This window comes from Serinus canaria, chromosome 2 (genome assembly GCF_022539315.1).
Source record: "Serinus canaria isolate serCan28SL12 chromosome 2, serCan2020, whole genome shotgun sequence".
Taxonomy (NCBI): domain Eukaryota; kingdom Metazoa; phylum Chordata; class Aves; order Passeriformes; family Fringillidae; genus Serinus; species Serinus canaria.
In genome coordinates this window covers 57,389,661-57,450,608 of record NC_066315.1, presented here as the reverse complement: position 1 = coordinate 57,450,608, position 60,948 = coordinate 57,389,661, and the positions used below count along the sequence as shown (strand labels likewise).

At 39.3% G+C, this 60,948-nt stretch overlaps 1 protein-coding gene across 1 annotated transcript; it reads left to right on the top strand.

Annotated features, from left to right (window-relative positions):
• Window positions 1-4,163: 4,163 nt before the first annotated feature.
• Window positions 4,164-45,072, top strand: RAMP3 (receptor activity modifying protein 3). Its single transcript, XM_050971115.1, has 5 exons — window positions 4,164-4,179; window positions 6,374-6,479; window positions 21,185-21,214; window positions 24,191-24,323; window positions 43,590-45,072. The coding sequence occupies exons 3-5, from the start codon at window positions 21,196-21,198 to the stop codon at window positions 43,843-43,845; spliced, it is 408 nt and encodes a 135-aa protein (XP_050827072.1). The 5' UTR covers window positions 4,164-4,179; window positions 6,374-6,479; window positions 21,185-21,195; the 3' UTR covers window positions 43,846-45,072.
• Window positions 45,073-60,948: the final 15,876 nt, after the last annotated feature.

Sequence of the window (60,948 nt, the reverse complement as noted above, 5' to 3'; positions counted from 1 at the left end):
AATTAGTTCTGGCTTTACTTAGTCTAGGAGGAATGGAGCATTGTGTGCCTTTTGCTTATGCTTACATTTACATTAAAATAAAGGCATGACTTATTTCTCATCCCTGAACCAAATTACAAAGATTTTCTGTTATAACAAAGCTTCTGGCTCATGTTGAAAAAGAATAGTTGTGTACAACAGGAAGAGACAATTATGATGTGCATGACATACAGTCACCAGTGGTCTTGGGATACTCTTTTTGGCAAAAGAACAACAGATAGGAATGAGCAAGACGTACCTACATATTTTCACTTGGGCCCTTTGATGGGAGTGTTTTGCACTGCTGGCTGTAAAACAAGGGGTGGGTGCCTCAGAGGAGGACCCTTGACTGTGGAGCTTCTCTTCAGAGGAGAGAGAAGAGGCATTTGCCATCATTCCATAAAACCTGTCTGCTTCCCCTTGACCTGCATCAGGACACTTGTGGAATTTTAAATTTTTATTTGGTAGATGTTGGTGTTGATGGTATAGGGTACAGAAGTACCTTGTTTTCTGATTTTTTTTTAATTTAATCAAGACAATTAACTCTACCAGAAACTAGTATGGAAACAAAGTAATTGCATATTCCACTTCCCTCAAATAAAGTCCACCTGCTGTGCCGTGGGAAGGCTGTCACGTCAGAGCTAGGTGTATAAAACAAGAGGTGCTTAGAGGTCTTAGAGGTGCTAAATACTCACAGCTCAGCACTTTTGAAGTAGAGTGCAGTCTGGAATATGTGAACACTCCCTAGATGCTTTGCTCTGAGCATAGAAACCCTGTTGAAATCACAGAGCACATCCATACATGGCTTAAAATTTAAGCTTTAGAAGGCTGGCAAAATATTTGTGGGCTTCTGTATTCCATGACTTCTCTTATGTAAAAAAGTCTCAGATCTTTACATTAAAAAGTTGTTCTTTTTTCTCCTCCTTCACTTCATGCAATATAGGCATAACGAGTTTCAGCTCAAATTTGGGTATTCTGTGCAGTCAACATACCACAGTGAGGCCTTTGAGTCACAGGAAGAAGTTGTTTTTTAACTGGGGATCATGTTTTATAATTTTTTACATTCCTATATTGATGGTAAAAAGAGATGAATTATTTTAATAACCTGCAGATCCTTTTTTTTTTTTTTTTTTTAATTTCTGGAGCAGGAATGGCATGCTTCTAGGAGCACTAAATAGGAAGGATGACCTACTTTAGTTTAAAACCACAGGCAAACTGAACCTACTTTTTCAAACCTCAGTCCAGCAAGCAATCCCATTAAAACGTGGTCTTGAAATCTTAATGTGTCTTTTATACAAGATTGCTGTGCTAGGAAGAGGTGAAGAAAGCTTTCATCTGACACTGGGCAAAGTCCCTCCATATGGGCAAGCAGCCTCTCTCTCTGGGCCAATTTGTGAGGTGACAGGGAAAGGCAATGTTGTTTTCCGTAGTGTAATGCCTTCAGCTTTTTCTTAATTGATTTTATTATTTTTTCAGTTTCTGTTGAATCAGTTAAACTCCGCAGCTAGAAAGTTTATTACCTTATCCTGCAGGATTCTGAACCCTGTAGTGCTGGCAATAATACCTGTTCTTGACAGGGCAGCTTGACTTCTTCCATTTCTTCTCACCACAGACTCCCCAGGAACTTGCTATACTGAAACAACTACCTGCATGTCTGTTGCTATATTTTCTTTTACCCAGTATTTTGTTAGCAGAATTAAGTGTTTTAGAAAATACCTGAAGTAATGGGATTGCAGCACTGTCTTCAGGGTAACTAGGAAGGTGTCAGTGTGATCTCTGGAGGCTGGAAATTAAAACAGGCTATGGTTCTGAGGTCACTGTTAGTGTGTGTGTTGGGGATGGGATTCAGAGCTCTGTACAGCAAAGGGCATTTATAGTATTTCTTATTTGAAGGTGAATTGGATTTCTGCTGCTGGTATAGGTACATGATGCTACCAAGGCAGATCTGCAGAACAGAAAAGATTGTTTGCAGTCATTCTGGGGTGAATCTGTTTGCATTACTGCATTATAATGGGGGTTGGGGGGAGTGGACAATCTTACTGAAAAACTGCACACTGCCAAAGTTTTTTGAATGATCTTGCTAACTGTTCTAACGTTGTCACTGTTTCGTTCAAGTGCGAATCAGACTTACTCATTTTAGACTGCATTGATGCAGATATCACCTAGCATAGCTGGCTTGTGATCCAATGCAACATGCTGCATTAGTGCATTTACCTATAAATTCTGTTCATTTGTTCTACCTCAGAGGTACTGTTTGCACCTTCAGACTATGTGCTGCAAGCACAAAATGGGAAGTGCTCGCTGAGTCTTGAGAGTTGGAAGAAGTAACACTCACTTTGCTAGTTTTTCATCTGAAACAGGCAAAGAAAACAAATGCAATTGATGTAAAAAGACCTGTCAGCATTATCTCCATGTGTTACAAAAAATATTGCCTTTATACTGTGTAATATACTGTACTTTTAAAACATATAATATTGCATATAAAGCATGATGCTTAACCTCCTGGAAATCAATCTAAATTATTGCAAATACTAACTGCATTTTCAGATTTGCAAGAAATGGAATTTGTGAAGGAACTCAAGACCTTACTGTTAGGAAGGATGCTCTAGATGGTATGACAAGTCTGTGGTGTATGTGCCTTCACGCTTGTCACTTCACTGCAGCTCCTTCTGGCAGGGGCAGCTTGCAAACACTCCTTACAAAGCAGAAATGGCAGCCCCTCTGCTGAAGGATGATCTCCCTGAGCTATGGTTTATTTATGGTTTATGGTATTTTACAAGATTTGCTTCTAGCCAAGTGGAAGAAGTGGCACACGAGTGATAGGATGTTCATTCTAAGTGACACACTTAAATGTCTGCAGAGTTGTTTCAACATTGGATTCCCAGCCTTCTCTGTGGTTTCCGAAGTTTTCCATTTCCTTCAGCATAAATCAGACAAAGGTTGTGTGCTGAAAACAGTGGCCACAAAGGCACATGTTGCATAATTCTGCTCCTGTATTGGGGTCCTACTCTCCAAAAGTGTTTGGAGCACTGTGCTAGGCAAGCACACAAAGTCAATGTTAACAACCTGACTGATACCTAAAAGTACCCTTCATGTGTGGCTTGACAATATTTTTGAAATTTGAAATTTTATGGTACATTTGACCTTTAATAATGGCAGTGATTTAATGTTCTACTAAAAGGCCATTATTGAGGTGGAGTGTCCATGTGCCCAGAGGAACAGTCTGGGTCTTTGTTACTGAGCAATACTGCTATTTTTAGGTAAGAAATGTTGCCTTTAGCAGCTTCCCAGTCTGGTGTTTCTTGATGCTGATGCTAATTTCCTAGAGAGAGAGCTCCAGGAACACAGCCTTTAAATATTGATGAAAATCAGGAGCTGTACCATCTTTGAAAAGAGACAGGCAAAGATGAAATTGCAACATAAAAACACACTTAGCATCATAGAACTCCAGGCTGCTCTGGGTCTGTGTGGGGTCAGGGCAGCTCGCTGCCCATGTTCAGCTGTAAATATTGAGCAGGCCAACACGTCGGTGCCATGCAAGGGCTGCAGGTGGACTAACACAGGCGGCCCTCCAGCTCCTCATGCCTTCACCCCCACCGCCAGGATGCAGTGCAGTGATAAGAGGAGAGCAGCTGCTCTGGCTCCCAGGGCAAGGGGTGAAGAGTCCCTGCATCCCTCGGACACTTACGGCCAGAGCCTTCCCCGTGCGGGGTAGGTGCCTTTCCGCTATGCAGCCACACAGACCGATGGGTTGGGAGCGGCACCGCTCTTGCCGTGGCTCTTGGAAGAGCGGGAGGCACGGCCGCGCTTCTGTGGCCGCGCACAGAGCACACTCACACGTCCCTGACCCTGTCTCTGCCTCCGCCCGGCCCGGCCCGGCCGCCGGGTCCGCCCCGCCGGCGCTGGGAGCACCCGGGGGCGGGGGAGCTGCTCCCCTGCGCTCCCGCCCCCGCTGCCGCCGCCGCCCGGGGCTGGACGCCGAGGCATGAAGAGGAGCCTCCCCGGCGGGCGGGCTGAGGCGGGCTCGGGCCCTCTGCGGCTGCGGACCGGCCGCCCCATGCGGGCTCCGTCCCCCGCGGCCGCTCGCCGCCGCTGCCGCCCGCGCCGGGATGGAGGCGCAGGGCAGCCGCCGGCGGCACCTCTCCGTCCTGCTGCTCTGGGGTAAGTGCCTGGCGGGGCTGGCCGGGGGCGTCCCGGCAGCGTGCGGTGGGGCTCGCCGCTACCGCCCCGGGACTGCTGCAGCGGGACCGGCTGAGCATCCTCCCGTGTGCGCGATCCCCGAGGGCAGTGCTTCAAGCCGGGGCGTGGGGCTGAAGTTCGGGGAAGGTGGGAGCGCCCCCGCTGTGGCTAGAGCATCGCTTTGGGAAGGGTTCTCCGGGCGTCCCTTGCCGGCGGATCGGGACGCAGCCGGGATCGCTTTCCCACCTGGGCTCTCATCCCGAGCATAGCGGCGGCTTCGCAGCGAGAGCGTTCCGGCCGCGCCGGGCGGGCAGCGGGGCCAGGCGCAGCGTCAGGGCCGCTGGTCCCCTTCAGCATCGCACCGACATCGGCGACCGGGGTCCTCGAACAGGGCGTCCAGGGAAAACGATCTCAAACTTCTCGCCTTAGTTAGGCTTTCCGTCTTGGATCCCACTTGGATTCTGGGGAGGTGTGTTTGGCTGTTGGGGAAGGTTTTTTTCCCGCTCGTTCTGTTAGAGTAGTTGACTTCCAAGCACGTAGTTATCAAGTGCAGGTATCCGTCAAATCTTTCACTTAGAGTGCCTCGGCTGCTAGAAAAACTATTTGATTGCTCCTTGTCAGGTAGATTGTTTTAGAGCTCTCAGATTTAATGTCTTGCAGTCATCTAAAGTTGCCAGAAGTCGGCTCTGATAATCTTCACTCAACACTAAACTAAGAGATACAGTCACACTTAAGGGACAAAAATTTCGGCCTGGTACCTTTAGAAGATGTATTTGAGGACTTCAGAACTTTGTTTGCTATTTTAGACCCCTTCCAAAGTACAAAACTGGTAAACATGGCACATATTTATATGAAAATACTCACAAAAAAATGGACAGTATTGACAATGTTCAGTAGCATCATCCTTAGCTGGTCTGTCAAAAGAATGACATGTCACATGCACAAGTTTCTGATTCTCTGTGGCTTGAGGACTTCTAAAATCTTACCTTAGTTACTCAGATTTCTGTTACTCCTCAGCTGAAAAGGAATAAAAAGATGGCCAACACTTGGCTTGACAAGTGAAAGATTTATGCAATCTTGAATTCAGGGAACTAGGCAATAATCTTTTTGTCTGGGGAGATTTCTTGATGTTACTGTGATTTTTGCAAAGCAGAATTACCCACTGGAGATATATTTTCGGAGATTTGCTAGAGCGAAGCACAGTGTCCCTGTGGCTCAGGAAGCTACAGAAGGACATTTTTCACCAGAGAGGCACAGATAAATCAATTGTGCTAGACATTTTAAACTGTGCTAGTTCCATTCCTAATAGAATAACACACACAAAAAAGATTTTAAGAATATCTCTTAACTGATAATACATTACTTTTGCTTGGAATTGGGAAGGGTAGATATAATCAAGGAGTAATGAAATGAGACTGATCCCCTAGTAGAAAAACCTTAAGAGTTCTCGGATTTGAAATCAAGGGGTTTTATTAAGAAAGGCCTAAAGAGGTAGAAAACTAAATTTCTTCTTTGGGAATACAAATACAGTTTTTAAACTAGTTATTTTTGAAGATTTTTTACTTTTATTGAATGATCACAATGGCTTCTTTTGATTAGGCAGAGAGCTGTGACCTCTGCCACTTAGGTGAAACCACCATTCCTCAGTGTTAGGTGCACTGAAGGCAGTGGGAAGCCCATCTGGGTGGGGTGTGGGACTGTACTTCTGTAACCTCAGGCGACTATTTTCTGTATCTTTCTGCCTAGACACGTTATCTCTATGCATAACCACTTGTTGTGTTGTCCATCCTTAGTGAGGATGGCAAAAAATGCAGTGTGTTCAGTGATTGTGGGAGAAGTTGGACTTCTGAGTGTGGAGGGGAAAGAATGCATCAGCTGAGGTCCTTGGTACACAGGCATGTCATCAGTTCTACGAAGCGCAATGGCATCCAGAATGGGGCAGAGCTGGAAACACCAGCTGTCAGGTGAAATCTCTGATTTGCTCAGCAGAGCTGTAGATACTTTGAAGACACCTACTAACTGTGAAATCTAAGCACCTAACAAATAATCTAAGAAATAGTGTTGTATTTACCATCATACCAAATTATCGTACTATACTTCTGTGCATGGAAACTGAGGGAAGAAGAAACGTAAGGGCTTGAGCAGGTCTTTTAACAAAGTTGTTTTTTTTACACAGGTCATTGTTTTGGAATTCCTGCCCAAATGTTTCTCCTTCATTCTCTATGTAACACCTGCATTTCAGTGGTACTATTTGTATTTTGTAGCTGGAGGCCCCCAGCCAGGTAATAATTAGCACTGACTCCATGATTCCAGAAGGCTGATCAGTCACTTTATTCTACAATCTCATACTATACTATACTTGTTAAGAAGCTTGTGACCCTTACAGACAGTCTGGTACAGCTTTGACCTAATTGGTCAATCCATCCAAACACCATCCACTGGCCAATTAAGAAATCACCTTTTGGTAAACAAATCTCCATAACACATTCCACCTATGCTCAACAACAGGTGCAGCAAGTGGAGATAAGAATTGTTTCTCATTATTTTCTCTGATCTTCTGACAGCCTTCCCCAGGAAAATGCCTGGGGAAGTTGTGCCTGCTGCTCTCTGTGGCTAGAGATTTGAGTTAAAAGATAACCAGAGTAAAGCTGGGTATTTTTTAAATTCTAGAGTAATCTTTCTCAATATATTTGTATAAACCCATATCAAGAGAGGTGGTGTGATCCTTATCTGGAGCAGTTCTTGTATGCAGATTTCAAAGACAGTCAGTAGGTTTTTGCGTTTCATAATTCTGTTTTCAAAGGGGTTAGTTAAGGTTATTGCTTTAGTCACAGGTGAGCAGCTGGACAGCTGGAAACAGCCTGGTCCCAGGGTGGTTACTTTCTGTTTTAAAGACTGTATCTCATCTGCAAACAATAATGAAAAAGCTGTGTATAAATGTCCAAATTCTGTAAGGTCCTCAGCTCCCCTTGTGTGAAGCATGGCATATGTAAGTCCTGAAGAGTTTGGATTCCAACAGGAAACAATTTAGCGGGTTAAAGTTTGAAAACCAAACAAGGGTTTTTTTTCCCATTATTTTTTTATAAATATCATGCTGTTCTGCAGCTGCAAAGGGCGGAACAAAGAAAGGGAATAACGTTGTAGGAGTTCTGAATTTAGTAGACCCAGGCGAGAGTGTGTGTGTGTAAAACAAATAAACCTTTGCAAAATGGAACATCTTATTCTGGGACTGACCACGGGGTTCTAAAAGCACTTCTCTACCAAAATGATGCTTCATATTCTAAAGATGTGATTTTACACACTAGGCAAGCAGGAAACCAGGCAACAGACCCCACCAACATCCATCCTGAAAGCAAAGCATCTGGTGTAAATGCAGTCTGTGTTCCAATTTGCTGTTGCATCCAGGCATTCTTCCCACCACCCTTCACCCTGTTTGTGTCTCCTAATTCTTTTATTTGGTAAGGTGTTGCTTCTTTCCCAAGATCTACATGTGCAACAGGGGATAGGTTCACAGCAGTTCCCTTGAGAGGGTGAATGGCAGCACTGTCCCTGTAGTGGCAGGTGGGCTGCACAGAGCATCGAATGGTATCTCCATCTGGCTTGGTCCCAGCCCTCAGGAGGAATGGCACTCCATTTTTGAAGGTAACTCCAGGCTTTTAAACCCTGATTTACAGCAGTGAGATCCAGTCCTGGAGACCATTTAGCTAATGCAAACTCTTGCTCCTAAATTAGTAAGATCTTGCTATCTACATTCTCGTTAAGGTTTTAAATACCTTTGGTGTCTCAGGGCTTTGCCTGTAGGTTTGTTTTGCCTCTGAGGCAAATCACAAGAGACTATGAAGTGGAGATTGACTTCTACACTGAGATAGACAGGTACTGCTCTAGGTGCAGATACACACAAACTGCATGATATGAAGAAAAGGGTCTTGAGCTGAGCTCAGGGGAACTAAGGGAGGTTTTGCCAGTTGGGTTGTGTTTAAGCATTGCACCACCAGTAGTTTTTTTGTACCGTTAGTGTTTCAGTTTCTCCCACCTATCTACTGGTAACTGAGATTCAAGGTTTGAGTTGCAGACAAATGAATCAATTTCCAGTTTACCTTACCAAGGAAAAAAATGCAATGAGTAGTCCCTTACAAAACACCATTTGCTACCATCTGTGTTTTGGCTATTGAAATTACTACTTGAGACACACATGAAAAAAGCAAACTGTGCTTTCATTTGGGGCTCAGAGTGATTAATTTTCACAAGTATAATGAAACCTGTTTTAATTCACACTCTTTTAGTTTAGTGAAAGCTGTTACATGAACCATTTTATTTCAGAACTGAAATTTAGAAGCGTATTATTTCGTGTTTTATGTAAACAGCCTGTCTTTTCTAAAATAAGAATCTCTTCATAGCCAGGCTTTCATCCAAATAAACTGGAAAATATAAATGGAAAAAAAATCACATTATTTTAATGTGAATATATATGTAGAGCAACCTGAAAGCTGCTTGAGGGACTCTTCTGTGAAAATGTGCAAGTATGAGGAAAGGAAGGAGTATCAAAGTGGAATAGGAAAAAGGAGCCCTTTCAGAAGTTTTTAGTCTTAATCTCCCGTCATATGTTGGCTTCCTTGAAACCAGCCTGAAAAGAGGAGACAGCTTTTTTACTTGCTAAAAACCTGAAAAGAAAATGCAGTGGAACTGTTAGAAATGGTCCAGAGGGTGGAGAGGAGTCCTTGTTCTCTTCAGAGCAGCTTAACATGATCTACCATATTGTCTTGGATGAGGGACATGCCTGCATAACAGCCCTTGGCCTCAGTTTGTCTCCAGGAATACAGGATTTGGCCTTTATGGAGACAGATTTATGGCCTTCTGCAAATGGGGTGTCACTTGCTCCCCTATGATCTGAGCCAGGGGCACTCTCACCTGAAGAGGAAGATGTGGTAGGTGCTGCTGAGACCCTAGCAGAGCACCACGCTGATGGAAGCACATCTTGTTTGCATCTAACCTGATTAAGCTGGGTGAGCAAAGGACTGTGCTGAAGCACTGGGCCCTACAATAAAGCATCTGTCTTATGATTTTTTCACTCCAATAAATGTGACTAATTTACCTTTATTTGGCAGAGCATTATCTGTGGTCAGTGTCAGAATAAGTAGTGTAATTAACATTGCCCTGGAATGACTGTCACTTACTGTGTGAAATCATTTTGTTTCCAAATGTCACAAGTGACAGATCACTTTTGCATCCTTTTGTGTCCAGAGACATTCATGCTAGAGACTCTAATATTTATAAAATATTATTGCATTGTTGTTGTTGTGTCAAAATACATAGTTTGAAGTTTGACAGGGTGTGCAGCCTTTTTTCTGGGCGGCCCTCCTGCCTTTAGCAGAAAGGGGAAGAAATGTCACAGCTGTAAAATGTTGTGAAGAGACAGGGAGATACTGGAAGGGGAAATGGAGCCTTAGAGAAGTCATTCAAGTGGTCATCAATAGGACACAAAGCTCAGGTTTCTTCTGAGACTTCAGCACTTGGACTTAAGCTTTGATTTGTAATCTTCTCTCTTGTTTGCAGTTGGTTCTGTCTGAGGAGCTGTGGCTGTCTCTGGGCTACCCAGACACGTGTTCTACAGCTTTGGTGTGGAGGTGGCCTTTGCTCGAGGGGGATCTCAGCCTTCACATCAGGGTTTTGCTGTCTGGTGGCCACATGGGGCTGTGGAACAGATTTTCTCTTCATGCTTGTTTTTGACAAGTGGCTGCAAGTGTAACGCTGTCTCTCCACATCTCTTGAGTTCATGAGCTGTTCCAGCTTTACTCCTCAAGGATCACCATGTACCAAGAACATAACTTGTCCAATTTAATATTAGAAGAGGCTTCTTTAAATGTATATAGCCACGTGTATTGTAGACTAACTGATAAAGCATTAAGCTTATGTTTTCAAGTGAAATAGGAAAAATAAATTTTTCTTCTCTGGTGAAGAGATGCTCAAAGCCTTTATTTCCATGGAGTTGTCAATTGTCATTCAGTATGTGTGAAATTGCCTCTATTCCTGTTTTATTTTTAGCTAGCAGATCAATATTTAGTTTTATTATAAGCTATGTCTGTATTTCATGCAAAGTCAGAACTTACTGTATCGTGTTAAAAAATAATGTAAATCTCTTACTTTTGACAGTGGACCTAGGTAAATTTGCATTCAGGAATGGTAACCTTTGCCACTAGTAAATGTGGCTGCTGAATATAATTGCAGGGCTATGCTTGGGATAGGAATTTTTTACCACGAAACACTTAGTGATGCACAATGAAGTAGAGATAATATTGCTGGAATAGCCATAGGTCCAGTTTCTATTTAACTGGCTCCAGTGTAAACCAGAAACAGCAAAATAGTCCAAGCATTGCGAAGTAAAAGACAAAAGAAAATTAAGCTCCTCAAAATACTTGTTTTCTTTCTGTACTTTAAGATTTTTTGGAAAGAAATGTTAGTGCTCTTTTCTTGGATTTAAATATTTTTAAAAATTGGGAGAGGAATCTCTCTCTGTGAAGTAATGTGACATTTTGGACTTCTTATTTTCAGCGTGTTTTAGGTAAGGTAGGTTCTAACTCCTCTTTGTCTTACCTTTCTGATGGAGCAGAACATGTGGAATGTGCACTACAAGACCATAAGTATGCTTGTTGCTATATGGCTCATGCAGTTCCATGCCAAATATGCCTGTGCAATATTTAGGTTTTATTTTCCTCCCAGCTACTTCATACTTTATCATGCAGTGATTTAGAAAACAAAAACTTGTCAAAGCAATAAAAAGTGCCGGTAGGAACAATGTGAAATAAACACTTCTTGTAGGAAATGGGGGATTCTTGCACTTTTGAAAGGTACACTGGAAATCTTTACGAAGAATATTTGCCTTGGAGTAGATGTTCTAGGCTTAGTCTATAAATTCTTGTAAGACCTTCTTCACCTTCTTCTACAAACGATCTGGAAGATGTGAGGGATTCCTTCTGTGTCAGACTGTACTACTTCAAGCTATAGAAATAAATTCAGGTCTTTGTAACTTCATGAGTAAAAGTATTGCTGACACATTTGCAAAACTAGAGGGAAGGGAGTACTCATTCTTATGTACTCTCCTTTCTAGTTATTTCTTGCATGACTTCAAAATCCTTAGGAGGATTCCCCTCAGGCTTTACGTAAAAAAGTTTGCCTGCCATATGGGAGCAAAGCCACAAAAATTATTAACCTTAGAACATCTCTAGGACTGTGAAAGGAAGCAGATTTAGGTCAACCGTTTTGCAGACCCACTGATAGTGTTGGGGCTAAACAAACCCTGATCTATAGGTGAATATAGAGAATAACCAATATTGTTTAGTTCAATCTGCTCTTTGCCAAGGCCGAGCCCATCAGTGGCAGTGGGAATACTTGTGGGATTACATAGTTGTGATGGGAAGAAAATTGCTGGAGAACAGCAGGTGAAAGTGTGGAGTGAGAACACGTGAGAGAAGCAACTCTGGTGAGTGCAAAAGGAGGGGGAGGAGGTATTGCAGGAGCCAGAGCTGGAATTCCCCTGCAGCCTGTGCTGAAGACCAGGGTGAGGCAGCTGTGCCCCTGCAGCCCATGGAGGACCATGCAGTAGCAGAGATCCACCTACAGCCCCTGGAGGGCCCCATTCCCAAACATGTGGATGCCCAAAGGAGGCTGTGACCTTCTGAGAAGTTTGCAGGCTCCTGGCAGGACCTGCAAAGTAGGAGGACCCACGCTGGAGCAGTTCATGGAGAACTGTGGCCTGTGGGGACGACTCATGTTGGAGAAATTTGTGGAGGGTTGTCTCCTGGGGAAGGGATACAGCCCTGGAGAAGGGGTAGAGTGTGAGGAGTCATCCTCCTGAGGAGGGAGGAGTGACAGAGACAATGCATGATGAACTGGCTGCTGTCCCCATTCCCCATCCCCCTGCACTGCTGCAGATCGTTTGTAGGAGAAGGTATAAAAATTAGAAGTGAAATTAAGCTTGGGAAAAAAGAGAAAGGTAGAGAGAAGGTATTTTAAGAATTTATTTTTATTTCTCATTAACTTACTCTGATTTTAATTGGCAGTAAATTAAATTTATTTTACGATGTTGAGTCTCTTGCCCATGATGGTAGCTGTTAAGTGAAGCATGTAAAGCTCTGAAATTTTGTTAGTGTTTCATTGTTCTTATGAGCTCTTCATGGCAGCATGTAATTTCAAAGATTCTGTGATCCTGTAGGTGAGTATCAAGGGCTCTGGAACCCTGGTAGGCAAGCTGGACTGCTGAAGAGAAATAGGAAGAGAAATATACATTATTTTATATATAATATTTCTCTGAAGAGAAATAGGCCCACATTTGGATGGTCAGGCCAACTTAATATTTCATAGTAGGCATAGAATTGAAAGAAAACATGACTTCTATGGAATCGTGTTGGCTGTAATGCCTCAACGTGGTAACATGTAACAGCATTAGGAATCTGTGAGAGGAGTACATGCAGCAAGAGAAGGGGGATGTGCAGGGAATTTTTGTCATCTGGTCAGAAAAGGAAAAAATAATTTTCCCAGGCCTTCTACTAATCATAGTATCTTGATTTAAATGTTCTGCCTGTCAAGGGAAGAAAGAACTTTAAATGTCTTCAAGTATTCCATGGTTTTAAACACTTCCTCAGGAGGGAGTGTACGGTGACCCTTGTCTGTGAAATCTTAATGGGTCATTTCCCTTTCCCAAAGTTATTAAAAAAAAAAAAAAAAAGATTACTTGACTTCTCTTTCAAGTCTACCTCACAGGAGCAAACTGGAGTCTCTATTGGCCTTGAGGGACTGGTGTTTCACACTCTTTCACAGGTGGTTAGGTACGGAATAAAGTCTGTATTGTGCTGACTTTTTTCCCTTATTATAGGGAAACCTTATGTCATATCACATTTTCTTCTGTGTTTTCCTGCCTTTTTGACTAATGATAGGCATCTGGATTGAAATAATGAGCAGCCATTAGATCCAATATTTGCATCCAGGTGATCACGTGATCAAGTTGTGTTCCTGGATGCAGATGGCCAGCTTCAGGGGCTGTCACCGCTCTCATGTGCTCTGGGGTGTGTGTGTCTCAACAGTAATTGCAAGCCATCTCACTGCTGAGGGCAGCGAATCAGAATTATGCTGTTTCATTAGCTGATGTACCTTTTTCTTAAATTGCACAGCTGACACATTTCTCAATTATCTTTTGGGCAGAGAGATTGTGTTCTTCAGTTGCTTTGGTCACATTTTCTGAGAGGAGATAGTGGTGAAATAGGTACTGGCACCAGGCTGCTGCTGGCTCACACTGCAGTTATGACTGATGCTGGCTTCTGCTTGTGACCTTAGACAAACTTCTTATTAGTTCTGTCAATACTTCCATAGCTCACATAAAATGGAGACCTCAGAAGCAGTACCTCACGAGGCTGTAGTGAACCTGAAGAAATAGGAGATGTTTAGGGGGTGAAAAAAAAGATTTTCCACTTCCATTTGCAAGAAGTGTATTTATCTGTAGTCATAAATCATGGAGAGCTATGGTCTCGTTGCTCCAGATGTTACACACTTATGTGGCAACTACTGGATGCTGAGACTTAGGAGACCAGGTCTTGCAGGCAGAGCTTAGATGAAACCAGGAGCCCAAAGCCTTCGGCAGGCTCACAGATACATGGTGAATATAAGTCTTTGCCTTGCATCCTAGGTGACGCACGCTGAAGTTAATTCAGTGGATTTGGGTTTGTTAGGAATGTTGTGCTTACCTCTGCTGACTGTAGGCACCTCCTGACATGTGTAATCCCCTGGAATTCTCTTCCTTCCACCTTGTATCATGGAATACAAGGAAGGGACTCACAAGAATCATTGAAGTCCTGCTCCTGGCCTTGCACAAGACAGCCCCAAGAATCACACCATGTACCTGAGGGTATTGTTCAAATGTTTCTTGAACTCCTTTAGGCTTGGTGCTGTGACCACTTCCTGGGGGAGGCTGTTTCAGTGCCCATCCTCTAGGTAAAGAACCTTTTCCTAATAACCAACCTAAACCTTCCCTAACACAGCTTCAGGCCATTCCCCCAGGTCCTGTCACTGGGCACCTCAGGGAAGAGATCAGTGCCAGGTCTTTTGCCTCCACTCCTGAGGAAGTTGTAGACCACAATGAGGTCTCTCCTCAGTCTCCTCCACTTGGCTGAACAAGCCAAGCGACCCAAGTGGCTCCTTTGTATGGCTTTCCCCTTTCACCACCTGGACTTCAGCAAAGCCTTTGGCACTGACTCCTGCAGCAAGCTCCTGGAGGAGCTGGCAGCCCACAGCTTGGACAGGTGCAGTCTGTGCTGGGATAAGAGCTGGCTGGATGGCTGGGTCCAGGGAGATGCGGTGAATGGTGTTGCAGCGAGTTGGTGTCTGGCTCTAGTGGGATTCCCCAGGGATCAGTGTTGCACCCAGTTTAATATCTTTATTGGTGATCTGGGTGAGGGGATCCACTCTACACTTAGTGAACTTGTGGATGACACTAAGCTGGATGCAAATGTCAATCTGCTGGAGGATAGAAAGGCTCTGCAGAGGGATCTGGACAGGCTGGATCAATAGGTCTGAGGTTTCACAAGGCCAAGTGCCAGGTCCTACACCTTGGCCACAACAATCTCATGCAGTGCTGTAGGGTGGGGGCAGAGTGCTTGGAAACCTGTCTGGCAGAAAAGAACCTGGGGATGCTGGTCAGCAGCTGGACATGAGCCAGGATGGCCGAGAAGGCCAGTGGCATCCTGGCCTATATTAGAAGTAGTGTGGCCAGCAGGAGTAGGGAATTGATTCTCTCCTTGTATTCAGCGCTGTTGAGGCCACACCTTGAGAGCTGCCTGCAGTTTTGGGCCTCTCACTTCAATGACATTGAAGTGCTAGAATGAGTCCAGAGAACGGCAGTGGAGCTGATGAAGGGCCTAGAGGACTCCTGTGAGGAATGGCTGAAGGAGCTGGGGTGTTTATCCTGGAGAAAGGGAGGCTCAGGGGAGATCTTATCACTCTCTACAGCTGCCTGAAAGGAGGGTATAGCCAGAGGGGGTTGGTCTCTTCTCCCAGGCAACCAGTGGCAGGACAAGAGGACACAGTCTTCAGCTGTGCCAGGGAGGTTTAGGTTTGAATTTCTGGGTGTTAGCAAGAATTTTTTCAGAGAAAGAGTGATTTGATATTGGAATGGGCTGCTCAGGGAGGTGGTGGAGTCACTGTTCCTGGAAGAGTTTAGGGAAAGATTGGATGTGGCACTTAGTGCTCTGGTCCAATTGAAGAGGTCATGGGTTGGACTCGATAATCTCAGAGTCTTTTCCAATCTGACTGTGATCTTTTCAGCCCTCCTTTGGATGCTTTCTAATGGCTTAATGTATTTTTTATGCTGTGGTGCCCAGAGCTACACGCTGGACTTGAGGTGGGACTGACTTCTACTCTGGGACAGCAGCCCAGAGTAGAGTGGGACAATCACCCCCAGGACCGGCTGGTGATGCTGTACTTGTTGCTAAATGTCATCTTTAAACTGTTTCTAATGCCACAGATTTCTTTCTAGTGTAGAAAAAAATGTACTCCTCTTACCTTTTCTCAGTTTTACTTTCTGGAAGGATGGATCTCGAGTCAAGGATCACATTTGTGTATTCCACTTTTGTAAAAGTGTGAAAGAAGTTTACTTCAAGCAATTGCTTCCGCTCTTGGAGTACTTAGTTTATTTACTGTCTGAAAGTCAGTGGCTGTAATAAAAAGTATTTTACATTTCAGTTACATACTGTTTCATTAAAAATGTAATGGGACAGAAAGGGCTTGAAGAAAACATTATTACATTTCAGGTTGAACCATTTCCAGCACAATACAGATCTTAGTGTACAGCTGAGAAATCCCTTCACATATTAGTTGTTGAACTGGTATGTTTAATTTAGTTATTTATTTGATAGATTATTAATTATTTTTAAAGAAATAAATGTTTTATTAAAATACTGGTTATATATTTATTTAAATAGACCATACCAGTTTCAAAGTAGTAGACAACACATCCAACACTTCTGGAAGTAGACAATCTGTTCAGAAATTGTGCCTCATTCTTAATATACTGCCAGCAGTGATTTAAGGACTTCAAAAAACAATGTAAAGGACAATAATTTGTATTGCTACTCTGAAAGCTTTTCAGTTGAAGCATGAGTTCAGAATAATGGTCACATTGCCTTGCAGTCACAGGAAACCTGGGGAGCTCTGTACCAGCATGGGTCGGAACAGCTGATACCCTGTGATGCATTCCCTGTTGATTTCTACTGATGAAAAGGCATAATTTACTTCCTCTCATGCTTTTCTTGCTCTGCAGGAAGAAGACTCTAATGTTCAAAATAGTTAACAGTCTGAAATTACCTTCGCAATTTAAAAACAATAATGTAGTGCCTCAAACTGTGATAAAGTAAGGATTGAGCTGCCCTTTTAGTTTTGTATATTGTATTTCTATGGCTATATGTGCATCCTCTGTTCCATTGACACAAAGGGGTAAAAAGAGCATTAAAAAGAGCTTCACTATCAGAGGTGGAGATAATGCAAAGCTGAGTTCCATGTTATGTTAGCTCTTAAGAAAACTTCTTGAACCCAGAGACAGATCAGTGCACCCTGCCGACAGATTTACCTTGCTCCTGCCACTCCATGCGCTGAGACACATTTTTTTCTGGGCCAATTTTGAATGCAAGTGTAACATTTCTTTCAAGTACTATATTTATTGCAAGCTTCTGTTTATTCCTGGCATCCTTCCTTTGTGTTGAGTTCCTGTCACTGCCTGATTCTGTGAACTTCAGTTGCCTCACTTCCTTGGCTGCTTTCACACTATGTGATGTTGCTCTTGTGTCCTGTTCCTCTCTCCCCATCCCATTCCTCTTATGAAGTGTCAAAAGGGCAGTTGGTAGCTGAGAACAAAAGATGACCTTCTGAGCCATGTGTATTGTGCAGACAGTTATTTAAAGAGTGACAGGTGGTTTAGTTTTTGTACCAATAGCATTATTTTTCCTTTCCTTCCACTTTTATAGTGGGCTCTGGGCTTTCCCGTCAAGTTGTAGGATTTCTTAGCCTTTTTAGAGTGTGTCATGTTTTGGCCATGGTCTTTTGACTTGACCCCAAAGGAGGAGTTTAAGAAAAGGCTTTGGAAAGCAACTATGTGATGCTTGTGTTAGCTGATCTTGTCCTTCTTTATTCAGACAGAACCTAATGAGATGAATCTCTTAAAATTATGAATATCCAGGAAACAGATAATAGAAAAAAACCTATGCCAATTGTAACCAATTTTTTTTAATGTAGTAAGATGCCTCTTGACATTGTGTGAGAGCACAGGAGAAGTAATTTCCACAGGTGATTTCTCTTGCATTAGATACCCTGAAGTGTCTGCATTCCTGCTAGAACACCTGTAATGGTATGACTTGGGATTTACATAAAAGACTGTTGAATTTAACATGATCTTTGGTCATACCTGTGCCACAGGTAGCTTTATTCAACATTAAAATACCTGGAGAAACCCTAGACTGCTGTAAGATTAGCTTATTCGGTATTTCAAATCAGGATTATAAGAAAATGTGAAAATTGAGATTTTATCAGTATGACAAATTGAGATTTGATCAGTATGACAAATTATACATGTATATACATTTATATATATATATAAAATATAAATAATATTAATAATAGAGTATTAATCTCTTACTTATGTTTCCAACAGATAATATGTGTGTGATTGCAGAGCAGCAGTTCCCATTTCAAACTCTGGTTTTACTTGCTTTTGTGAACTGTATGTCAGGGCAGTTCTTACACAGTTGTGTGCTGCTATCAGTGAAACTTCAAGTTCTGCAGGGATGGTAAGTGGCAGGATTGTCTTTAAAAAGAGATACAGAGGTAGGCTCTTGACATGAGGTTTAACTTGAGGTCCTTATACATTCTTTTTGTTTATGAAAGTTATGATTGAGAAAAATGAGGTTTTGAATAAACATCACAAATTTTGAAGAATATGCACAGTATTACACTTTTTTTTTTACAATTGCTGGTTAAAAGGTGCATACAGTAGTTTTATCAGTTAAAATAATAATTATTCTGAGAAAGTATGGGAGCCACTCAAAATATCTTACTAAATGCTGTCAGTAACAGCATCTTGAAGAAACATCCAGTCAAGGGAAAATTGTAATATTCCACTCATATATTTAAACAAGATTTTCAGAATTGTTCTTAAAACATATTTGGAGAAAAGTGGAGTAGGGAGAACACATAGCAATTCATATGCTGCTTCAGATTTATTGAAGTAGTTGCAAGAACGACATTCAGCGCTTTTTTTAAGACTCTGGGAAAAATATCAATGAATAATAACAGTATAGAAGAAAAATAAACACTGAGAAATATTTTTCCATTTCACAGAAAAAGCTTATATACTTGACAAAATTACAGGACAGTTACCCTGTCATGTATCCCAGTTGTGAATTTATATATGGCTGTAAATCTCATTTTGAATCTCCATTTTTAGAATGACAAAAAAGGAGAAAAATCTCATCCTAGATCTTCACTAGAACCTCTTATTATTTGCTCTCTACTCTCCTTTTACAAAAAGGAGAGCTGTAAAAAGAGAGTGGAGAGTAGATAATAAGAGGTTCTAATGAAGGTCTAGGATGAGATTTTTCATATACAATATCTTGAAGAAGGTTGTGATTTAAAAAATTGGTTTTTTTTTCCCTCAGTTTTCTTACTTGCCATTACTCTCTTCTACTTTGTTTATCTTCTCATGTTCTTTCCAAAAGCCTTTCAAACCTACTTTTCCTCATCCTTCATTTGGTGATACTAGCTTCACCTCTTGCTCTGGCTCTAACTGGGCTGGTCCCTTCCCATCTGATTCAGCTGATGCTAGAGATGATCACACATGCTGCTACCATGTATGGAGAAAAAAAAGTAAGCAGCTACCTCAGGCAGCTAGTACAGTTAAAAGGTGAACCTCCTTTTATCTCCCTAAATGTTGGTTTAGGTGGGAATGTATGCCAACTGTTTTATTTTGGGGTCTTGGTAACACCTTTCAACACTGACCCATTTTGCTTCTTCTATGAATCTTCTAATGAGAGATGTCTTGGCATCAGCCTTTCAAGGAAAAAGCTGAGCTTACTCCATCTTAAAAGAGCTACTGGAAACTTTTTGTGTAGACTATCAAGGCCAGCATGATGTAGTCTCCTGATTAAATCTTTGTTGAGTATCTCAGAACAAAGAAAATAGAGGAGTGGTGCATGGTAATCTGAATGGCTGTTTTACCCTTCTCTGAAGATATCCAGAATCTTTTTGGTTGAGAATAAGTGAAAAACATCCTGTGTTACTTTGTTATGAGCAGATCAAAAAATGCAAAAAGCACATTTTGTTGAGGGCAGGAGGATTTGTGAGCACTGACCTGTAAGCCTTTATTCAGTATTTAGTTTTTCATGCTTTCCTCACTGATGCTTGGGGCAGTCTGGTTCTTTCTAGTTGTAAACCCTCTCTTGTATTGCTGTGGTCTTGTGAGGATTACTGCAGCCATAACCAAAAAAGATCTAGAGCACAGTGATACGAATTGATAAAATAAGAATTGGGCGTGCAGTCTGTGATCTGCCAGGGGAGTACCTGGGGTATCTATGTGCACCCTACACTGTTTACCCAGAATGGGTGAATTTGGGTTGCTTGTAAAGTATTTACTTTTAATGTGATCTGCAATCTTCTGTGGTCAATAAGGCACATTTTCAAATGAGGATTCAAGAAAAACCTACACAGGGAATCAAGTCTATTCATTAGTCCATCTGCTAATAGCCTGGAAAGAAAAGTGCTCTATTTGGGAAAGAGATACAGCCATCAGAGTGTGTTATGGAGTTTCATCTCTGTGTGTTTGGATGCATGACAATTTTCCAATGTGTGGATTCCTGCTCTTCACAGTACATTCTGGCTCATTAATAACTAAGACAGAGATTAATGCTTTTCTGGAAGAAAAATATGTTCCTTAGAAGGATATAAATTCTTCTCTTATGCATGTACACAATAATTTTCAGATAGCTCAGTTGACAGCTTGGCACATCCCAGTGACCACGGTCCAGATTAATGATTGGTACTGATACTCTGCTTACGTATATCTTGATTAGTTTTACTGGGGTGCCATGTATTGTACAAACAGGGAGGCACCCATCTGTGTGAAATCATTAATTTAAATTCTGATGTGAGGTTAACACTATAAGGATTTGTCAGCAATTTTATTTTTCAGTGGGATATCAAAAATAATTGAAGCCATGTCCCTCTTAGCTATTACAAAATCCTGGGTGTGGCTGGAGCTGTGCAAACACAGTGGGCTCCTGTTAATTTAATCCATCTGGATATACTGCAAATCAGTAATCAGAAGGTTACTTCTATTGGTATAGTCTGTTTCCATTTGGTTGCTCTTTCAATATACCTGTTTTAGTCTAACTTCTGCATTAGAAACTTGTAGGTTTTGATGATAATGTTTTTCAAAATGCGTGACTTCACTGTGCAAAAGCTGGAGACTTAAAGACAGCAACATGCTTTTAAGGAGAAGTGTACACACTTACTTATGGTTGGGTTTACTTAACAGTGAAAGGATTTTTTTCTTCTCTACATGTTAGAATGTGCAGTACACCTATGTTTTGAGTGTGTGTGTGTGTTATCTTCTTGAACTTTTTCACCCAAGCTTCTTAAGAAGCTTGAAGTAAAAATTTCCCAGTCCCTAATCCTTAAAATTAGAAACTAGAGGAAGGAGTGGTATATAGAGACCCATAACAAGTCTGACTCAGCCATTTAAAGGATAGATAAAAAGGAATTGAAAAACATAATGTTCTCTAAATGTTCATTATTTCTTTCAGACATACTCTTTAAGAAAACAAACTAATGGTTGAATAAGCATTTTGAATATTCTGTTGAAATGTAGTTATCCTCTACTTGGCTTGCACGAATCCTTTTATATAAGAGTGTGGAGGTATCTAACTCATCTCTTTTTTTTTTTTTTTCCCCTTCCTAGTTAATGGTCTAATGGCGCTCGGATTCACAGGTGAGTCTTACCTCAAAAATTCAAGATTCTGTTTGTATTTGCTAATGGTTAACATTTGAGAAACCCTTCCATCCTCTCTCTCAATTAGTCAATTGTCATGCATTTTTTACAACTGGTCTTATCCCTTGGCTGTATGCAAGAGAGTGTAGTGTTTTGTAAAGGTAATTCTCAATATAGTTACACAAGATTTTCAGAATTGTTCTTCAAACATGTTTGTTTAAAGGTGGAACCTTACAGTGATGGTGAAATTGAGGGTTATCCATGATTTTGAACTCTTTTGGTCAGGGATTTAGACGGAAACTCTTGTGTCATCAGATTGGGCTCAAATGACTCTGATGGAAGTGTTTTTTTCCTATGACCCTGCAAAATATTGAAATTTTAAATACAGACAAGCAAAAATACCAATGGCATGGAAAATCAATTCAAACTCTGGGAAGGGGCTGGAATAAATTGTCAGCACACGTGACACAGTGGAAGAAAAAATTGCACTGTTTTGGATTTGGTTATAAATCATATGGTAGCTGGCTGTTTAGAATGCCCTGCCAGAAAAAGCAGCTTTGCATAACTTCTGTCAAAGCATCATGCAGGATTTAAGATGCGAGTTATGCAATTTTCGTACATGGTTTTGAATTCTGCACAGTTTTAGCATTCATCTGCAGGTCTGTCTGTGGAAAGTGTAACTGGTGACTGCTGCAGCTGCCTGGTGAATCAATAGGAACACTTTAGTAGGCAGGATCTATGTTATCATGTTAACTTCTCATGGATAAAATTATGCTGTCCTTGGGTGGTAATTTTCACCATTTTTATCACTGGTGAGTAATTGTAGTTCTGATTTTTGCCAACATGGATGAAGGCTTCGTGACAGCTTTAAGAGCACTGACAGTCAGATATGATGGAGCAGCAAGGATTAGGTCCCAGTGAGTGAGCTGTACACCTGGAGAGGTTTGTGGTCTGTAGGAAGCTGTAGACTTATGGTTTCAGGTGCAGCACAGACTGTCCTGTTGTGGGCCTGCTGCTCTTGGCAAGTATGTGAAAGCAAGGTGTTTATTTGGCCAGGTGAGATGGTTGTCATTTGTCACACAGCATCACAGAGAGAGTGACCACCACCTAAGGAGTCAACTGTGATACCTGGAGTGAAATCACAAGGTGGTCCTGCCCAGGCTCCAAAGGAGCCAGCTCTTTCCTGGGTGAAATGACTGTTCTCTCAAGCCTGTTTCACAATCACATGCCTCATTTCTGATGGAGATACTCAAAGTATCTGATGGCTGGGTTATGATGTGAAGCTTGAGACCAGTCATTTTGCCTTAGAGTTTGGGGTTTTCTTTACTAGCTGGTAAGGAATGGGGCCATGAGGACTTCTCTTCTTACCAAGCAAAGTCCTGCCTGATTTTGCCCTCAGCTGGCCTCAGGCAATGTGTTTGGCTGTTACCACACAAAATTAGAACTACCGACTCTTTTCAGCAGTGATAGGATCCTGCTTTCAAAGTAACTAATAGAAGCAAAAGAAATACCTCCTCTCCCTGGTGTAAATATGTTCTCAGTGAAATTTTTTTTTAGGAGTAAATAGTCTGTTCTCCTTAGCTGTATTCTTAAAAAAAGCTGTTCCTTCAGAATTCTCAGGGGGATTCCCTGATATACCAGTTTGTTAGGGTTGCAGTTTTGTTCAGGTAAACACATTTCTTGGATTTGAGCTGCTGTGAAGAGAAAAAAATTACACAGTTTTTTTTCTGACTAATTAATTTTAGGCATTTGTATTAAAGATGTTAATGTACATATGTTTACGGGTAATTTTCAATGTTAATGTATTTTTTATACATGGTCAAAATAGTGGCAGTTATAGAGATAAAGCAAGACATTTAATGGCTTGATCAAAACAAAATGTTTCAGGCTTATCAAAATCAAACACATTAGTCTGAAGAGATTTTTTTCAGAATTTCAGTTTTATAACAAATATTAAAATATTACCTTTGTGCTCCAATGCAGCATGTGGTGGGTGAGAAAAACATTTGACTGACTAAATATATTGGAGCTGCCATTATAGGCTGGAAAAGTTACAGGTTGCTCAAGTCAAGGTTAACTTAACTGTTAACTATGACCTCTATGACCATTGAGTCCAAATGTTACTCCAACAGTGCCAACTCCACCACTAAAATTTGTCCCTAAGTTCTGCATCCACACATCTTTTAAAGCCCCAACTTCCACAGGTGGTGGCTCAACCACCTCCCTGGGTAGCCTGTTCCACCCCTTTTGGTGAAGAAATTTTTCCTAATAACTAATTTAAACCTCAATTGGCACTTTGAGCTGTTCTGATGCTTGTTACTTGGGAGAAGAGACCAAACCCTGCCTGGCTACAGCATCCATTCAGGAAGTTGTAGAGAGCAATAAAGTCTCTCCCGAGCCTCTTTTCTCCACATTAACAATCCCAAGGTCCCTCAGCTGCTCCTCACAGGACTTGATCTCTAGACAATTCATTTAGTGGCTATACTAAAGAAAAAGCTTTGATTGTGGAAATTCACACCCTTTAGCTGGTAAGACATATTTCCAATGTTAGAGTAATTTCACAGTAATATAGGTAGTTGAATGTGTTGCATGTGTGTAAGCTTGAAAAGTGCTTTCTACACTGAAATGTGGGATTGTGAGATCCAGTTAGCTTTTAAGTAAAAAAGCAAATGGATGGTAATGAGTTAGTATGAGGAGTAGCTAAGTAAGATTAGAAAAGTGATTAGGTAGTTTCCTCTATGCTAGGTTTAAAAGGCAGTACTATATAAGGTAACCTTTAGTTTTTTATACAAAGTTATGTTTTTAACATATTTAGGTAAATATGTGTTTTGTCTATTTTCTAAATTTGCTTAGAAAATTAAATGCTAAGCTTGTGAGAATGGAAGTGGCAAGTTGGACTCTGTGAACAAATTTGAGCGATGTGTTTGTGCTTCTATTTCAGTGTTTGTGATTAAAGGTGCATCTGATATTTCCTAGGTGCACGTCAACAGACTGAGCTCTGCAATGAATCTCTCATGTTAGAAAAGTTGCCTATCTGTGGAAAATTCTTTGAAGAGATGATGAAGAAAGTGGACTCAAAAAAGTGGTGCAACCTTACAGAATTTATCATGTAAGAGTTTCGTTTTTAATAGTTCTCCCCTAATGCATATAAAATATTTATGTTCCAGAATATAGAAAGCCTTCTGTATTTTGTTGCCACTTACAGGGGGCTAAGCTGTAGTTCTTAAGCTCAGCAGTAAGGCCATGTGCACACAGAGACACCTAGCTCTTAACTCAAACAGTGTGCAAAATAGCCCACTTTAATGGAAACTAACCAATGGGCTGTTTAATACTAGCTGCTATTGCGTTACCTCAGACAGTTGTGTTTACATTTAATCTATATTTCTGTGCCTTTTAAGCAAATGTTCCATAACTAATCTCTTTTCTGTGAAACCACTAAAGCAATGATTCTAAAAACATCATGCTGTTCTCTCGACAGCCATGCAGTTCCCTCCTCTGATTTCCTTTTCTTCAGTAAGATGACACTGTTTCAGTTATTCACCTCATGTGAAATTGCCCTATTCAAATTTAAAGTGATTTGTCCTATTGAACCTGCTGTCACACACTTCTTTGCCTGCCAGCTAGCATGGAGAACGAGCACCACCCATTCTGTTTGGATGTCTTAAATACTGTAAGACTGACAGTAGTGAGGGTGGCATTATTATTCTCTAATCTCTTTTCCTGTTCCGTAGTTATGGGAGGTTTTTAAACATCTCTCTGTAAAGCTGCACACTTCAAATTCTGATCTGGAAAAAGCTCACAGGGTTTGTGAAATTGGTGGCATTTTTGGCTTTGTGGAGCATCTGCTTCTTAAGACCACGTCTGCTCATGCATAATGCCAGGTTATTGGAAGTGCTGAGTACCCTCTACTCCAACTGAAATTAGAAGAAGCTGCAGGTGTTCAGCACTTCAGAACACAAGACTCAAGGGAACTAGAGTTGGTATGGTATGAGCCAGCCTGAAACAGAACATGTCCTGCATTTGAAACTGTGCTGGTGTTGTTTCTGGAGTCTGCTGTGGTGGCAGAGTAGCCCCAAGCCAGCAGTCACCACACCTGTTACAGTGTCATTGAGCCCCAGATGTGTTCTGGTGGGATCATTGGTCTTGTGTCCTGTTTAGTGTTGAATCATGTGATGCAGACTTTACCTGGCTGATCACCAACAGACTGGACAGATAATGAGATGCTGGACTGCAGTGCTGTGTTGCATCAGTTCCCCATGACTCCCTTAGCACCAGCACCTGTGTTGAAATGCCCCACCTGTTAATAATGTTTCATATTCTGATATCATATTATCAATTTAAATGCTATTCCTTCCCAGCACATGTATTCATACACCCTGATGACTTTAAAATCTTGCAATCTCTTAAAAGGTAGATTCTTAAATCTTGTGGCTCTGGAGTGAAAGATGCACTCATGCAGTTCTCTCCAGCTGTGGGGAAGGTTAGCTCTTCTAAACCAGCTTGCAGAAATTGCAGTCAAATCTGTCAGAGAAGTGTGTGTAAGATGTTTTATTTATTTTGAAGGAAACACTGTAATTTTGCTCCATTTTTTCTTGATTATAATTGTTTTAGTATAACAAGATTTCTTTTCTGATATCTTACTTGAATCAATAAGTGACCTCAACTTGCAGCAGTGAAAAGTGCCTATAGGAGCCAAAATATTAGACTATACCTGTATTAATGTAGGTGAAAAAACAGGCAGCTTTTTGAGAAACTTCTGTTAAAATTTATTCAAGATTTTACATATTATGTGTAGGAATTAGAGTTAAGAATCCTCCTTGATTTTATCCTTTCCAGTTGTTCTCACTGTTTGGTGTCGTTTTCATTCCCTGTACAAGAAAATTTTTCTGAAGAAGTTGGTCAATCTGAGGCTTTCCTCATTTTTCCTCCAAAGCAGTAACAGAAGAATGCAAATCTTTTAGAGAAGAAAAATCTTTTACATTTTTAACATAGTATATATTTTCTAAAAACCTTTTTTTAAATGTTTCAAGTTCTCCTTTAGAGGAGAGTAGCAGGAGGAATTTGTTTTGAAATTTGTCACTTGAATCAAGCATTAATCAAGCATTAGAACTCTGATTACAAATTTATCATGAGGGCTCATTGCACTGAAGAAGCAGCAAATGTGCATCTACCTTTAAGATTTTTACTCTTTTGAGAATAGACATTGTTATTTTATGTCATGCATTCTGTAAGAAGCATATAGAATCACAGAATGGCCTGGAGTGGAAGTGACTGTAAAGATCCTCTAATTTCAACTCCTCTGCTGTGAGCAGGGACACAGAGAGGTTAATTTATTCCAGTTTATTGGAGGAACCCTGAGAGACAGGACAGAAACACTTCCTTCTTTGGAGCAATTTGACAAATTAATGAAAAACTGGTATATCTATCCATGAGAACTTAAAATTCAGATATTTAAACCTGGTAATACTAGTTTGTGCTGATTTTATATCTAGCCTCCAGCAGTTACAATTAATCAGTCTGGATCATATAGTGGGTTAAAACTGCGAGTTTTGTGTAAAAGAAACCGTTTCTTCCTGCAGTAATTTCTGCATGGCACTTATCACTTTGAAATAAATCTTTGTAACATATATTGAAATGTAACAGTTAATGGAAATCTGCTAATTTTCTAAATTCCTTGGTTCGTGGAGGAGTTTTAGCTCTTCGGTGTAAATGGCTGTCCTTTGGTTAGGGGATTATAAATAGCAATTATCTGTAGTGCTTCACCATTTGGCCAAACACTTGTGAGAGAATTTGCAGTGACTCCAATTTGCTGTAACCTAATTAACCTGTAAGATTTTCTGACATCTCTGATATTCTTAACAAACTCCTGTTCTTTAGAAAGCAGCCTTTTCACTGATTTTGAATAGACAAAGCTTCTGTGTGTGGCATCTGGTACCTGCAAACCAATATGAGAGTTTTAGACTTCACAGCTGATATTGCTCTCGCTGGACATGCAAGATGATCACATAGAGACATGAAATTCTCAGGTAAAGTTTTACAGAAGCACTGCTAGATGAAGGTTTCCCGATTAATTTTTGGGCATTTCTGTGAGGATTTGCAGTTAGTTAGGATACAAGTACTCTGGGTCAAATTGTCCAAAGGTATTTGAAAGCTTAAATACCATGAGGGATCACAGTGAGATTTTAACATGTTCTAAGTCATTTAGACGTGGTGGGTTTCAGTGGTTCTAGCTTGGACATCAGAATATGAAGGCTAACCATGAACAGCTTACAAGAAAGGTAAAACCTTCAATACACAGCCAGAGGTGTTCATTGACAGCAGAGAAGGAGTTTGCCTAGTTGCAGTTTTGCTGAGGCCTTTAGATTATTAAGAGAGAGCTCTGAAGACGGAAATACAACGAGGTTGTTTAAAAGACTCAAAGTTATGGTACATGGCAGGTGAATAAGCAGAGACTAAAGTGTGGGTGAAAGCTATATGAGGAATTAACAAAAGCAAATATACTTTTCATTTGCCAGAAGACTGGAAATTGCAGGAAAGTTTTTATTTTTCACGTGTAATATTTCTGTTATGCCTACTTATAGTAACATCTATGTTAATAGTGATGCATTACATATAACAACTATGTATTATATTTCTTTATTATCTTCTCAATATTTATCAATTACAGCTGAATGTGTAAAATCACCTACTGTCCATAAGCCAAAATTCATTGTTAACAGTCAGACTTTTTTTTTGTGTGCTGTGATAAATCCTGGTGTAGGACTACAGCTGAGAGGCCAGGTATGACTAATTCCTGAAGCAAGTGGCCAGATGAAGACAGAAGTGCCCAGAGCTGTCTTACATGAACCTGAAAAAATGTTCCTCATTTTAATTGCTTAGATTGCTTTCTATTCTTAACTCATGAAACAGTTTTTCAAATACTTCTGACGATCCTGGAAACAATTTAGCTAGAACAAACAGTCTCTAAACAAATCTGTGTGTCTCCTAGGCCTAACCCCTATGGAAATGTGGGACCAAAATGTACTAAAGAAGATTTTCAGTGGCTTGTTATGCTTTTGGCCTGCTCCCAAGTGTTAGTTTTCTCTCTTCTGCATCACCATTTTCCAAATATTTCTGAGTGTAGTTACCAGCACTTCAGTAATTTTGAGGCCAGAGAGATGGCTGTGGCCATATCTGCACTGTTGCATAATACAAGCCACTCAATCTGCCCAGTAGCCACTGTTCTAAACCCTGTAAGAGTGAGTATACTATGAAAAGGCATCAAATCTTCATTTAAAAGATTGCTATGGATCCATTACATCTATAAACAGATTGTGTCATCTGTTACAGGTGAGGCATTCTCCTATTTCAAGCCAATACTATTATTGCAGCCCTCATCCCATGAGTTGCATGACTGCTACTTTGGGAGCTCACAGTCAGTCATTCTGTGCCAAGGAATTGAGTTTGGAGTCCAAGGATGAAATAGCAATTTGTGTTTTGGAAGAGACTTCTAGCAAAGTAGTGCATGTAACACAGGTCAGATCTGGATTTTCCGTTTGAGAAAAAGAATGGATTGTAGCAAACTTCTTCCTCCAATCTCTACATTTCTATTCACAGCTCTAGGAGTCCCTGATTTGCTGTGAGACAGTGGCTCTGTGACATTGCTTTACAGTACCTGGAAGATGTTAAAAGTCTCATTTTTCTGATGTTTTAAATTTCAGTTCACAGCAGAATAGGAGAGGGCAAATTTTTTCTTAAACTGTACATCTGAAGCAGGTTTATCACAGGTACGTGTGTACCTGATGAAAGTCTCTGCTTTACTGGGTGCACAGTCCAAGGTCTGTGCCCACTGTAAATAACCATTCTTTTTTCTGTGCAGCCTTAGTGTAGTTTTTCCCACAACACTTCACATGAAATGTTAATTCTATAAACAGTTTCAGTCCCATTGAAGATGATGAGGGAGTCCACCCATGTTCTGTACAGATGCCAAGGATTTGAAAAAAGAATTAAGGAAAAAAATCTGTATGACTGCTTTTGATGTAATTTGGAAAAGTAATCCTGTTGCGCAATTTTTAAGTCAGTGGGAGTTTTGCCTGTTACAATTTGGCCCAACTAAGCTAACTGTAAAAGTGCCTAGTTTTCAAAGAAACTCAGTAAAATATTACATGAAAGAAAGCCAGATCACATTAAGATCAATGGGAAGGCAAATTCTGTAAGAAACATATGCAGCCCAAAATGAAATTACACACCCACACTTCCTGAAGCTTGGAGCTAAGAACCTCTGCTGGCTGAGTGTGTATGTAAGGATCCTCCAAACTAAGTAATTTTTTTGGTTGGTTATCTAAGTTTTTCATCTTCCCCACTGACTGCTCTACAAGGCCTGATCTAGACACCAGTCAGAGACTGCACCCAGCTGCTAATGACAAAACTTCTACAGAAGAGGAATGTCCTGTGAAAACCATGGACCGGCTGAGTGCTTTGGGTTGGAAGGGATCCTAAGGATCTTTGGTTCCAAGCTGTGAACAGGGACATCCTCCACTAGACCAGTTTGCTCAAAGCCTCATCCAACCTGTCCCTGAAGAATTCCAGAGAAGGACCATCCACAGCTTTTCTGAGCAATCTGTTTTAGACAAAATAAAGAATTTCTTTCTAATATCTAATCCAAGGTACTTTCTTTCCGTTTAAAGCCATTCCCCCTTGTTCTGTCACTGCTGTCCCTCTCACCTCTCTTTAGTCCCCTTTAGGTACTGCAAGGTGCTGTAAGGTCTTCACAAAGCCTCTTCTACAGGTTTAGCAACCCTAAATATCTCAGCCTGTCTTCAGGAGAGAGGTGCTCATTTTAGTTTTCCTTTTTAAAAATGGGGGTTGTTTCCTCTTTTCCAATGGGAACTTCACCAAACTGCTGTGACTTCTCAAATGTGATGGATAGCGACTTAGCCCCTTCCTCTGCCAGTTCTTTCAGGACCTTCAAATGCCTCTCATCAGGTCCTGTGGGGCTTCAGGTTCCTTACATATTTTTGAACTCCTACTGTGGGTAGTTCTTCATTCTCCAAATTCCTGCCTTGCCTTCTGCAGGTGACTGGAGCATTTGCCAGTGAAGATCAAGGCAAAAGGGTCATTAGAGGACCTCAGCCTTCTCATTTCCTGGGTAACTACCTCTTCTGTTTCCTTCCAGATAGGGTCAGCGTATTCCCTAGTATCAAATCCCAGTACAAACCCCTAGTGAAAATCTCAGACAAACCACTGGGTTTGTTTTGCAGCTGAGGTGAGCCAGTGACTCGTGTGAGCTAATATGTTCCCATGGTATCGGTCTCACAATTAGAAAGCTGACACCTTTGGTTCATTCTTTTAAATATAAACAGAAAACTCTTGATTCTGGATTTTTGCATGTGATTTTCTCACATGAAAGGCAGCTTGGGGCTGCTGGAAACTGGATGTTTGAGTGATCAGCACATATAATTTTAGATCCAGAACAGTACTTATTAAGGGGAGTCCCACCCTTCCTCATTTGTGTCGTGTTAGGAGGGGGCTGTCTGTGTTTGTGTTGGGATTCATATCCCTGTAGTCAAACAACTACATTGGTTATAGTTTACCTTGGGCAAAATCATGATGAAAATGCTGCAAATCACAGATGTGCTTGCACATTTGCCTGGTCTATGGGTAATTTTCTGCAATTTTGTTGCCTAAAGTTCTGTATGTATCTGAAGAGTAATGTCGTCTTCTCCCCTGAACATCTAATTGAGAAGGGAGACCAAAATCCCTTATTTAGCCAGCTGCTAGTCCTCCCAGATTTGTTAGTCCAGATTTTATAGAAGAAAATATTACTTGTCATCTCAGGGTCGCTGTGGTGGAAGGTTGAGTAAATCTGCACTTGGTGTGGCTTCATGTCAGTGTAGGTGATTTAGCATTTAGTGTTCAGCTGGGTATAGGAGAAGGACTGCTGTGGTGGATGCCAGCATTTGGTCTTCTTTGGCAGGATTGTCTTCCTTTGAGCTTCTCATACAGATGCGGTTGCTGATTTTTTTTAAGCTCTCGGTGAAATGAAGATGATGCTGATATTTAATATTTTTTACCTGTGTATTTCTTTCATCTCTTTACCTATCAAAACTTACCGTGATTTTCTACTAAAAAAGCCATCTAAAAACTCATGGCAGCAATGGCAAAACCAGGCTGGTAATTGTTATCCCAAGAACATACTGTTTTTCTTCTGTGACTCATGCCTTTCTTTTGAAAACAAAAGCAAAGCAGCTAATAAATCAATTAGGTGTGAGGAAGTAAAACAATGGAGAAGAACTTCGTATTTGAGCACTTGTGTTGCCATCATGCTGGTAGCTGACAATAGCAATTTTTCATTACAGAAATAATAATGCTTGCCATCTATTATTTAAAACATTGGAAATGAAAGAAACCTAAAGTTTACAAAATCTCAGGTACAGAGCTGTGCTGAGAATGTGTACAATCATGTGCTGTTTTGGGATCTGCCATCCTGGTTGCTGTGAGGTTAATGCAAAGGCACGATGGGTCCCTTAATGGGGCTGTAGAAGAATATCTTCCATAGAATCTCGATTTCACATCATACCTACATATGAAATGTACTGGCTTTGTTTTGTATTGTGTAGATAAGAATATGTCCTGATGAATAGAAATAAAGGGGTTAGTTTGAATTCAGACACCGGGGCTTGACATGAGGCGGGAATACGTCATTCCCAAATAACTGCTTTCCTCCTGATAGATGCAGAGGCTGAAATATAGTTCTTTAGTGCATTATTGTTTTCACCTTTGCTATAAAGGAGAGGCACAGTCATTTTATATAATACGTGGCTGTGAAAATAAAGTCTATATTTGATCATTCCAGGTGAGGTATTGGAAAGGCTTTGGATATTCATTTTGAATACTTTTTCTTTCTTTAGTGGAGAATTACAGCAGTGCTTTTCTAAAACTGTGTTTTCTGTGGCTGTCTTACATGGTGCAGAAGGTGGTGAACAGCATTCATGAATGTTGAATTTTTAGTGAATTACTCTGACTTCTGAATTTTAATGCTATATTAAGAACACTGATGTTTCTAAATTCATGACGACCTGCAGACTACTTTTGGTATAAATGCCGAGCCATCAGTTTGTTCTGCAATGTGTTGTAGACACAGCTGTGCTACAAACTAGCAAAGCCTTATTAGTTTTTTGTCTGATGAGATTTCTTGGGTTTTAATTATAGACACTGAAAAAAATCTTACTTTTTGCAAGCAAAACCTTGTTTTGAAACCTGGTTTCAAGCTCACTTGAAACCAGTTAATGGGTTTATTGTAGAGGATAAAGAGAAATTTGCCAATATTTTGGGAGGCTGCTGAATTACATACACTCACTACCAAGAACTCAAATTTGGTGAACTAAAACTATCTATTTGTAATTTATATCACAATACATGTTGTAATCACAGTCTACGAAGACACCATTCAAGGATACCAGTGGAGTGGAATGGGAAGAAGGGAAAACAACAGCAATTTGTTGTTCATCAGGGATAACTGTTTCTTTCCTTGTTAAACCACGAGAGACATTGGGTCTTCCATTAAAAAACATATAATGACCATAACATGCCAGAATAATATGCTTTTTCAGCCCATTATCCATCTTTTCAAGGTTTTTAAGAGCTCAGATCTTTCTGTTCTTCAATTTATCAATAATTATGCAAATCTTTGTGGAAGTTCTGTTAGTATGAAGAAAGAGAAGTAGCTTCTGAGCTTGCTGCTAAGTAGGAAGCGTTATGAAGAGCTGAAAACTTTTCTGTTTTTAACATCAGATTTCAGTTTTTCAAGTGCTTTTTTCAGCAAGTTTTAACCCCTGTTACATTTATTTGTCCTTAGTATTTTTTTTTCAACAAGGGAATGAAATCTGGCATTTGCCAAGAGGTCAGTGATATAAACATCAGTATTTTCTTGAAGTTCTGAAAGAGTTTTCAACATTGGTGAAGTCGATGTCACCTGAAGACCCCAGTGACAATATTTTAGGAAGGGTGCTGTGGGTCAGGTTGATGTGTACTTCAGCAGATGCCTTGGATTAATGGTGGTAACTTGCACTCACAAGGTGGCATCAGTATGTCAGTGCTCATATTTCCAAGTCAGCTAACAAATAGTTAAAGATATAAGAATATAATAATTCTAAGTCACTTGGAAAAAATAATGTAAGCAACTTAGAGGTGATGTTAGAAAGCAGTTCTGTTGTTAAATCTCAGGACTGTCAGCTGATGTGCCTTTCAACACCTTTCACGACCTTTTTGAATTGTATTGTGGTAAGATCAGTAATCAAAAACAGTCTTCATGGAGCTAATTTTTAAAGGCTGTATTTAATAAAAACCATTACATAAGATTTCTTTGTAAAGTTTCTTGGTGGTAGGATAGTATGGTATAACTTGATAGGCTGATTATTTTGTATTATGCAATGCATATATAATGGACAGTGTATTTTTAGAGGCAGTGAAAATAAATGTATAAATGTATTATGAAAAGGAAAAGTTAATGCAAACTTTTCTGGTACTTCTAGTTTGCAAAACAATTTCTACATTCTTGTTTTCAAACGGATCAACCACGAGCATACAATAATGGAGGTTAACTCAGCAGAGACAAAAAAATAGATTTTCTTGCTCCAGGCTACATGTGGTATTAGTCATGTGGTTGACTGTTGACAACACAATAGGTAGGAATTAATGCTACTATGTTTTGTATTCAGGGTCTTGTTTCAATTACAGAAGTTTATTATGTAACAATACTTTTTAAAAAAAGTATTTTACATGGTCAAATGCCAACGCTCTGGCATTTCTATTTATCTTTACAGAATAGAATGTAATTAGGTGTTGGAAAGTAGTCTCAAGACATGAAGTGCAGTCTTCTGCACTCTTCAGCAGATAAGTCACCTTCTAAAGCCTGTAGTGTAATCTGCAAAAGGCAGACACATGTTGCTGGCTGCACTGACAAACTTGGAAGCAATGTATGAGATGCCTGTAGTGCTTATAGAAATAATAGAGATATGGCAGCTTTGTAAAATTAAAAATTTTCTCTAAGTTAAGTGCTGAGTATAGAAGGAGTGGAAATCAAAGGTTGTCAAGGCAATGGTGCATTGATGAACAACTGTGAGTACAGCTCTTTGCCGCTCTCAAGAAATTGATATTTTGCATTTCTCTCATGTATGCAAATATCTTTCATCATTTCACTGACTGCTAAAACATACCATTTCATATTAAGGTATCATTATAAGACAAACATAGAAATATTCAAATGAGAATTCTGGCATCTAGAATTGGCTTCTATGTCTGCCTGTGGGACTGGGAGTTATCAGTGAGGTGCTGAGTCCAATTTTTATCTGCAGGAAGGTGCTTAAGGAGCACAATGATCTTAAGTTGGTTCTATATTATGTGTAACTTATCATGTTGCATTGTAATCTATAATGGATTTTTGCTTCCTGTTACTGGGAAGTATATATATCTAATATATATTTAGGCTGATTTGTAGTATGCAGGGCTAAGGTATTAGTATTGCTACTTATAAAAAGTAGGTGCAAAAATGTAAGGTTCTTTCTGCTGTTGGCTGTTTCTGTGCAGGGAAACAGATTGTTTTTTAACCATTACTATAAAAATAAGTCATTGTTTTCATCAGCCAAAGAGGAATTGGATAAAGGCTCAGAAAAAACCCTACTACTTGGCTGCTCACAGTGCTTAAATATTATCAGACCCATAGCAGCTTTCTTACATTAAGGGTTTGTAACACTTCACTGGCTATGTGTGCCATGTTACATTGCTCTTCCTCAAACTGAGGAAGAGTTTAGCTGGGCCCAAGATGAAGTTAAATAAACTTAGCAGATCCAGGAGCTACAAAACTGGTACCTTTCCCAGGTGACAGTCTCAAGATGCTGGGTCCCTCTGCTTCTGACCTGCCGACAGTCTGGCTGGACATTATCCAAAATCCTCTGACAATGTTTTTGGCACCTGCTTTAGGAGGGTGCTGGCTTACCCTTAAGCAACTCCAGGGAGTATTGCAGCACTCAAATCTTTCATACACAGTTCTGGGTAAGGAGTAAGGCCCTTTGGGTCCACCATTTGCTTCTGTTGTGGGTATGAGATGTTGGAACAGTCTTGGGAAGCCACGAAGCACAAGAAGTAGTTACATAAGGAGAGGGAATGTGTCCTTTCCACCACAAGTAAGAGGGGAAGACACAGCAAAGGAAAAAACCCACATTCAATGGTGAACATGCTGTGCTGTCAAAGTCATGCTAAAACATAATGATGTATTTGAATTGCAGATAAGCAGAACTTTTCTAAATTAGGCTTCTTCCCTAACAGTGTTTTTGCTTAATTTTAAATCAATTTCTAATGTTGTTACTGTTCCTCTGATTTTATGGTTAATTTTTCATCAGTTTTGGTCTCATTTGTGAGCTGTGCGTGCCGAGATTGCAATTTTACATAATTCATTTATTATGCAAGACTGAAAAAGGATTTATTCTTTAACTAGTCCAGTAGCTGACATAATCTGAAGCTTAAGATCTGTAATTAGTCAACTGATTTTTAACTCCCATTATTTGTGCTCTGCTTGGAGCAGAACACAACAGCCACTCTCCTCCCAAAGCAAGTGGCTTTTTTAATTACAGGTATTTTTTAAAGTTTATTTAAAACCCATTTTCCATAAATAATCAGGAAAAGTGTACATTCTTTACATGCTCATAAAAATTATGGGAGTAGGGTTATGAAAATGATGATGAGAAGTTCAACTTAGATTATTTGGGTTTTATATTTATAATTTAAAAGCAAATTCAATCTGTGGAGATGCTACAGTGAGTGTTCCTCAAAATGTAAGCCTGATTGACTGATGACTTCTGTTTCACAGCTGCATATTACCAGATATTTCTCTCCCCTCTTTCCAATTGAAGAAATAGTGCTGTGGTATTATAAGAGGCTTGTGCTACTTTGGAATAAGTGGAATCTAATAACAGCTTCCACTCAGCATGTGACACCTTAATACTCTTTAATATCCTCATAAAAATGGAATATGGGGCAGTTGTTTGCAGATGTAGGCTGGAATGAAGAAGAAGGGCTCTTCTGTTATTTCTTTCTCTGTGAGTTTTTGTTTCTTGGTCAGAAAAATTGTTATCTTCATGGTTGCTTGTTTTGAGTGGCTGTCTGGAGGCCAAGCTGTGGAGCACCAGTCTAAATTCCAGCCCCATTTTCTCTGCTCACCTGTCAGCTTGGTTAATCTAGATAGAAAGAAAAGCCTCGAGCTCCTGAAATGTGGCATGAGCTCAGAGCAGTTCTGGGCCAGCAGCTTCCCTCCTGATTCTGGCTCCTCCCTGGGTGTTGGATGATTGGATTGAAGCTGGGTGAGCATTTAATTTTGGAAGCAGTGCTGGAATGATGGTTTTGTCATGGCGTTGGAACATTCTCAGAAGAGTGGAGACAAATAAGCTGTTAATTGTTGCAGACTTTACAAGGTGAATGAACAAAGGTTGCTGATGTATTTGGGAGAAAGCAGAACCATCTCAGGAGGTGGCTGTGTCAGTGGCTGACCCAAACACCTGCTTGCACCAAGAGCCCTTGCATTTGCACTGCCTGGAGTGAGGGTTGTGCCAATCTGTGGTGGCTCAGGTGGAAATGCTTTTGGGAAGGAGTTGAGCTGAGATAGACACAAGGATAGCATGCTGCTTGCATGTCTCTCCATCACTACAGTGGCAGATTTGAGTGTAATTCTCTACTAGTCGGCTTTCTTTGAATGAGGCTTTTTTTTGCTAGGCACAACAGGTGTGGGACTCATCTGTCCAAAGTACTACTTGTCCTGGGCTCTCTTCCTTGGCAGGGGAAGCTTCAAGGAAGCTGTATTGTGCATCATGCCCTACAATTATTCCAGTGTTTTTACCGACTCTAAAAGCAACCTGGTTTGGAGCATGCAGAAGTTTGATTTGAAATTGTATATGACAATAAATAGGAATTTGCCTTCAAATTGTGTTATTGGCTTTTCAGGGCTCTCACCTCTGTCATGCTTGGCCTCTGAAAGAGGATATGTACCAGAAAATGCTAATGGTTTTCCTAATGACAATGAGGGGAGATGCATGATGCACAGCTGATGGGAAAGGAAAAAAATCCCAATCTCAGTCAGTCAATCTTGCCTGTGCCCTGTCATTGTGAAGTAATCTGAATTAAATAGAGAAATAATTGACTATAATGGAGAAAAAGCAGATGAGGTAGCAGAGATTGTGCATCTGCCATTTTGAGCACTGAGAAGTGTTTACTGGAGATCTGAAGATGGTCTCATAATTTGGATCTGAATTTTGGGATGCTTCCTGCTTCTGTTCACGCGTTCTAGTACAAGGTTTAAAATTTCATCTGTAAAATTTCAAATATTGATGCACACAAAAAAGTGTTTGCCCCTAGAAACATGCTGTCTCCTTTGGTGAGAAGCCCAAAAAAATGAAGACTTTCACTAGTTGACCAACTTGACAAAAACTTTGAAACTTGATCCATAAATAAGAGGTTTTAAAATTTGCATTTCCCTGACAGAATCACAAGCCTCATGTGTTTGACTGTAAGAGGAGGATATGTAATGATTCTATTCATGCTATTAAGGACATTTTCCACACATCATCAGTGATGGCTACTTGTGAGATACTGTGCTTATAAGAAGTTGGATATGTATGCTAAACTGTTTGTGGGATTAGGATTTGTCTTCACTTACTCTTTTGATTTTTGTCTAATTCAAGAGAGTTATGGGATTGGCTTCTGAAGACATGATGTGGTTAGTGATGGCTTCAGGGACTACTTCCCCTCTTACTGGGTATTCTCCAAAAATGGGCTGAGTGTACAACTAAGTAATCATTAAAATCTAGTCAGGAGTGGTGGAAGTTAAAGCCTGCTTGCCAGTTGAAGTTTTTGGCTTGGTAAAATTCTGGTGCTACTAAATATTTGATCTTAATAATGCAATGCCTTATGTCAGGCTACATTTACCTCCTTGTTCTACATTTGCTTAATATAGTGGTTTCTGCTGCTCATTAGAGATGGCTATTAGGTGTATAAAGTAACTGCTTACATCTATAGTTGCTCTTTATATTTAAATTTTCTGTCTGTATCTTTAGGGAATTAACAACAATTTAGTAATAGTTGTGCATTTTTGAGGTTTTAGTTCAGTTTATTTTGCATTTTCCAGACAGCTGTTGATGTGAAACTAAGGGTGGAGCTCTGTAATTACTTCAAAGGATACCAGAATCTGTTTATTATTTTCAACCCAAGTGAGTAAATCTGTCACAATGTCATTATTTAGTGGCATGAGAGTACACTGTACTTTATAATTTTTTCATTAAACCTGTTTCTCCCCACCCCCATTCATTTTCTTCCTTGTGGTTTTGTAGCACTTTATTTTCTTGAGGCTGAATTCTGTACTGGAGCTGCACAGCAGTAGATCTGATCTGATTAGGGAGGTAAAAATGTGGCTGTGAGAATACTCATCTTGGCAGAAGATATGTGATTAAAGGAATGGTGAGACACAGACACAAACCTGTTTGGAGAGATACTGAGTGAGAAAATCTCAGAAATATTCCACCATATTTACAGGCTCCTAACTCACTATAAAATTAAAGCTGTCCTTTTAACATGGTGGTGAAACATCAGGAAATTATCATCTTAAGGTTTCGACCCTTATTTGAAGTTCATCCAGGCTGTTACAGATGGAAATTCTATATAGTCTGGCTGCATCTCACATAAGAATAGGCTTTTTATTTTCGTGAGGTTTTTTGCTACTTCCTGCCTCCACTTCATCTGGAAATGCTGTAAGAAAAGCCTTTCTCGTCATATGATATTTCTTGTTAATATTTTTACATTTCAGATTTTTGTATTCCAGTTTGGGTGGAGGTTACAAGGATGATAATTCAATTTAATATGTGAATGTGTATAAAGAAATTTTTGGTTGAATAATCTGGGGGAAAGCAAATAATTTTAAAGCATATTTATTAAAATATACCACATGACTTGTAGTGTCCTGAAACAGTGTCTCTAGGTTGCTATCTAGGATTGTATAGTAGCAGGAGTGGGTGTCCCTGGTGTATCTGTTACCTGGTTTGCATCAAGACTCAATTATCTCAAGAGAGATTTTTCACTGTATTCTGAGTACTTAGTGGACTCAAAATAGCAAAAATTGCTCACAATGTATTATATATCTTGTACTACCCTTCTATAATTATATCAGGAATCATGAAACTGAATTATTTTAAATGGGGTAGTGAAAGTGTGGTGTTTTGGTTTTTAATTCCTGGTCCTCTTCATTAAGCAACTGCAAAACATTCCTGACTGCTTTATGTGCTGACTGTATCTGTGGTGGACTATCCATGGGTGCTGGAGAGGTGGAAAGATTCTCCAGTTGGAACTGACAGTGGGTCTACTGGCTACAGCCAGAAAATGCCCTCAAATGTTTTTCTTAAGTAATATATATATAGTATTCAGCTTTTTGATAAGTGTTTGTGATTCTTTGAAATAACAGTTTTGCATTGGAAAATGCTTTTTTGTTAAAACTCTTAGTTAAACAATCTATTTGTTTTCTTAGTCTCTCAAAAATGCGGAGGAGGGGGTTGTGGGACTTGTGTTTTTGTAAACCGTTCACCCCTGCAGTTTTCCTGTGCAGGGATATTGAGGAACTAGAGCATTTCCTCCCTGGAAATGTGGGAAACTATGGATGAGATTCAAGCCCCACTTAGACTGAGAAGTGCCCTGAGTGAGAGGCAACTGTGTACCCTGAGATAGATGAGATGCAATAAACCTAGCTCTCTATTTAAATAGTTTGAGTGGACACTCCATGAAACACTGTCCCATTAAGGCAAATGTGTCCACTACCATTCCTCACAATAGCTGTCCAGGTTTCCAGGTTCTTAGTTGTAGGTAATACATAAAAATGTATTTTCTCATGGGTAAAATACAAAATAAAGTACTGCACACTTTAAACAACAACAACAACAACAAAAAAAAAAAAAAAAAAAAAAAAACCACCAAAAAAAAAACCAAAAACCAAAAAACAGTGACATGGTTGTTATTATCAGGTTTAGTGAAAATATAAGGTATAGAAGAAAAAGTTTGTGTGCTCTGAAAATGAGGTATTGTTCTAGAATATTGAAAATTATCTTTCATGACAAATGTGTTATAGTTCAGAGATTGCTCTGAAAGGAATTATTTTTTGTGTTCTCTGAAAGTATTTTCAATCGTGTGTAGTATGACAAAGGAGTTGGTTCCTCAATAGAAACTAAAGTTATCCTGAGCATATCAGGGCAAATCAGGATAACTGATTAATATTCACCTTCATGTGAATGTTGCTGCTCAGACTGTGCTTAGATTTTGGTTTTTTTGTAGTGGACTACTTAGCTGAGTTGAAACTCATATAATTTTTTGGCTCATTTGTCACAGAGCTTGTGACCAGGCTCCCTGTGAATATCCTATGAGTACTACCTAGGTCCCTTGTAGCTAGCCTGAAAAAGATGAAAATGTGTCTCAGCACAAAGATGTTCCCACACCCTCCTATAATCTGAAAAGTGAAGGAGCTTGAGCTCCAATGTACTCTCCAGTTATTTGTTCAGAGAATAAGTAGAAATTATCATTTCTTGTTCTTTCCTTTCACAAGCTGTGGAACTTTAATGCACTTCTTGAAGTATCTCCAGTCAGAGGCCAGGACATCTTTGTCATAGCCATTTTATTACACAGAATGGAAAGGTTTTCTATTCCAGCCTTTACCATTTTATTGAAAAGAATTATGTAAGACATGAAAGGATTAGGCATAGGAGAATTCAACTGAAATTAAATATCTATTAACCACCATCTCTTTCTTAAAAAATCCCAACTTGCAAACCAATTGGTCAACTACAAAAGCATCCATGCTGTAGTAATGAGGATGCAGTTGCTCCTGTCTGAGGCTGCTGTTCCACAGTGCCATGCAGAGAGGATATTTTTTTTTTTGTATGAACTTTCTGTTGCAGTGCATAAACTCTAAATTACAAAACTACATAAATATTGAAGTGATTTCACCTTTACTGGCAGACATGTGGTTCTCCAGCAGCTAAGATTTTCCTTTACATTCTCACAGTTGTGTGAACTAAGAGTTATAGTGCAGGTAGGTTTTTTTTTTCCCTTTTTTATTCATGAGAGAAGGTTTTAAGTAAAAAATATAAGGAACTCCAACTTCAACAGCTCCAACTATTACAATAACATTTTTATTCTACTTTATCCCTTAGGGATTCAGTATTTCAAATACAATTTATCTCCCAAGTTATTTTTATCTGGCCTTTTGGCAACACTTAACCAGCTTCTACTAGCTGTGTTGTATTTACAATCAAAAATCAGTGGGAAATATTTTTGTTTACACCCTCTAACATTTAAGGAAAAAAATCTACAGAATTCTTTGTAGAACACTGATTTTTCTATCAGATTTTAAACACAGAGTCAAAAAAATGCATCAACAAATCTTTGAGCTTAGGTAATTTTATGCTGACATCACCTGGATTTATTGTTGATTTTCTTATTGAGGCAGCTGTAAGAGCAGCCATTGATGGCACAAAGGTGCCCATGAGAGCATGGCCCAGAGCAGGCTGGAGCAGAGTCCAGCATTCTGGAGTGTGTGTGCCAGGTGGAGCACTGACCTGTCTGGGCAGATGGATGCTCCTCCATCTCTGCATTGTAGCCTGCTGAATCTTGCAGCCTTGCCTTCAGACCGGTTGCTCTTCAGGTCCTCTGGGACTGTATGTCCCACGTTCAACTACACATCTCCAGTTCCTAATTTAGCCCAGGGACATAAAGAATGGATGCCATCAGGTCACACAGAAGAATGACACAATTAAAATAGCAAACAGCTGATATTTGTATTTTATTTTTAGCTTATTTCCTGTTGTTTTCCTGTGGTTGCTGATGCCACAAAAGCTTCCTTTCTAGTGGCTTTGTTTAAAATGCACATACATTGTGCGTATATGCATCTTCATGATGGAGTTTGGTGTTAGATGTCCAGTGTGTTTGCTTATGAATGAAGCAATAGTGGCTCAAACTCCTTGAAAATGAGAACTACAAGGAACTTGCAGAAGCCCCTTTCTGTGGTGCTTTTTCTTCTTCTCTGAACACAGCCCTGAGAATTTAGGTGCTCAGCAGGCTGTGATCCCAACCTGTGTGGTTGTAGCATGGGCAGGCAGACATTTCCCCTGACAGACACACAGTAGACAGCAGACATCAGTCTTGGCCCAAACGCTGAAATGTCTCTTCTCCTTTAGTTTACAGCAGAGCATTGAGTCAACATTAGTCCCCTGTAGGACTTAATGTCAGAATGAGTCAATCCCCAGGAGTCCATACTTACATGGTGTGAGGGAGAGCAGGGTCTTCAGATGCCATAATAAGATGCTGTCCCTGAAGGTGTCGTGGGCTTTTGCTCTCTCCTTTCTATTTTTAATTCCCCTTTGAAGTGAGTTTATTGAGTCACACAGGACTAAAATAAATGCAACAGACAATAATTCAGCTTCCTTATTTCTTGCCCTATTCATGCACTGACCAGACACTCTTCGTCTTCCTAATTTCCGATCTCCTCCCCCATATCCATTCACTTCCCGAATTTCTTTGGCTTAAAATAACATCACAAAACTCATTTAGGCTTATTGCTGCCTTTTTTTTCTTTTTTCTGAGGGGTAGCCAATTTTCGTAAATATAAGTTATTCTCGGACAGGTAAGTTTTAGCACATGCAGCCTCGAAATCACATGTTAGGTATTATAAGGAATTCCCAGCTTTTCATAAGCAAACACGTAATCAGAATTTATTTATTTATTTATTTATTCCATGCTGGGCATTTGCTAGAGTTGGAAAGAAGAGGAATCTTGTCAAAAGCTAACTTTCTGTGTGTTTATTTTCCCATTATTTTCGTACATCAGAGTGCAACAGAACCAAAATTTTTACACAGTACTGCATGTTGTGATTCAGTCCTAGTGCCACATTATAATTTTCATGACAACATCATGTCTGGTGGCAGATGAGGCATGAAATACTTTGTTCAAAATGTCCTGTTCTTGGCACATTTGTGTGATTGCTTTTTAAAGAATCTGTAGATGTCTCTGGTGAGGGAGTTCTATTTGTACTTAGGTGGCATTAGGAGGTCCTGGCTGCAGTTTGATTATCGGGGTTTGATTATTGTACATCTGGGATCTCAGAACTTCACATGGAATCTCTCAGTTGCATTAGTACGTGTGAGTCACTTCTCCTTCTGCCTCGCTGTGCCACAGCTTCCATTGGAGATCCTTCAGCAGAAAATCTACATGATAGACCCATCTTAGAGATTTCTTATGGCGCCTTCCATAGCTTTCTCCAAGGGTAACATGCATATACATTCTGTTTCAACTTCTCTTATTTTTCTTCTACTCCCAGGTATTATGACAACTTTACCCAGTGCACAGAACGTGAAGCCAACAATGCAAGTTGCTTTTGGCCAAACCCCCTTGCAGAAGGCTTTATCACTGGAATTCATAAACAATTCTTTTCAAACTGTACTTCAGAAAAGGTTCACTGGGAAGATCCACCGGATGAAATTCTCATAACCCTGATCTTGATCCCAGTCATGCTGACATGTGCCATGATAACGCTGGTAGTATGGTGCAGCAAAAGAAGTGATATCTTAGTGTAAGTTCTTCCTCTGGGCTTTCTTTTTCTTCATTTTTTTCTTCTCTAAACATTAAGAAAGGAGGACGAAGAGAGGAACATGGCATAAAGATTTCAGATCTGCTGAAATGGAACCAGTGAGATACTGAGATGCTCCTGTGGATGAAGAGCTGCTGCTGCTGCTGCTGCTTTGTCACTGCTTCTGTCTTGACCATGAGTATTGGTGGTGGAAAGCTCTACTTCCATCAAGCCTCATCAGCATGGAATTCACAGGCAGCTCTCAGAAACAGGAGAGTTTCCAGGCAAATGGACCCCTTGACTGCAAAAAGAGTAAAGTTACTTTCCTGAGGGCAAAAGGGGCTGGTAAAATTTTGCAAAGCTGTATGTGTGTAATACTGACTTGGGGGGAAGTGATATCTCTCGAGGTTTTGTGCAGGACACTCAAGGTTTTCATCTGTGAACTCTGTGACTTGGAGAGACCCCTGGCACAGGAACTGATTATGGATATAACCAGGTGGCAGCTTTTCTTAGAAGCTAATCAAAATCATCATTATCAAAACTGGGAAGTATTGTTCTGGCAAAGAAACAACTTCTGTGTCCGGTGACTATCTGCACAGGGAAATTATCCTGCCACATTATAAAATAGTTTATAAAATTCCTTTAAGCATGGCTGCTTGGAATTATATGTCTTACAAACAAACTTTGGGAGGACATGCAAGTCTTACTTTACAGAGCTGGAAAATGTGAAAGGAAATTGGTTGATTATAAATATACTAAGGAGTAATGAAGAAACTCATACACCAGACTCTTTGTTTTTCCTCTTTTATAATTATTATTCTTGATGACTTGTGTTCACTGTATACTTCCCACTCTCACTCCAGTTTGTGCAAGTGTTATACTACAAATAAATATAAAGGTGTCATGTTGATTAAGGTGCCTTTCAGAGTATTGTACATAAATAATTCTTTGTCTTGTGAAGAGTGTGGGAACTAAAGTATGAACATCAAAACTTGGAATAGTAGTAGGAGGAAAGAGAAAAATTCAACTCAGAAATCTTATTCTGTAAAGTTATGTAATAGTTGGAATAAAGATCATATGCTCAAAACAGAAGAACCTATCTGTGTTGCAAACCTTTTCACAACATGCCTTTCGGTCCAATGCTCTTCTATGACAAGAGTGCAATGTCTGTTACAAGTGACTTTTCATTTCTCCATAGCTTATGCACACAAATAAAATACAGTTGAATGGCCAAGTAACTGTGTTTTATATGTTTTATACTTAGATTTTATCCTTTAAGGTTCTGGCTCCATGTTTGAGACTTAGGTCTATGAATATGAAAAGCATTTCCTTGCTTGAATCAAATTAGAAGTGCTCAGTTTACTAGATTATTTATCTACATACATTGTGTATAGATAAATAAATAAACCTTATAAGCTATACTGGTTTGTTTTCACATCTGTTCACAAGGATTGAAGGCACCAACTTGTTTATTCATTACTCTGATGTTGGAATGATTCAATTTTGAAAGTGTTTCCTGTGTGTTTTTCCAAAGACTCTTCGTCATTCTCTAGATGCTACCAGAAATTGCTCTTTGTAAAACAGAAGAATGAAATAATGTATTAAGCAATTCTGTTTAATTTTCTATTAAACTTTTATTTTCGGTATTAAAATGCATTGGACCACCAAAACTAGTGGTCAGTTAAGACACCCAACCCATTAATTTTATCCAAAATACTGTTTGGTTAAGCATTTTGTGTGGCCAAAACCAAACAATTTTATATTCTGCATGGGGTTTTGTTTTAATTCTCATTTACTTAAACTTCAGCAAGCTTCAAGGCAAGTTTCAAAACTTTGGTTTGGAAACCACAGAGCAAAAATTTTGGCTTTTAAAAAACCACATTCATTTCAACCTAATTGTCATGTTTGGGCCAAATTCTGGACAGTTTCTCATTCATTTGAAATCATGTTCACCTAATGAACAGGCTGCCTGAGAGATATCAGTCAGCTTAATTCATAAGCTTAATTTATAAAATGGATTGGCCTAGGTAGTAAGTGAGGAAGAAAGCACAATGAATTCATATCACCAGATGTGTTCTGTTGTCTTTAAAAGAATGCCATCTTTAAAATCTCTAGTTCAAAGAGTCTTTTAAAATATAAGATTCAAAGGAACAGAAATAGTGGATTTTAATACATATGCTGTAGATTAGGGGTAGAGGATGCTGACACTAGTCTGTGCTTTAGAGAAAGAATTTAGTCATTGTCTTCCTCACCCAAGTGTGATCTTCTATTACTTTTTATATGGCTGAAGAAGGGCAATGAAGTTGAAACAGTGCATGGGGAACAACACAGATTATTTAATGTTGTCTCAATGTTTTAAATCTGAGAAATGTTTATAGCATTTTTAGGAAAAATGCAGCTGCAGTAGTTAGTTCTTAACAGTTGTGTACATTAATAGGGACCCTGAATGATAATTGTTGAAACTTTTGACATAGGTTGTACTATGTGTTGATGAGAGTTAGTGCATTTTAGGACCTTTTTATGTCTCCCCCAAGCCTATTTCCAGTGGCAAGAAAATCTCATCTGGTACCAAGAATCTGGCTCATTTATTAATTGCAAATTAATTTGATATCACAACAGAGTCTCAGGAATAACGATATTCAAAAAGAAATAACTTGTTCAAAATCCTTCCTAGAACTAGAATGGTGGTTGATCTCCAGCAATATTTAGGCCAAAAGAGAAGTGACAGCTAGCTGACATTGTTAATTGCTGTGAGTTGTGGGATTTTTTGCATTCAGTAGCAACTGCGGAAGTGCATATTTCCATGGGGTATAAGAGCTTCAGAAAAAATTTAAAAGAAGAAGATGGTGACTAGCAGCACCTAGACAAAGGCAGAGAGGGTTGTCATCTTTTTCAAGAAAATTAGCAGGAGGCCAAAGGAGGAACAGAGTTCCTTCAGGGCAAGGACAAAGACGGTCAAGAACACAAAAAAATGTGGTACTTTCTTCCAGGAGTATGACCTCACCATAAGCAGGTTAGTAGCAAATGTCTCTTGGGCCATAGGTAGGGAATGGTGAGGAAATCCTGCATGCTGTCTACATCTGTCCAGTGTTCATGAGGAGGGAATCCACAGCCTTTTTCATTTCTGGCATCCCCACAATTAAATTAATTTATATTTAAATTCCCTTCTACACAGACTGGGTATCCGGATGAATTTACAGGAATGCTCAGCAGGTGTGCCCCTTTTTTGACTGGTGTAGGTGGTGTCTCTTCCTGCCTAAATGTCATGTGTGGATCCTGGTAGCAGGTGTCCACCTGTTCCAATACACTGACTCTTTTAGAAAATGAAGCAAAGTATGAATTTTGCAAGGCAGCAAGATGTAATGCAGCAGTGCTGGACATTATTTTGCTTAAGCCTTGCTCTTCAAAATATGAGGGTGTTTCAGAAAATGAAAGGTCCTGAGCTGTATTTCCAAAGTCTGAGTTCCATAGGAGGAAAAAAAAAATTGTATTTTTTAGGTCATGTGTGGTTTGGAAGGATAAGGACAATTAGTGGCTGTCATTGCTTCTGAACACAAGAATTATGGAGCTCTCTATGTTCTTTCTTTGATGGAAATACATGCAGTGGTGTCTTAATACTCAGAAGTGGGCAGAGAAAAATCTATAGAGTTTTAGTTAAAGAGTCTGTGTTTCTGCTACTCTAACAGAATTTTGAAAAAAGAAACTGAGACCCTTCAATAGCTCTGTGGGTTTGATAAGAAAAGGAAATTTTCTGCATGGTAGGAAATCTGGAGAGCATTGAGGCTTGTCTTTGTCCGAACTCTCAGCAGAAAATTTTGAGAGGATACAAATTATAATGGTGAATAGTAGGCTTAATCTGTCAGCACCAGCTGAACCAAAGCACCTGGGGAGTGGAGGCAGAGCCAGGGGGTCACAGGCAGTACTGAGGTGCTGCCCTGCTTAGAGCTGGCCGCGAGAGCCAGCTCTGCTCGGAATTGTCCAGAGACACATCAACACGGTGCCGAACTCGGCTTTGAGGGATGTGTCTTCTTTGTCCTGACGTGATGGCCTGGCTGCTGGAGTGGAGACAGCTTAAAGTGAATTTGTAGAAGGTGTGCCTTTGTAGAGTTTCCTGGGAGTGTGTGTATACAGACAAGGCTACCAAGGTACTGGGGTTTTTTTGGAACTTGCAGGGGTGGCAGCAGCATAGTTGGAATTACTCCCTAAGGTTTGACATCCAAATATAAGTTGAGTTCTGTCTAAATCCTTCATGGTGGGGTATTTTTTTCTTTACTAGTTTTTATATCCAGGGTGTAGTTATCTGCATGAAAACAGGGTTTCATACTTTGTTCTCATCACGCTCTAAGGGAGACCCTTGGTTTTCATGAGATTAATGGTCAGAAATGCTCTCAAAGAACCATTAAATGGATCCTAGCGACAGTTTCACTGTAGCCTCAGCTAGGATGTGGTAGACATCTAAATTACAGAGGATGCTAAGCATGCTCCCAGGTACCTTAGACTACTCTGCTCTTCAGTGCCCCGTCTGAGTAGGGAATAATCTCAGAAGGATGCTATGTGCATAACAAAGTGAATGATCACAATTTGCTTAAAGATTATTGAGCTGTATAACCTACTTACAACAATCTAATGATTCAAAATGACAGCAATTAGAAAACCAGTGGGAAATACCGGCAGGGAGAAATTTCGTGATTCAGTCCATTTGGCTAATTGTTTTCTTTGTTATATTTTTTATTTGCAGTTTTTATTTTTTAAAATTAATGGGCTAGAAGGGGGAAGTAAGGAGCCTGTGCCTGTTAAAGCAGAGCCCTAAGTTTCTGAAAAATGCCATTGTATTTCTCATCTGTGATTAGCATTAACATGGCTCTTCTGTCATCTTCATTCTCCTGCTGCTCAGAACAGCAGGAGAATGTAATTTTTGCCTGACAGTTTCAATACCATTAAAGATTCAGAATGACAACAGTGGAAGCTTTTTAACACAGAGCTGCTTAAAAGTGAAATATGTTGAGTGACTTGGAAACTAACTGAACTATTCTTGGAGAGCATACCAGGGAGCTGCATAGGTGCGGAGAGAGTGAGTGGGAACACAGATAATACCACTGACAAAAATCACACTAAATCCTAGGAAATTACATTTAATTGCTCACCTCATGAAAACAACCTTAGTTTGTAATTCAAAAACAACTGGGGAAAACCTAATTATGTATGTAAATATGTACCTTATTGCTCCATATTCTTCAACAGGATTGTGACATAACTGTAAGGGAAATGTGCTCCTATTTTCCAGCTATATATATACACAGCATGCAGATGGAGAGGATCCAGTGATCAATCACCATATTGTTGACATTATGGAGACTCCTTGGCTGAGTGTGAGTGGTGTATCTGCTCAGCACTTGATGCATAAAGAAAATGTTATCTGCGTGCCTGTCACTGTAAAGAGGAGATGCCACTGATTTATATGTGTGAGAAGCCATTGGAGGCACACATGAGCACAGAGCCAAGCTTCATTAGAACCAAGACCCTTGGGGAGACCAGCTGATACCAGTCTGGGAGCATACCTGTGTCTGATCAGACTCCTGTGACACCAAAATACTCAGATTTTGATGGCTAATATTGGTCAATTGTTGTAAAAGCAAAGATATGTATTTGATGAGAACTGAACATATAAGTTGTTTTGTGAGGAACTTGGATAGGAACTAAATTTGAAAGCACATTCATTCCTATTTCAAATGACTGTAATGAGGCTTGGATTTGAGTGAGCTGTAATGTTTACCTTATTAAACTGAGTATTCACTTATAGATAAAATAGTGCATGCAAAGATACGCTTTGATTTTTAAGTTGGTCTGTGCCCTTTGCATTAATTTTAACCTGAATGAAGGGAGAAGAGTAAGGGGAAAAAAAGCCAAATTATTTTATGAAGTATAAAGAAGGTTGCTAATTTATTTAAATAAATTATTTATTTTTATTGCTCTGGTTTATTTTGCAATTTTGACTTTGTATAAAAGTACATTACTTTCCTTAAGGTCAGCAAGGATACTTTTTCAAAGACATGAAGGTATTAATACAGACAACTGTTGCCTTGCTTCCTGTTTTATTTTTCATGAAAATACTGGACACAGTTGTGTCAGGGTCATCTGAGCCAGCAGACCTGAAGGAATAGCCAAGTCAGATTATAAAGAAAACCTTCTTAATTCTAGTGGATCACTGTAGTAGAGTGCTCCCTGGGGCTGTCTGGAGACACTCTGCAGACTGAAAAGCCTCCCTTGGAAAGACTCGTGTTTGCTGTCTTTTGACAAAGGGAATAATTTTTAAGGACAACTATTAGTAATTGAGGTTACAGTTTATAGAAACTTCGTAGGATCAGCATCTTAGAGACCTGTGCACTGGAATTTCCATGCTGGGATTTTCAATAAGTGCATTCCCATGAGTTTCATTCTCTAAGGAGAGATACTTGCTTACAGTATAACATTTATGAGGTGGTTGCAATGAATTTTCCTGTCAGCAGGGAGTGAATCCCAGTTCTCTTGGACTGCCTAATTTGTCCCAGTTTATTTTAAAGTGAAGAGCTCTGACAGTAAATTTTACCCTTTTTAGGAATTAATCTGGGCATTAAAACTACTTTTTAAAACATTTGGAGAAACACCAGTATTTGACAATCACATTGGCAGAATATCTGCAGACTACCTGCTTTTTTCTGTCTTTCAACAATTTTGGTTTTGCTAGCAAAAATAACATGATTTAGGAGTATTTTCTTGAGCAGAATAGCAGAACTAGTAGTCCTTTCTAACAACTAAAGCCTTAATACTCAACACAAAATACTCTCATAAATCTTTAACAGACGCTTTGATTTTCTTATGCTGTTTTCAAGAAAAGAAACCATTAAGCATAATATCAGGACTTAAGATGTGGTAATTGATCACTGGATCCTCTCCATCTGCATGCTGTATATAATCTGAAATAATTATGAAATTATTTTTATTTAAAAGGGAAGGAAAATGCTTCTGACTCTGGCTGCATACTTTGGTAGATTGTAAGACTGAAAGAAGTGCTGTTTTGTGTGATATGCAGTATTGTCAATGTATACCCTAGGGTAACAGTTTAGAAATACAAATCAAGGGCAGCAATAGGTCACAAATATTTCTAGTACTGCAAAAGTGTACTAATTAAACAGGAGGATTTTGCTGAGGAAAAATCAACATTATAGTATTTGCTTACATAAAGGGTCCAATATGATAGTTTGTGATGCTAGTTGAGGCTTTTATTAAAAATGAAACCCAAATCCTGGTACTGAGCAGGAATACAGTTAGGTGAATGCTTGGAAAAGCAAAGACCAGGATCTGCATCAGCTGCTGAAGTTCCCCAAATGTAAACAGTGTTTGATTTGAGTCTGTCAGATGATTTTGCCCTGCTGTGGATTGCTATGCTTACTTGTCCTGGGTTCCAGAAGTTTTAAGAAGATTAAATTCAAGAGAAGAAATGAAGCTAATCAAGTAAAATTTAAAAAACAGTGCAACTTAAGTAATGTGCATTCCAGAGACCATAATGCATTCAATTCTGCTTTGAAAAACCCACATTGCTCATCAGTTTTTCTTTTTTTATCACTTTAGGCTCGCAAATATGAAAGTTTTGATTTCACTTGCTTAGAAGTGAGTTAATTGTATGGGTCCAAACTCTATTTTACATTCTCTGATTGTATGGTATTTATAGAGTGTTATGAACATGCTAATTTTCTGCCAATGGACTTTATGTTAAGAAATCAGAGTTGGATTCCCTTGCTCTCAGAGGAGTAACAAAAAGGGTCAGTTCTGCATTGGGAGACTCTAGGTGTCCTTTTTTTGTGCAATTAGTATCACTCCAATTGCCATGATGAGAAGTTTCAGGGAGAAGTGTGGTAAGAGTAGAGCAGCGCATCCTTTCTGTTAGGTTCAAATTCCTTTGAAGAGAAGAGAATTCAAAGAAGAATAACTTTCCTTTTGGACCACAGCATGTGCCTGTCTTAACAGTCTCCTTTAATAAGGTTAACCTTAATTTTAGCTCAATGGCTTTAAACAAATGTCACTCAAACATTATCTCCACCACTGCATGCCTTAATTCTTTTTCAGTCTTAGTGCAGTCTCCAGAGTCTTAAAATTTTTTGCCCTTCAGAAATACATCAAGCAGAATTCAAGATTCCTTTAGAACTTTGCTGGTATTTATAAATGTTATCAAATGGAAAATATTACTTATTCCCCTTTATCTTGACTTCTAGATAGGTTAGAAAGATGTTTATAAGGAGAAGTAAAAAGTAACAGACATATTGTCTTGAGTGAAAAATGACAAAATTTCCAGATGATGTAAAACTTGACATTTTACAGTTCCTGTAACAAGTATGGTGTCAAAAATAATACAATCAATGAAAGTATTAATTTAAATTTTTATTGTATTTGTAAAATTAATTTATGCAGAAGTTACAGACAGATTTTTCCTTTCTAATTCTCCCTAGTATATTAAAGTACACTGTATATTGTACAGAGGTTTTGTAACACAAGTCAGGACACATAGGTTGAATTTGTCATACTCATATTCTGTTGTGCCCAAAGCTATTATTAAAATCAAAGTGTTCATAGAAGAAAGGCCAATGCAGTAACTAATTGGACCACCCAGCTCACAGACAAAAATAGAGCATCATTCTCTGTTTTGAATATATGCTATTCTTGCTCATGGGAATACATAGTTGAAGGGAAAAATGTGACTGTTCTTCCTAACATTTGTTATAAATGGAATACACCATTTACCCTTCTGTAAAGTACTATCCAAAGTAAAAGTCTTGGAATAAAACAAAACAAAACAAAACAAAACAAAAGCAGTTTTTGGTGTCTCTTTTGAAGCATTATTTCAGTGTTCAAGGGAATTGATGCCTGTCTGGTGGAATTTGAAAATGGCCAGACAATACAGTGTGATGAGCAACCAGCAAAAGTTGGCTCTGTTTTACACTTGTGCAATGCACTTTATTTATGGAGAATGAATCTGCTTCTTAGGGTAGATGGTTATCACTTGTAACTCATGCACTAAGTTTTCCAAGTCATTTTTTAAATGTGACTTCTGTGAAGTATCTCCTTTCACTGATAGCCAGCTAGAGTATATACATCCTTGATGAAAACCAAGTATGACATTAGGAGCAAAGCTTTCTCTAAAACATCTTTCCTGACACCACAGCTTGCCAGCCAGGTGGCATTCCAGTCATGTCCCTGCAGCCTGGTGTGTCCCTGCCATCACATCCCGTTATGTGCCACAGGGATGAGGGTGCACTGCCTTGCCCTTGCTCCCTGACATCTGGACACCAGGGAAACACTGATTAACTTATTGTACACAGTGAGAGGCTTTTGTCCCCTTCCATTCCATGAAATAAACCCCTACAAATCTGAGTGAAAGAATGCATTAGCAGCATGTAACATAAGAGCAGTCTCCAGGGCAAATGTCATTTAATGTTTATAAGTTAATGGTAATAAGAGCAGTGGAGCTAAATTGCCTGGTTAACCTGGGAGTGTTTTAATTGAACAGAAGCCAGAAGGCAAACTTGCATGAAAGTGCAATCTATTACAATGCAACCCACCAGTCAGTACTCCTAGGGTGGAATATAATCCCTGATCTCAGAAGTTGTTTATTTTTGATCAAACATTTAGTCTCTTTGATGGATTCAGTTGCTTGTAAGCTTGTACATTTCCATGTTTTTTTCCTGACTTGTTCTTAAATGACTTCAGAATCTACTCATGCACCAGTGAAGTCAGTCGAGTTGGTCTGCTGACCTGCCTTGGGCTGGATCATGCCAGAACTATGACATGCATAGAGCAAAATTTGAAACCAGCTCTGAAACTGATGGAAGAGAAAGAGCAATGCCAAAATGAGGTTTGACTTTGACTGATGTTGAATTTTTGATTCAAAATTAGTAACCCCAACTTGGTCTCTTGAGTGCCATCACAAATTCAGCCCCAAATATTGTGACGAAATTTTGCCCTTCTTGGTGACTGAAGGGAATTAAAAGGCAAGGGAATATTTCCAGCTGCAGAAGAAATTTCAACCAGATACCTTCTTCTTGCATTAGTCATCAGTTGCTGTGGAAATTATTAGTCTGTTTGCTGGTAGTCATTATGTAGACACTAATCTGTGAAAAATTTTTGGTTTTGAAGGAAAAAACTACATGAAATTTAAAAGTAATAGTAAAAAAGAAAAAAAATAACCAAAACTATATCGGTCCTTACCATATCTAGTCTTACAGCTTTACAGAATGTTACAGAAAATGCTCCTGAAATCACAGAAATCTGTGTCAAACTTTTCTAGTTTTTTTGAAAACTGAGTATAAGTTCTTGTTAAATTCTCCCACTAAACATGATGTATCTAAGATAACCACAGGCCTTCCAAAATGGAAGATTGCTTGTCGTGGTAAACCAAATATTAGACCAGCAGCAGTAAATATGAGGCATGCTGCAAGCCACAGATTTCCTGGGTCTGATGATCAAGACCAAAAGGTAATGACTGCTGCTAATGTCACCAGTGCATACTGTTCCTGAGGATCCTACCAAGACTGTTCATATCAGAGCAATCATTTCAGTTCTCCCAGGGTCATATGATCTTCTTCCTCAGTTTTATTTCCACTGTCTGGGGTGAAAAGAGTGCCTGAGAAAAAAAGAAAATAGAAATATTTATAGCTTTGTGTTGTGTGTTTCTCTCTTAAGAAGCTGCAGGGTTCCTGGCTGCTGCAGTGGATTGGAAGTGTGCAGTAACTGCTCTCTATTTATAGTCCTTCTTTGAGACTGGGATTAGATTGACATGAAGTCAAGCTTTTGACAAGGACAATGCAGTTCATAAAAAGCCTACATGATGGCATAGGGTCACTTTTACTGCAGCTGGCTTATAATGCAATTCAGAAGAAAATTGAAAATTTTATTTCAATTGGCTTGTATTTTGGGGGAGGTTCCAAAGAAGAAGAAGAAGAATCCCAGGCAAGTTCACTCGGACCATATCATACATTAGAGACTCCACTAATATTTAATGTAAATGTCTTTCCTCGGTGTGGGTTCTTTGCAGTGATGTGTGAATGCAAACCAGGCACTCTCCAGATTTCCCATGCACCAGTTTGTCCACGTGGACTGGGATGGAAGACTGGCTGGTGGGTATGTTGGACCCTTTATTCACTGTGGTGTCTGAAAACCATTTTGCTTTAAGGTGTGTAATGTAACTGTTGAGTTCAGGGGAGTGATTTGATCCTTTCTCTGTAAGGTACCACGCTTTGGATCTCTGTCAATGCAGTCAGTGTCAAGGACATGAGGGGTTATAAACACCCAGGTTATGAACCCATTGGAAATTATTAGAATAGAGGAGCCTGCCCCTTTCTAATGGCTTTATAGGTCTGGGCAGTGGGAGTCCTCCATCTGTGCATATCTTATTACAGCCACACAAATTCTCTTGGTTGCTCTGGGAAGATAACTGGTTATATCCCTGGTTATATACTCTTCCAAAATGATTTCTTACAGAAGGGAAAGAGAAGAAAAGTGGCCACAGAACATTGATCATGCTTACCTGCTTTCACATCATGCATGTAAACTGGTATGGCAGCTGCAAAGCATGAACTACAATTATTTAGCTGTAAACCATGGCCAAAAATTAGAGCAGTAGAGTCCACGTGTGCTATGTCTGTGTGTGTACATGTGTGTGTGCAACAATCTCGCAGTTATGAATAATGAAAAATTTTGAGATGAACCAAAATAATCCATTAATGAGACACAGCTCTAAGGGGATGGAAATTTGCACCAAAGCCTCCTAAAATAATAAATTAAATTTTTGTTTGTCTATGATAATTATTTTAAAATAAAAGTCTGCAGAAGTAACTTGCCACTTACCAAATACATAAGCAATATTAACAGACATGGCACAGTACAATGACACTGAAAAAAAGTGGTTTTTTTTGGTTTTTTTTTTTTTCTGGGTAATTTTAATTGGTGATCAAAAGATGAGAATTACACAGTCTTTGGAAATTAGCCTTTATGAGTTATGAGGATGTCACAGACCACTAAGCTTAGCTGAATGGATCAAAAGCACACATTAGATTTGGCAGTAATTAGTCATGATTTGCTTGATTTTGTTCAAAATGAAGTTATTTTCAGTTAGAAGGAAGTATATTCATATTGTTGGTAGAAAAAAAAAATCTCCATTCATGTTCCTGCCCAAGATTTTTTTAACCACTGATGACAGAGTGGTGCCAAAGAATACATCATAGATTTTGAATGAAATGAAGTAGATGCTGGGAAGAGTTTTCAGTTTTCTGATTAGCTTTTCCTATTAACCACATTTTCCCTGGTGAATAACACAAGCTCTGGAAATATCAAATAGATTAAATAGGTACAAAATTCTAATCTAGTGGGCTTCTTCACACAAAATATGATTAAACTCTGGAACTTACTGGCCCAGGAATTTTTTCAGCTAGATAGCAGCAGCAAAAACCCAAATGACTGATTGTATGGCGATCAGAAATATTAAAGTTACCAAAGCATGACCTCGGAGAAGAGAGTAATAAACTGTCATTAAGTCTAGAGGAAAGTATCTGAAACTGAAGTGAATTTTTTCCTAAAGGAACTCTTTTAACTCATTGGCCATAGCAGATTTCTGTGAGGTTCAAAGGAAGGATTAGAGAAGGGGAAAAGAGTTCTTAACAAATACATGCTCAAACATTCCCTTGCTTTTCCAAAAGAAAAGCTACTGACAGTAAAAAAAAACCCAATAAAATAAAAATCCCAACACTCCAAGTCTTGTCTGGCTGTGAAGTAGCTGGCTGAGGAATTTTAGTGTAACTCTGCTTTGCCAGACATTTAAAACTTATCCTTACAGAACAAGCAGGTTACAAGTGAGCTAATTTCAAGAAACATTTTACATGTTTGCAGTGTATGTGATGTGCCAGCAATCTTAGAATGGGAATGGGATGGCCCTGGTGACAGGTAGCTCGTGCTCACTTAATCTGTAAATCTGAAGCACTTTCTGCATTAAGCAATATGCTTTGTTCTCTGCAAGCAAAATGTGTTTTGGTCTTTGAGAGGACTTGAAATTATATGTAAGGCCAGTTGATTTAGATTGGATATAAGGAAGAGATTTTTTTGTGGTGAGCGTGGTGGGATCCTGGAACAGGATCAATTGCCCAGAGCAATTGTCCATGCACGATCATTGGAAGTTTTCAGTGTCTAGTTGGATGGGGCTTTGAGAAACTGGATATAGTGCAAGATATGCTTTCACCTGGCAGGAGAATAGCACTAGATGATCTTTGATGACCCCTTCCAAACCAAACCATCCTGTGATTCTATGTTTCTATGTCTCTTCTGGCTTAATTTTTTTTTAAATTTTTTTGTGAATAGAGTAGTTTGATGATTTTGTATTTATGTTCCTGGACTGCAATGGTTTAAACAGATTCCCAAATTCCACAAGATATTTATGCTGATATTATGTGAAACAATGTTTTCAAAAATTAACATACTAATGACTTCAGAAAATGCAAACACTGACTGTGGATCAGGTATTGACTTTCATTTTAAGCTTCTTATTTGCCATTTTCAAAACTTTTCAGTAAGGCAATTGATTTTTTTTTTTAGTCATGAATTGTGAGGATTGTTTCTTTGCTGCCTGGTCACAGGCTTGCTTACATAACCTAATCTACATGATTCTCATTCCTGTTCGATTAATACCTGCCTAAATTTCCTTGTGATTTTTCTTCTAAATCATGATGCAAATTTTAGGGAAACCAAGGTCAAAAATTGATTCCAACAGTGATTTTGTAAGCAGTTGCCATTTCACTGGCAACAAATAACCTGAAATTATCAAAGGCTAAGAGTTTGATTCATCATCACAATATTCCAGTTTTATTCTGCAGTAAATCCACTGATTTGACCGAGCAACTCTGAAAAAAAGATTAGAGGTGATGAATTATGTTTGGGTGTTTTAAAAATTTTCTGAACATAAAAGTTATATAGTAAATAAAGTTTGCTCTTCACAGAGACATTTTTCCCCATTATATGGGGAAAAATGCTTTCTGTGAATGTAAAAATGCAAACCTGGCAGCAGTTAAAAGAAAAGTATTAGAGTGTAGGGGGTTGGATTGGATAGCTCAGTTAATTATTTGCTTTGCAGTACTGCTGTTGATGTTCCTGGATCTCTCAGGACCCCTTTGGAAATGAATTAATACATCTTTTAGGAAAGCGGTACATGAAGCAGAGCTAGGGATTATACTTTAATAAATTCAGAGAACAGATTATACTGTAATAAATTCAGAACTATATCCTGAGTGTACTTTGTTCTCATAAGCAAAGAGGGAACTTCCAGAATCAACTGAAGTGATTTCCTATCACCTTAAACCGGCCAATCTCCCAGAGTCTGGAACTCAGTACTTCCCAAAACCAGGGTCCTTTAATGGTAGAATCAAGTCCTCTGAATTTAGCTCTGGTGCCCTGTCCCCTGGACCATCTCCCCTTGGTTGTTCATTATGTATTCTAATTAATTTTTTAACTCTACATATTTTTACCCTATTGTACTACTTCCAATGCTTTCATTCCCTCTTGGATACAGACATGTTCTTTACATTCTAATTCAGCTTCCTATTGTGAATTAGTTTTCAATTGGAAAACTAATTTTATTTTGCAAATGAACTTAAGACAGTTGACTCTTGCTGACTTAATGTTTCTAATAACTGAAACACTCTTTTGGCTTCTGCTTTGCTTACCCAAAGAGCACACTGCCATTTTGTAGGCCTGTCTACTGAAGTGGTCCCCCAAATGAGGACAGCTGTACTTTACTAGTTGGCTGTATGGATTCAGTTATGTAAGGAACATAAAAATTCCCTTGGGCTGTTAACAAACAGTGCTACATTATTAAAAGAAAAAAGTAATATTTTCATGGTTTTAATGAAACACAGTCTTCTTTGCCATAGCCATATATGAGGAAGAACCCCGTGATATGTCTTACTTCACTAATGTTCTCTTCTGGGAATCAGTAAAGGTATGAGAACTTAAATCAAGCTAATAGTGCCAGATAATTAATGACAAGTGTTGTGCACAGATAACAACAGTTATGGTGGCTTGGATGGACAATTCAATGGATATTTTCCATGCTCTACATAGAACTGCTAACACCCACATTTATGTTGCAAACTGTGTAGGGAAAAATATTAGTGTCTTGTGTCAAAAATTAAAAATGTAAGTCTTACAGGGCATACATCCTGTTCTAGTATTAATCTTTAGGCTACAATATGCCCCCTTCTGTTGCATGCTGAAGATTTTCATGTTCCATTTCTTTCCAGTATTTTAGTTACCTGTAGAGAAATCCATCCTTTGGCATTTTCTACTTGTGTGCGGTGCAGAATTCAGATATTCCCAGTTTGCAGTCTGCAGCAGAACTGAATTTTGTTTTCCCTGAGGGGAGAGTTTCGGGTTGCAGGCCTTTTCCTGACAAGGACACAGACATCATCAGGTTCTACACCACTAAAGACATATAATCCAAAATTTATTTGGACTTTGGAAAAATCTATTTGGCTTGATGCAAACTGTGATTTTTTTTTGCTCCAGATCAGCCCTGGGTAGGGGAATGAGAATATAGTATGCTGTGTACTGATGGGTTACTTCATGTTACAGAATTGCATGTGCTTACCTCCTCTTGCATCAAAGCAAGGCAGGAGGCTTTCTGTAATAAGGACCTGTCAGGTCTAACACTTTCAGAGATGAATTCTATATCTGTGTTGGCCTGATCTATTTTTTTTCTCCTTGGAAAGCTCATGAATGTTTCTATGTTACATACCTAGGATGGTGTTTGAATTATAACCATGAGTAATTGCATGGAGAAACATGCACTTTCTCTATGCCCCCCAAAGTGAATAAACGAGTAAGTCTCCTGTACACAGTTAGTCTGCAGGAAATTGCTGCAGTAATCAAGAAAAAGTAAGTGATGAACAAAGACAGGGCAGTGATATATACATTTCTTGAAATGCTGATTCAGCACAGACGTGTCCTTGTTTGGAAACTTTGGAGATATATTACAACAATTTCTTATTGAAGATGAGCTTATGGTTTGAGAAATTATAAAGCTGAAGAGAATAGTGAAGAAAAGTGGAGCTATTGTTACCTCTCATCACTGGTGGTACCAAACTGAAGTAAATTTGGGTATTCATGAGCAAAAACATTTAAAGGACTTTGAATAAAGCAGATCTTTGCAGGGATCTGAGGTCTTCCACTTATTTCTGACATATTTTCCATGTTAGTTCCTTTCCATAATTTTCCACATTTTCCACTTCCTGACATATTTTCGGTGTAAGTGCTTGACAACTTAATTGGGGTTCTAGCAAATGACTTGGCTGACTACTGTAACTGGTGCAATAAATTCTCCAACAACAAAATATGATTTCTCTGAATCTGTGAAGACAGCAGTAGAGCCATCTTTGAGAAAGATTCATCCCACATCTGGATTTTTGTTTATTAAATGAAACATATTATTTGGTATGTCCAAAGGATATCATGTTAATAAAAATATACTGCATTTCTTTCATAAAATAGTAATTAAAACATCCCTGGAAAATAAAGATTGCTTTATTAATTAGAGTAAGATTCGGAATGAGTGTGAGAGAGAAACAGGAATGAAGAGAAAATCAATAATAACTTTCTTATTTTTTTTAGTTGCTCTTTTAATAAAAAAACCCTCTCTGGACCACTTAGATCACATCTCATTGAGACATTAGTTTCCATCTGCAAACTATAATTTCCTATGGGATTTGTAATGGAAAAGCTGGATTCAAATGTAATTTGACTATATCACACTGTTCTCAGGGAGTTTACAGTATCTTTGTTTTGGAAACCATTCTCTTTTAGAAAATGCTACAGAACAGCTGTTTTACTTTTTCAGTTAATTGCTGGGAAGAAGTAGCTGTAAAATAAGCTTTAAATCCTGTACTCAAACTGTTGCATGGGGATAGCAAAACTGCTGTATAGATCAGCTTTAATTTTGTCATAGAGTCTGCAAGGAGCAACATTACATTCTGGAAAGGTTTTCAGTGGCTTGCTGAGTGTATGGATCCAAGCACGATGTTTGGCTTTGGGTTCTGTTCAT

Bases quoted from the DNA above. Each gene is read 5' to 3' on its own strand.
- RAMP3 (XM_050971115.1), top strand. The intron at 24,324-43,589 runs GTAAGAGTTTCG...TTCTACTCCCAG, and splicing joins AACCTTACAGAATTTATCAT to GTATTATGACAACTTTACCC.